This window comes from Carex rostrata, chromosome 6 (genome assembly GCF_964058835.1).
Source record: "Carex rostrata chromosome 6, lpCarRost1.2, whole genome shotgun sequence".
Taxonomy (NCBI): Eukaryota; Viridiplantae; Streptophyta; class Magnoliopsida; order Poales; family Cyperaceae; genus Carex; species Carex rostrata.
Window position 1 is genome coordinate 12,606,945 of NC_135923.1, and position 72,089 is coordinate 12,679,033.

The window sequence follows — 72,089 nt, forward strand, 5'->3', positions numbered from 1 at the left end:
AATATAATACCTCCGTTTATGTTATAAATACCGAACTATTTTATAAACAAATTTATGCAAATATTAATATCGTTTTCAAAATAGAGATGTCAATGACCATTTCAATAGAGAAGAGTAGATAGTTGAAGGCACGTTCATCAGCATTAAAAGTGCATGGACGAATAAAAAATTGAAATCAGTATCAACGACATTTCGGATCGGACCGTAAACTTTAGTCCCAATACTAAAAATAAATTTGAAAGTTGTATATAGTAAGCAGAGAAGTAAAGTCGTAGATATTTCGCGAATTGAAGCAGAAAATGTCGAAATTTTGAATCCAGATAGTGTGGATATCCGCTCCTTTTACACCTTGTTTGGATGGAGAGTAGAGGGAGGAATGGAAGGTAAATAATAGAACGGAATGAAATGGAATAGAAAAGAAGATTAACATATTTAATCTCTTTATGTTTGGATTATTAAGAAGAGAAAATAAATTTAATTTTTCTTTTCATTTTATTTTTTGTTTAGTTGATTAAAATTTAGGAGGTTAATAAGAAATTCGGTGACTGTTGTAGGTTTGAGAAAAAAAATCTTGTATGAGAATTATATATGTAAGATATATGGTTGGACATTTGTATCATTTTTTTTTTAAAATATTTGTAACAATTTTTTTTTCATCTGTTACACTTCAATTTGAGAGGAAAATTGATTCTATTAATTATAATGATAGAAGGTTAAACCTTTCACATCCGATATAATTTTATCAACCAAACACGATTCAATAGAAAAATTTTGTTCCTTTTCATTCCCTTCATGTACTCTCCATCCAAACAAGGTGTTACCCATCTGCCGAATCCAGATTTCTTCTCTGTATTTAACAATTAACTGGATCTGATCCGCTAAATTATTTGGATCCATATATTTATCCGAATCTAGGTCTGAGCGAATTCGGTCGGAGTTTAACGAATCCGTTTTAAGCCCTAACCAATTATCATAGATAAGTGTTTACAGGTTTTAAAATATGGTTGATACATAAAAGTTGATTGATAAACACCTTGCGCACATGATAACTGTACGTATGTAAACATTTTTAAATATAATCGATGATTTCATTATTATGGCGTACATGTGCTGTCACGATTATATGAAGCTTTAATCGTCGTGAGTAGCATAATAATAAATCACAAAGAGCAACTTGATGATCTTAGTTGTCATGTTTTGTTGCAGTTTATTAATGAGTCCAGCTAGTATGATATCAGTGTCATATGACATCAACTACAAAATTGATTGGATAGATTTCAAATTACTAATTCAAACCGTTCAAACTAATTTACTTTATGAGTGATGCATTTACATACAATTTTTTTTATATTTTCTAGTTATTTTAATATCAAATCAAGCGGTTAGAAATGTTGAAAAATGAATGCATTAAAATTAACTTAAAAACTCACACTTTGACCGCTTGACTTGATACTAAATAAATTTAAAAAATTATAAATTTTGCATGTAACACACAATTAATGAAATAGATGGGTTTGAACGGTTTAGATTCACTGTTTGAAGTCGATTCGATAGATTTTGGAGTTGGTGTTATATAGACTGAAATGGCACTGAAGTCATACTAGCCATACTCTTTATTAATTTGTTATCAATTCATTTTTTATTAATGTTAATTCAAAATACTTGATACATGAATTACTTATATTTATATTACGAGATATAAATACTTGTAATATTGAATCAATATTGAATATTAATACATTCAGGCACAACGAATGTCATATGTAAAAAAATTAAAATTTGAGAGAAATATCAAGTAAAAATACATGGCACATCAACTATTTACTCTTGTATGATAAGATTTAAATTTGTATAATATTTAATATTAATATTTTCAAACACCAATATGTTAGGTAAAATCACTTTGACGCATGAATATTTTTCATTTGCACAACGAAGTATAAATACTTGCACGATGAGTAATAAATATTTGTACCATGATGTACAAATACTTGTGTGACGAAGAACCCGAAAATACTTCATCATAGATTTTATTTGAAAGAAAAAATTACTAGAAGATGTTTGTGGTTTTAGATTTGCTAAATATGGACAAGATTGAACGGAGAAAAATAAAGCTACATCTAAAACTATGTAAAAGATGGGTAGGTAATGAGAGAGAAAATAAAATTGTTATGTTCAAATTTTTTAGGATGATTTGGTATGTTAGGCATAAATATACTTTAGACCAGAGCTAGCATGTGTAGTGCTCACTAAGATGGTTTAATGAGCACAACTTAAAAAATTCTATTGGATTAGCCTCAAATGACGAATTCAACTCGTTGAAACCCATCTACTTCACGAGTGATGCGTGTATATGCAAAATTTTGAAAGTTTCGAATTAATTTAGTATAAAGTTAAGCTGTCAAAAAATGTTGCTTATGTAACTTTTAAAATGAAATTATAAAAAGTTCATTCTTTTTATCGTTTGATTTGTACTAAACGAATTAAAAAATTTAAATTTTTGTACATGCATCACTAATGAATTAGATGAGTTTGAATAGTTTAGATTTGTTTTTTCAAAACTAATCCAATATATTTTGAAATTATATATGCAACAGTTTCTTTTTTTAAAATGCCCCGACCGCCTGGGCCAGGGGCGACCCAAAAATCCCAGTGAGGCGCCACCCTCACGGGCGCTCCATGCCCCTAGTGAGGCGCCCCCCACACGGGCGGCCTACAAGCCCAGTGAGGCGCCCCACTACGGATCCCTATAAATTCTGGTTTTTCTCTCTCCTGCCCACTCTAACATCAGTCTATCCCACCTCAAAGGCGAGAAGGGAGAAAGAGTTGAAGGCGATTTTTTGGGCGATTTTCTAGGCGACTACCGCTACAGGTAATTTAAATATTTTTGTATTTATTTTTTTAAATATATTTTCTAATTTGTCTCTGATTACTGTACAATTAGTATATGTTTACTGTACACTTAGTAATTACGCACATAATTAGCTTTTCAAATGCTATTTAGGATCAATATAAGTCTAATCAATTTCATTATCATTTGAAACCCTAGTTACAATGGCACACAAAGTTGACAAAAATAGAGGAAGAACTGAAACCGAGCGCGAAGAAAAAAGAACACTTATTAATAATTTTTGGACGACTGAAGCCTACGTGATGAGGAATTTGGAAAGAATGTTTTCACCCAAAAATAATGAAGAATTTCTGAGGACTCTTGATCCATCAATTAGAAAAATGCTGATGGAAGGCTGGGTAGACAGGGTCTCTCCACCTAGATGGGGACAGTGCTGCTTATGTGAGATGAAGGGAGATATGGTGGATATGTTCTTTTGTTATAAATGTGGCAAAACTGTTGACCCCAATTGCATGGACCCGTATGCAGATCCGGTGAATGACGCTCGTCTCACTAAGTGGGAGTGTCCTGCGTGCGTCCGTTGGGCTGAGAAAACGAAGGGAGCAAGTTCCTCAGCTCGTAAGCCTTAGTCTGAATTGTATGCTATTGTAGTGTTTTATGTTTGAACTATAATGGTTTGTATAATTGGTATGTTTGAACTGGTTGTTGCTGTATGAATTTTATGTTGTTTTATTTTATGGACTCGACGGTATTGTATTATTTTGTACTGTATCTGGATTTTATGAATTTTATGGTGTAGTATTTATGTTGTACATGGGCTGCATTATTTTTGTATATGATATAAATAAGTATAGTTCTAAAATAGTCTAACATAGTTCAACAATACAATTAAAGTTCAACAATACAATCAAAAGCAAAATAGCAAGTTTATCTGCCACTACGTCTCAATAAACCTAACAAACGACTAGTTTTTCTGGTACCAGATGCAGGTGCGGCATTACATGTAGAGGCCTGGCTACTAGATGATTGGCTTACAGGAGGAGGGGGTTGTGTTCTACCAGTTGCTTCAGCAACAACTCTAGCATTTTCTCTTTCGTTGTGCTCGTTTATGACATCTGAACATAAGAACACAATTCAGTTAGTAATATAATAAGATCATAAATGAACTTCGTACAATACTACATACCTGCCATGCACCTTTCAGAAATAGAACGACGAGCAAGATTTCCCGACAGTCGCCTACCACTCATCTCGTCCATGGTCATTACAATACGCTTGTGTCTCCTCCTCCCCTTTCCTATCCATCATTCTGAATGGAGTATTCTATCACCGACATATGCAGGCCACTCATGCTGATCGGGATAAGAATGGAAAGATCCACCCCAAGTGGAAGCAAGGTAATCGGTACGGTACATGTCAGCGACATAGTCATCCTCGCAGTAGTTCCTCACTCGGCATACTGCCATCACGTGACTACAGGGTATGTGACTTAGTTGGGGTCCTTGGCATGTACAGTTTACCACCCTGGCATCCTCGAATTTAACCACGTACTTGCAAGCCCTCTTCACAAACTCCATAGTGCCATCTGGTCTACGGCTGGTAGGAACGTACTCATTTGGATTTTGCACTTCAAATTCAGTACCATCATTACCCATCGAGATCACGGTCATAGTTGCACCTTTGTCCCTGTGTTGTCTTAGTTTCTCCTCCACCCTTGTTGAAAATGACTGATTCATCCTTATTAATTATGCCGCCTTAGCACGCTGTTCCTGAAACCATGCATTTAACTTGTAGAATGTATCCTCTACAACTGCAGCCACGGGCAGCATTTGACTCTACTTGAAGACTGCATTCAGCGACTCGGACCCGTTGGTGGTCATAATTCCCCAACGCCAACCTCCATCACGGGATTGATATGTTTTCTCGTATGCTGGATCCAGGGGCGGATCCAGGATTTCCGTCAGGATAGGGCACTAAACGGGTTCAAATAATTATCGGGTTCAAATCTATTAATTAATTGGGTACTAAAAAAAAATTCACCATGATAAAAGGCAAAATAACAATGTAAATTGGTGTTTTCTTATGTTTACCAGTATAGGTTTATTGCATTGAATTTTGAGGTGAAAAATTCTCAATAGAGCCTGAATGAAACCCTAAACCACTAGCATGTTCGTGTGTTGAGTCGAAGTGCGGAGGCTCTTTCTTTCTCCAGCAAATGGAGATCTTTTCCTTTCTCCAGTGAATAAGCGAGGTCTTCTTTCTTTTTTTATTTGTTCTCTAACTCCCAGCAACAAACAAGAATTAGCAAATGAAGTCTTTTTTTTGTTTTACTCTTTGGTCCCAAGTCCCAACAGCGCAAAGTATCAAATGAAGTCATTTTTTTAATTATTTTGCTCTGTTAAGCGTACCGGATGATGCGAAGTCATCTTTTTTAATCAAGCAGCGAAAACGAGTAGCAGTGGGTCGGATTTTTCTCCAGTGCAGTGAAATGGGCCTTGCTTATTTATTTTTCTTTGGGCCAGTGTTAGGCACAATATTAAATCAGGGGTAGGCATAGAAGCAAATATATATTGGGCCCAAAAGAAAATCCAATTTCAGGGGTAGGCACTTGCCTACCCCTGTGCCTTTATGGATCCGCCCCTGGCTGGATCTTCATTGACATCTCTGGGATTATTTTTGCCTACCTTCATTAAGTAGAGATTTGCCTTTCGCATGTACTACACAAAAAAAGGAAATAGAATAATAAGTAAACAATTGTACTAAAAAAATCATTTTCTTAAAATACAATAATATATGTAAACAACTGAAATATATATACCTTTGCAAAACTGCTAGTCATCTCTACCACCCTTCTTGGTTTTTTCTTTTTGTAATTCCATCTAAATGTATCTTGAACCCACTTGTCGCCCCCGGTTGCCTTGGAAAGGTTCTCCGCAATGTGTTGCATACACAACATGTGCACACACTGACCAGTATGTGTTGACCAACCGTAATCTTCACGATAAAAAAATATATTTGATTCCTTTGTGTTGGTCTGATATCACACAAAAAAACTTCTCTTCCGCAATCACCCGTCTTCTTAAAAACTGCATGAAGAATCCCCAGTTCTCACCATCCTCTTTCTGAACAATTGCAAAGGCCAAAGGCAACAACTGGTTTTCAGCATCATATGCACATGCTATCAGTAACCTTCCCTCGTAATGGCCAGACATGAAGCATGCATCAATGCTGATAACGGGTCTGATGTATGGCACAGCTTGGATACAAGCTTCAAAAGTCCATGCCGTTCCCTTGAATTGTTGAGCTCCTTCTATTAGTACTCCATCCTTATCAAAAAAGGGGCCATGCCACCGCTCATATACAGTGCCGACATTTGTACTTGCCATGGCCTGGAGCAATGGTGCCAGATAGCCGTATGAATCCTTCCAACTATCGAATATTCTGCAAACCGCCAGTTCACGACCTCTCCACAGCCTGTTGTATTTTGGGATTACATGTTGGTATTTGTGTCTGACGGTTCTAACCACCGCCTTGATGCTCATCGATGGGTCCTCCTTAATGTCTTCCTCAATTGCATCGGCAATTAGTGATGCCATCAGCTGTGTATGGTCTGTCCTTGTGGATGCAGACTTGCATGTATGAGGTGGTTCACACTTATTAATCATTCATGCTTCACCTGAACCCGCAGGAGTTGCAAAAAGACGAAACTCGCACCGCGGGTGAGTTTTACATAGCACAATTAACCTTGTTCGGTCTCTTTTGTGTATTTTAGATTTCCAATTGCCGTGAAAATGAGTCTCATTGATTTTCTTTATAAGTTCATCTATGTTGGTATAAAGTTGCCCTGCGGCAAGTTCTTTATTGTATTCAATACGAGGACCAAAGAACCTAATGTCTACCTCTTCGAAAGCTGTGGTATCGTTGAATGTGGCGACCAGATGCTTATTCCCCCGACCTCTAATCGAGAATTTTTCTGCCCTGGACAACCCTGGCACATTTGCATCACCATCTTATAAGTCATCACCTTCCCAAACCCCTTCGTATTCATCCCCCGTTTTCATTTCCCTTTTTGGTATGGCATCAATAACATCAACATCAACATCAATATCAATATCAATATCAGTTCGATTAACGGGTACCGGTCCTGACTCTGGCATAGTTGGAAATCTAGGGATTATGGGTGCTTGTCTGGGTGGTGGTGGTAACTCTTCAGTATTTTCAGGGGAGTTGTGGTACCCCTGGTTGCCATAAGGGGAGTGCTGGTGGTACCCCTGGTTGTCATAAGGGGAGTGCTGGTGGTACCCCTGGTTGTCATAAGGGGAGTGCTAGTGGTACCCCTAGTTGTCGTAAGGGGAGTGCTGGTGGTACCCCTGGTTGTCATAACCCGAATGCTGGTGGTACTGGTTGTCATAACTCAAATTGTCATAACCTGAATTGTCATAACCTGAAGGTCCAGCCCTAGCGGCACTTGAAGGTCCAGCCCTAGCCCGGGGAACCCTCTTGGAATATATGTCCATTACCGGGACCCCATTGGACTCAAATAGAGTGTACACATATCTCCACAAATTCGCATCTGTTATAGGATATCTCACAAAGTAAGGTCTACCCCCCCTTTGTGAGTTGTCAATCCGTGTAGCCAATTCTATTTCATACCTGTTGGGGTTTACAGAAGTCTTTTCGTATACTAGTTGCTTAAGTTCCTGAAATGTGGTATTTTCATCAACATGGAAGCCAAATGCTGCCTATTTCGTGTAATACACGCCATTTGCACCCTTAATTAGCCTGCCGCCTCTATGCAGTGCAACTAACATGTTTTCTTCACAACCTACATTTAAAAAGTAATTTTATAAGTACTACACTAATTATAAATGGCTAATTGGAAAATAACTAAAAAAGAAATTAAAAAATATCCAGTAGCTACAGTAAAAAAATCCATTTGCTACAGCCTATAATACAGTAATTGCAACAGTAATTGATACAGTAATTGCAACAGTAATTGCAACAATAATTGATACAGTAATTTGCAATAGTAATTGCAACAGTGATTAATTAATTAGACTAATAATTACCTATAGCAATTGCCTGAGAATCGTCTAAAATCGCCTGAGAATTGATACAGTAATTGTAGACGGCGTTGTTTTTCGGTTTAGAATGGTTTGAGGGCAGGAGAGAGAAAAAATAGAATTTATAGGGATCCATAGTGGGGCGCCCGTGATGGGGTCGCCTCATTGGGCTTGTAGGCGTGTGGGGGGCGCCTCACTAGGGGCATGGAGCGCCCGTGAGGGTGCCGCCTCACAGGGTATTTTGGGCCGCCCCTGGCCCAGGCTGTTGGGGCATTTAAAAAAAAAACTGTCCATTAAGGCATTTTTAAAAGAGGAGGGTTCAAATGCCTCCATTTTTTGTGCCTCCACTATGCCTCAATTTTTTAAAACTTTAATAATTCAAAATTTAAAACTTAAAAATCAAAATAAAACCGTTGGATATGATCTACATCATTTTACCTATGCACATGTAAAAAATTATGACATTTCAATTTTATTTTGATTGTCATCAAGAGCTTGTAAAAAATGCACTAATTTAGATGATTTCTAGACGTTGATTTTTGAACTTATTGATTCACATAAAAACAAAATTGAAATGTGATAATTTTTTATGAGCACATAGATAAAATGATGTAGATCATATCCAACGGTTTTATTTTGACTTTTAAGTTTTAATCTTGAGTTATTAAAGTTTTAAAAAATGGAGGCATGATGGAGGCACAAAAAATGGAGGCATTTGAACCCTCCTCTTTTTAAAATTATATTTTTTATTTAGGGTATTAATAAAAATGGCCGACAAAATCCTCTTGGTAAACATAACAAATACTAGCTTTGCTTAATAATGCTTAATATCAATACTTGTGCGTGCCAGTTATAATTTACTGGTGACCTTCTAAAATGTGGTCCCAATAAAATTATTAGGATGTGGTTTCAGATAATTAGACTTTAGAAAACGTTTAGAAAATTTAACTGAAGGACTATTATCAAGTTCCAATAAACTGATATATATAGTTACCCCAAATGCCCGTAATTTTTAAAAATACCATTTTTCAAAAAATGATAAATCAAAAGATCACTATTCTGTGAAATTTTAAAAAATAGCTTGGCCACATCTCCTAGGTGCGGCCACCTTTTTCAGGCCGCATCTAGGCGATGCAGCCGTGGCCGCATTCCCTAGATGCGGCCACCTTTTTTTTTTCTTCAGGTTGAACTGCTGCAGAAGAAGGAAAAAAAAAAGGTGGCCGCATCTCCTAGATACGGCCACCAGAAAGGTGGCTGCATTTTCTAGATGCGGTCATGCTATTTTTTGAAATTTCACAGAATTGTGGTCTTTTGATTTATCATTTTTGAGAAAAATGGTATTTTTAAAAATTTCGGCCCAAATGCTAATGTAAAATAACTAAAGCTATGAAAATCTGACATATTCTATCAAAAGTCTCTTGGATGTTAGATAATTTATTCTCAATCTCACATATGTTCCATCTGTTATACGCATGACTAGTTCTCACCAAGCTAAATATATATTATTTTCTATTTCTGAGGAGAGCTCACTTGACAATTTTTTATTTTAACAATTTTAACAATATTTTATTTAAAAAAAGTTTAAATTTAAATTCAACACTATAAACATGATTATATTATTCACATATCATGTCTACAAAAGAAAGATGATATTTGATGTTTATTTTACCGTACATCAAGTGACTTAAAATTTAAATAATTCTAATAAACAGTCTATGAATTGTTAGGCTATCTATATATCCAATAACAAATCTATGAATTAACTTTTCAATTATTAATTTTATTTGATTTTTTTTCTCTAAATTTATTGTCAACATTGTAAAAATAACCATTATTTGATTTTTTTTTTTTTTTTTCAAAGAGTACCCTCTTTGGGGAATGAATTTTATTATTATTTTTTCCTTTTTTGTTACTTTGTTTTGTATGAATTCTTTCTATTTAACTACTTGTATTAGTTGATTTAGGAAGTTAGTTCATTTCTTTATGGTACTTCTCTCGAAAATTAGTTTACTTCTTCATGCAAATTACTGAAATATTTTTATCTTTATCAGTCACCAACTTGCGACACATCTCCTTATAATATAATTTTCAAGTATCAAACGACCTTCAAACATCACAAATGTTTAATTGTCATCATATGCCTATTTCTATCTTCTGTGCTCATATATCTTAAAAATTAGGGGCAAAACTAAGATTTAAATACCATGGAGACTAAATATCATTGTTGAAAGTTATTTTTAATAAAATAATAAAATGTATATAACACAATCTAATAAGATTCTTCCGAAATTTTAAAAAATACCATAATAAAAAAATAAATAAACCAAATAACCACGAAATCGTAAAAATTCGAAAAATATCCTGGCCATATCCCCTAGATACGGCCCCTCTTTTTTTTTTCTTTTTTTTTTTCATTTTTTCTTCTCCCAGCATAAATGCTGCCCAAGCATATATACTTATGTCCCTTCCATTTCAATCCTCCTCTCTCTTCTATTTAGCTACTGTACTTTCTACGTTAAACAAAACAAAAACTAATAAGCATATATACCACTTACCTATAGAAGGTGTTCGATTTGATTCAATTTGGTGCTCTTCTTTAATTTTAAGTCTTTGTTATTCTTTTTCGGCTTTAATTACTGCTTGTCTTTCTCTCACTTTGAAATCTATTTTTAGTAATATGTTATTACAAGACATATATGAAATTCTTTTCCAAACAAAAAAGTTCGCTATGTCGCCTGGGCCTACTAGAAAAATAAAAATAAATAAACAAAACGGCTTACGGGCTTAGTAGCCGTTTTATCTTTTCTAAAGAGGAAAAATAATATCTTACCCATTTTTATTGTGTCGATATGATTCATTTGTTGAATAAAAACTAAAAATAAACTATTATCTTTCGAAATAAAAATGTATACATAATAAGACAATATTATTTTTAAGACAAAACTGAAGCAAGTCTTTCACTATTAAATATTTATATAAAAATAATAATTTGAGTTTCAAATATGCAACCTCTCACACAGAAAAAAAAAAAAAAGATTATTTGTGCAAATTTAGACTCCTTTTGTTTTTGGAGGTCCTTTTCGAGATAAGAATTAAAATTTTGAAATTAACTTGAGTACAAATCTACAAAGAGAATATCTTGACAACATATTCGGATATCTTATTTTTCAAAAAAAAAAAAAATTCTTACTTTCTTTCTTTCTCACATTGATGCTTGATGGAACTCACTTTCACTTTCTTAACATTAATTCACTCCATTGATCCAACTTAAGAAACATTATTAAGTACTTATAAGTAGCGTGATATGATGAATAATTACAACTAAGTATTAACAATAATAATTCATAACTAACTATCTAATTTCGAATTAAGTTGTACCAGGGTTTAAATAAATGTTAGAACACCGATCAACACAATGGACTTGTCTAATGCAAAATGATGTTAATATATATGTATAGTGAGTTAACTAAATAAGAATTATATAGAATTGTAGGGCCAAACATTTAGTGCAGTACTGTAATTTTAATTTCATGATAGAAGCTAAAATATATTTGCACTTGAAAAATAAAATAAACTTAAAAAAGAAAACAAAAATCAAGTTCTAGGAAAAGGCCTAACCCCTTTTACCCTCGCCTCCCCTTTCTTTATCTTCGGCCATTTTTCTTAATACCCCAAAAGAAAAGGTTAATTTTAAAAATAACCCCGTATTTTATTTTTTTTCAAAAATGACCTAACCGCCTGGCCCATGGGAGGTCTCCCTGGGGACCAAACCGCCCCCCCCCCCCCCCCCCCCCCCCCCCTCACGGGCGGTCTTGTCAATTTTTTTTTTTTTTTAGAGATTTGAGTATTTTGATTTAAATAATTTTGTGAAGAAAAAGTTTTCTTATTTAGAATGTATGCCAAAAAAATAAGACATTTGATAAATTTATGAAGTGATGTCGTAACTCTTTATAACTTTGATTTATTTGTCAGTTAGATATCACAAGTCTAAATATAACACTAATGAAGGACTTAGCCTTTATTCAAAAATTTCCAAGCTCTGACAGCTTGTTGATTTTTTTCTCTTTTTCCGGTTTTTATAATATACATTATACATATATACATATATACAATATACATATATACATATACACATATACATGTACACATGTACACATCTATACACATATACATATACATACATACACATATACATATACATATACATATACATATATACATCTACATATACATATATACATGTACACATCTATACATACATACATACATACATATATACATATACACATAGCCTATCTCTATTATATATATAATATACATATATATACATGTATTATATTATTTGAATTTTTTTACTATTTATTAAGATGGTTTGAAAATCGCTGTTTTTTAATGCCTACCGTCGTACGAAAATTTAAACTGGGTTTTTGAAGCACTAAACAACGTTTTTTATCAATTATGATGCTTCCGATACAACGATGCCTGAGATTTTCCCAGGCAAAATCGAATTCGTCTCGTCCTCTCCTTTCCGAAAAGTGCTCGTACGCCTAAATCCGACTTTCCTAGCCAAAGTTATGGATGTTTAAAGTTTTTTCAAAAGTTGAACTTTGGAAATTCATAACTAACTGTAGAAAAATCCAAATAAATTAAAATTTGTGTCAATTCTGTGTATTTTTGAATGCTCTACCTGTTGGTGCACTCATTTTTTCAGTTTGGTCCCTATATCAATCCAGACTTGCTGATTTACCAGCAGTGGTCAGTCTAGGGTGCTTTGTTCATGGACAGAGATCTAATTTGAGTTTGAACATATTTTAGTAGCTCTAAACTACTGTTTTAGTACCATAAATAATTACAACATCACTTCATAAATTTATCAAATGTCTTATTTTTTGTATATATGTATATGTATATATGTATATGTGTATATGTATATGTATATGTATATATGAGAATATGCTAGCATGCTATGCATAGCATAGAGGGCCTCCATGCAACGGCTCAATATTCGATTTTTCAAAATCCTAACGGTCGATCCGAACCGTTCATCTTGTTCTCCATATTAATATGTGTTTGGTTTTTCAAATTTTACATTTTTTGGAATTTTTTTACTATTTTTTTAGATTTATTGAAAATAACTGTTTTCAGCAAATCTGGACCATAACAAAAACAACGATTTTCAATAAATTTAAAGAAATAGTAAACAAATTCCAAAAAATGTAAAATTTGGTCTCCAAACACATATTAATATGGAGAACAAGATGAATGGTTCGGATCGACCGATAGGATTTTGAAAACTCGAAATCCGAGCCGTTGCACGGAGGGGCTCTATGTTATGCATAGCATGCTAGCATATTGTTGTATATATGTAGAGGAGGGTTCAAATGCCTCCATGTTTTTGTGCCTCCATTATGCCTCCATCTCTCTCCATCATTTTCAAAGTTCAAACAGTTGATCCGAACCGTTCAACCTAACCTCCATACTAAAATATGTTTGGAGACCAAATTTTATATTTTTAGGAATTTTTTTACTATTTTCTTAGATAGGTATAAAATCAGTAAACCTGAACCATCTAAAAACAATATTTTTTTACCTATCTAAAAAAATAGTAAAAAAATTCCTAAAAATATAAAATTTGGTCTCCAAAAATATTTTAGTATGGAGGTTAGGTTGAGCGGTTCGGATCGACTGTTTGAACTTTGAAAATGATGGAGAGAGATGGAGGCATGATGGAGGCACAAAAACATGGAGGCATTTGAACCCTCCTCATATATGTATGTATGTATGTATGTATGTATGTATATGTGTATATGTGTATATGTAGATGTGTATATGTATATATGTATATATGTATATATGTATATGTATATGTATATGTATATATGCATATATTATACATGAGGAGGGTTCAAATGCCTCCATGTTTTTGTGCCTCCATCATGCCTCCATCTCCTTCCATCATTTTCAAAGTTCAAACAGTCGATCCGAACCGCTTAACCTAAACTCCATACTAAAATATGTTTGGAGACCAAATTTTATATTTTTAGGAATTTTTTTACTATTATTTTAGATAGGTAGAAAAATACTGTTTTTAGATGGTTCAGATTTACTGATTTTGTACCTATCTAAAAAAATAGTAAAAAAATTCCTAAAAATATAAAATTTGGTCTCCAAACATATTTTAGTATGGAGGTTAGGTTGAGCGGTTCGGATCAACTGTTTGAACTTTGAAAATAATGGAAGGAGATGGAGGCACAAAAACATGGAGGCATTTGAACCCTTCTCATTATACATATATTATAAAAACTGGAAAAAGAGAAAAAGATCAACAAGCTGTCAGAGCTTGAAATTTTTTGAATAAAGGCCAAGTCCTTCATTAGTGTTATATTTAGACTTGTGATATCTAACTGACAAATAAAGTTATAAAGAGTTACGGCATCACTTCATAAATTTATCAAACGTCTTATTTTTTTTGGCATACACTCTAAACAAGAAAATTTTTTCTTCACAAAATTATTTAAATCAAAATACTCAGATCTCTAAAAAAAAAAAAAATGACCAGACCACCCGTGGGTGGGGGTGGGGCGGTTTAGTCTCCTAGGAGACCGCCCGTGGGCCAGGCAGTTAGGTCATTTTTGAAAAAAAATAAAATGCGGGGTTATTTTTAAAATTAACTTTTTCTTTTGGGTATTAATAAAAATGGCCGCTTTATCTTGCTTTGAAGTTTAGTTAAATATGGTTTAGTTCGATGATTTCTCAAACATTTCCGTGCGCCCAATTACCTCAAAAATACAATTTGATTCTTTTCACGTTTTTGAAACTAGTCAGAACAGAAACTTGCAATCAACAATCAAGAATTATATCCCCATTAACTTTTATAGATAAATTAGTCATGCATATATATACAATCGAAAAAAAGAAAAGAAAAAGAATATCACTACATATTTAGTGAATTAATCGAGTCATTTTTATTTTAGCCGTGATCTACTGAGAGGTTACAACCGACTAATCCCTCAAAATCTGGCTCTCTCACATTTTACAACGATCAATATCTGGCAGTCTTTCACACAAAAAAAGAAACTCCTAGATGAAGAATAAACGCACCATAAAATAAGAAAGGGAGAAGCTGTTAACCTAATCAGCCACGGGCCGGTTTTGTTTGGGCCTATTACGGGCCTGAAATCCCAACACGACTCTGGGCCACACTTCAGAAACAGTGATTTCTGAAAAAATAATATGTTTTTTAAAAATTATAAAATTTTATCTCCAACTATATTTTAATATATATATCATGTTGATCGGTTTAGATCAACAATTTGAATTTTAAAAACAAAAATATAAAACATAAGATACGATGAAGTATGAAAAGTATGAGGTATAACCCTTCTTTTGAAACTATTCTTGTCTCCTTCAATGTTTATGTACATTCATGGAATGCACCAGCTAGCCAATTTTAGTGTATCATATAGATAAAACATTCTATGCAATGCTAACTGGTACTAAACATTTTAGGCCTTGAAAAATCCGTGCTATTCGAATTGACACTTTGGTAAAAATATTATATATACAATATTACAAATTTCCACAACAGAACAATAAGATATATAAAATATTATAAAAGATGAAATCAAACTACTTAGAAAATGAGAAGTTCACTTCTATATATAGTCTTAATGTTTCAAAGAACATATTAATTTCTGACAAGTTGTTTTGTTAAGATGCTCTCTCCCGTTCTAATCTGTAAAAAAGGCTGCCATCAAACACACTTCTTGTGATATCCTTGTGGAGAAAGCCATCTTTGTCCTTGGCCAGATCATACAGGAGTCTCCATTCAAGCATACCACCAGCACTGTCATAATTCAACATATATGGTGAGCAAAAATAGTATAGTTAAATGTAAATTCCTCCACAAAAGATAGTATATATATATAGTGACTGAAATTATCAAATTTCTTCAAGAGGCAATTACTTACTGTCCTATTGGGTCATTCGGTTGTTCGTTTCCTTTAAGCATTTCATCCACCTCCTCTGATGTGAGCGCATTTGGATTTACTTTTGCATATTTCTTGAAAATCTCTTCGAACTTTTCAGGAACAAACCTGTAATTTTGGAATTAGCAGAGCCTAGCTAGAAGAAATGATTAAAAAGGTGCCTTAGAAAATGTACTTTTCTCATTTGTTTATCATATTAACAAGCATATTCATGTTGTTGTTCCCTTCTTTTTTTCTCTCTCTAATAATCGTTTCTCACTTTATTAAGCATAAGAGAATAAAATTTAAACTATTCACGTTACAACGTCAAATTATGCTAATGCTCGCATCAATTAAACTCAAAATGCAATCATATAAATCATTTGATCTCTTCCAATTTATGTTGTAACTTAGAGAACTCAATTAGTACATTATCATTATTGAAGGAAATAATTAATAAAACCAGCAACTGTTTTTTTTTTTTTTTCTAATTCCCAATTTGTCAATGTATTGTTCTAACATAAAAGACTCAGAAACTAATTTGCACTATACCTTCCCTCTGAGTCATAGGCACCAGAATCACTACCATGTTTCCCTCGGCTGATGTTCTCCACATAAATAGGGAGCCAACGCGATGGAATTTTGTTCTGCACTTTCACAAATACAATGAATCAAACGGATATGTTATCAAATTAATTATAAAATTTCAGTAGGGAGAGAGCAAGAGGGTATACAGGGCTTGTTGCGGGGCTGAGGCCACCATTGATGACCAAGGCAAGAGACGTGGCCCTAACAACACCGAGACCAATTGCACGCAATCCTGGAGCGAACAATTAAACCTTTTATGGTAAGTATAATAAAAGAAAGATGAGATTTGCTGACACTCCCTATAACTAAAATTTAAGTTATACTGTACAAATGTATTGCTATACTGATATATTTAGCGTATATAATGTACAAATGTATTGCCTATAGCAATAATGAATTTTGATATATATTTATTGTCAATCGAAGGATTAAACTTTCTCAAGTCTGATAAATTAGATAATATAAAAGATTTGATTCATTGTTGAACATTAATTGTTATAAACATGAAATTTGATGCAGACAATCTATACATTGACAACACACTTGTAGACTTTTGGTCTGATGTTAAAAACTTTTTTCATTCGATCTAAAACTATTGTCAAAATTATTGTCAGTGGATCGATGAAAAAACCACATTGACACATTTTACATTCAGAATAAAAAAAAAGGAAAGAGTATGTAAAATTGAATGATATTAATTAACAAAAAACCATCATAAGTCTCCTTAAGGTAGACCAGCCCATCCTTGTCTCTGTCAAAAAACGATGCGTGCATTTGCAACGGCGTCAGCATGGCAGATTTCGATTCTCCAGTACCTTATTAACAGAGAACCTTGCTAATTAAAGCATCCAAAATGAGAGAAAATATGCAACCCCCCTCCCCATCCTCCACTTTCTCTTTAAAAGGAAAATGAACAAAGAAACGTGAAAAAAAAAAAAAAAAAAAAAAAGCTCTTTTCATTATTGTAGATTATACTTGTGCATTGATACAGAAATAATAGTTGAATCAACAACAAAAGCAAAATGTACATACCAGTGTTTGACGAAGGGGCCGCATCAGTAGTCTTTACCAGAGGAAATGCAGAGAAAGCGCACAGAAAGCTTAAAAATAAAAAAGGAAGACACATTTATTTAGGATGAAGTATAAGAATGTTATGAAAGAATATGAAAAGGGAAGCAAGCTAAAAGGATCCATTAGAGATGGCTACAGGAATGTGGAGAGCACAGGGAGGCGGCGCATGGCCATTTGCTTTGTTTCCCTTTCAGCCATCAGGTGATCACTTCTTTGTGCAAATGGACAAACAGAGGTTTGTACGAATTGTTTTTTTCTTGGCATCCATGTGCTCTGGTTCCAGTCCATATATATAAGTGGAAATAAATCTGCTGTTATTCCGATTCTAACCGTTTAAATTTTTTTCTTGCACAAATCTTAATGAAGAATTCTTTTATGAACAAATCTCAACGAAAATCAACGGTTGGGATCGGAATAACAGGTTTATGTTGGAATAACAGCAGATTTATTTCCATATAAGAGTTCATCAATCAAATGTCGGCAAGATCCATATTTTCCTTAAAAACATAAGCTGTGCTTTTATCTGTTGTCTATTTTCTTATTTATAAACTACAATTACTAATTATTAATTAATAAATTTTAATTTATAAATTACATAAATATATATAAAACAATTAAACTTACTAGTAAGCAATTATGTATTTCAGCTCAACTATGTAAGCGATTAAGTCAACTAGAAGAAAAGGTTTGCTAGAAGAAAAGAAAATAAAATAACAGAAAGTATCAAAAGGTTTTCTATGTAAGCAATTAAGTTCAGAGTGAGTCTATGGTACTATGCATATCATGGGTTGTTACCGTGCTACGGCTCTATATTTGAGTTTTCAAATTCTAACGGTCGATCCGAACCGTTCATCTTGTTCTCCATATTAATATGTGTTTGGAGACCAAATTTTACATTTTTTGAAAATTTTTTACTATTTTTTTAGATTTATTGAAAATCACTGTTTTTGGATGGTCCAGAATTTTCAGATCAAGTGATTTTCTAAATATCTAAAAAAATAGTAAATTTTTTTCAAAAAATGTAAAATTTGGTCTCCAAACACATATTAATATGGAGAACAAGATGAACGGTTCGGATCGACCGTTAGAATTTGAAAACTCAAATATAGAGCCGTAGCACGGTAACAACCCATGATATGCATAGTACCATAGACTCACTCTTAAGTTCAACTAGAAGAAAGGGTCTGCTAGAAGGTTTGCCAAAATACCAAAAAGGTTAATTCTCTATAAACTATATAGAAAGTTGTACGGGTGTGGATTTGCTTCAGTGCGAAACTAACCCTGATAGTCCAATTAGAAAAGTAAGAAAAAAGGTTTCCTAGAAGAAAAGAAAATAACAGATTTGCTCATATTCTTGATTGGAGAGCAGCATAAGCCCAAAATTTTGTAGTAACATATTCGTATTTATTTGATGGAGTCAGTAAGCAAAATCACAAAGTTAGTTCACAATAATTCATGCCATGTGTCCAGTCTGGCACCATCAAATAAATTATTTGTTTTGTTGGTTTTCTCTAGTCGTTTTCGTAAACATTTAACTTCGTTAAATGGGTCAAATTGACCGGCTTATTTGGGTCGGTAATTAGGCTCTAAGAGAATTTAATACATTTTGGTTAGAAAACATTGTAATAATTACTAAGTTTTATATCCACGATTAAAACGCTGTATGCTATATGTGTAAAAATCTTAATTTTTCCTATAAATCACGTCAAAACCGGCGTCCAAACAATTGTCGAAATACATTTATATCATGCTAATTAGTGTGCAAATGAGACTACAGATCGATATGTAACGAACGCCTGAAAATAAGCCGCAGAAGAACTCCAGCCAAGAATTTGCATTTGCAAATGCGTATCCTCTGCATTAACTCAAAAGGAAATTTTTGAGTTAATCAATCTCAACCATCTGATTTTAAACGGAGCCAATCCGGATTCTGCTTATAAAAAATGGAGGGTCTTTCAAAATTAGTGCAGATCTAGTTTACACGAATCATAAAACAGATCCGACGATTGAGATTTATTAAATCAAAAGATCCCCTTTGGAGTTAATACAGACGATACGAGTTCAGAATTTGCTGGGGCCCTCAACGCGAATTCGCATCCTCTGAGATATCTCAAATACAAATAGTACTCCCCCCTACGGTACCCGAATAGGCACCGGACACGTCGGTCACGCAAAATTTGAGATATCTCAGAGGACGCGCACTCCCTGAGCGCAAAGTTTGTCGCATATGTATTAACAACGCGTGGCCTCCGAGGAGTAAAGTCAAATATTGATATTCTGTACTCGGCACTGCATAATGGTGTGTATATACGCAGTGAAATAGTTTTGTGTTTCCTCGCACCACTCAGAACCTCGGATCATTTTCGGATCATTTCCGCAAATTATTATACCATTGAATTGTTTAATTTTTTTTAAAGATGGTAACTTTAGTGCGGAACAAATCCAAATTTTTTATGGTTGACTATTTAGACTAAATAATCTTTTTTTGTTCATTCTCACTTAATTATGTACATATATTAGTACCATTGTAACAAGGACATATTACAATATCTTGGTTCTAAATTCAAATTATAAATAAAAAGTTTTAGTATAATATTCTTTTGAAAAGAAATAAATATTTAATTGCTACAATTAAGAAATAGTATTGACTTAGTGCAAATTGAATATATCATAATAGTAGCTATATTATACGTCTTGTATCTGTCAATAAGAAAACAAATATTTAATTTCTACAAGTGAAAATATTTACTAAAATTAAAAATACTAATTTAATATGGTTCATATCTTATTCATTGCTCAAAGCCTCCTGATGAACTAATTTTTAATATACACTTTTGGGACTTCATGTTTACTTTTCCAACTAATAAAATAGTAACTGAAAAAAATATTTCTTTGAATTTCAAATTTATGTTTTAGTTATAAAATTTTAAGACACATCACATAATTTAGATAGGCACTAGTTTTTTTGTAAGAAAAAAGTTGTAGATGGTGCACCCTTTTTTTTTAATGCTTCAAAACATAATACAACTTGCTAATATTAATTATTACTTTGTCTTAGGATGATAAGATTCAAATTATTTAAATAAATAATTAAATAGTGATGACGACAATTGTAATGTATTATATATATGTGACAAAAGAAAGAAATTAAGACCAATATGAAAATTAAATAAATGTAACGAGTACATGTTTAAATAAGTTTAGATTTTTTTTTCACTGAAACAACATCAAAAACATCAAAAAGATATATAGAATAAAGAAAAGACAAACTATTTGATTGGGATGCTAATATTTAATATGAAATTTTATTTTTTAATTAAAATCGTTGACAGATTATAACTTTTACATGCTTAATAAGATAAAAAGATATGCAAGTCAGAGTCACATATTTTGTGAAATTATAAATAAAAAGAAAATGGCGTAGCTTGGGACACAAAAGTATACGTAGCATAGAGTTCATATACATGTTGTTTCCCTTAGTAATTGAAAGCATGCTACAGAGTTGAAAATTGAGGTTCAACCGTTACGGAAAGGCAAGGTTTCGTCACGGAACGACATGGCATGATTGTTAGTTATGTGTTATGACTATTCGCGTGACGTGATCAATTGTTAGTAAAGAAGACATGGCACGGCATAGTATGGAAATTGTCTTGATCACAACATGGCACGGCACAAAACACGGTACGGCATGGTAGACACGGAAGATACACCCATCACGACAGTCACGATTCTAAACGGTCTATTAGAACATTATCGAACAGCCGAGATTGAACCAATTTGAAAAAGTCATCATCTAGTACAGTGTATCGGGTGGTGTCGCTGGTGTGCGTCATGCGACGTAAAAATGTACGAGCGCAAAAGAGATTGGACAACTGATTAAATTTTTTTACAGATAGTGATTTGACAACTGTTTTATTAATACCCTAAAAAAAGTTTTTACAACTCTACCCTCAATTTTTTTTTTTTTCAAAACTATCATAACCGCCTAACCCACGGGCGGTCCACTATTCTATCTGACCACCCCCCAGTTGGGCGGTCCACCTTTTTTATTTATTTAGGTCTTAGCATTTTTATTTAAATAGTTTTCTGGAGTTTTAGTTTAGTTGTTTAGGGTGTATGCCAAAAAATAAGACATTTGATATATTGATGAGTGATGTCGTAACTCTTTATAACTTTTACTTGATTTGTCAGTTAGATATCACAAGTCTAAAGATAACACTAATTAAGGATTTGACCTTGATTCTTAATAATTTATTTTATTCAAATATATACAAGAAAATATGGTTAGATTGCCTTAATGATATCAACTTCTTTTTTTTAGAGAATAATTGGAGATTGAGAGAAAGAGAGAGAATAATTGCATTATTTAATTATTGTCAACATATACCATTTGTTATAAATATGCAAAAGCACACAATAAATAATAAATGCATTTTAAAATAATTATATGGATATATAATTCTTGAATAATCTTTCAAACTTTTGACTAAACAAAATACCGATCGTTGAATGTCTACCGTTGATAGAAAACTTAAACTGAATTTTTGATACACTACACGATGTATTTTTTTGCAATTATGATGCTTTGGATGCCCGGGGGGTTTTCTCGGGGCAAAATTCATATTCGTCTCATCACCCCCTTTCCAAATTGTGGTCATACGCGCAAATCTGACTTTCCTAACCAAAGATATGGTTGTTTAAAGTTTTTTTTTTAAAAACAACGATGCTTCCATGCAAAAACACCGATAACGAACCGATACTTTATGCCCGACTTAACGACGACAAAAGTGCATCAATGTTTCATTGTCGAAACATCGATGACACACTCATGCTATCTAAATGACCATAACTTTATTCCTGTCAAAATATAGATGACGCACCTATTCTCTCTCAAGGGCTATAACTTTAAAATGCATTTACTATTTATTGTGCGCTTCTTTTTTGCAATGCAAACAAGAAAATTTTCGGCCTTGAGATTCAACCCTTCTACCCGAGAAATTGTTTCTAGTAATCGACCTTCTTCTTTCACCAACCGTCAATGCCTCATTCAACAATGAAGCAACAACATTATTCAACTTGAATTACAGCAGATTCGTACTCTCTTTTGGCAGGCTCAGCTTGTTCAACTATTTTTTCATATGCTTCCATGTGCATATGAGTTAAAAGCAATACAACTGAAGCTGCTTGTGGTTTCCCAAAAGAAGTAATAGGCTGCTAAATTGTACACAATGCTCTATTGTACAGTTTGATAAATAAATAATAATGTAATTTTACTATTAAATTTCACTATATAACAAATAAACCAGCCACTATAAAAGACAATAGCAACTCATGTGCAGATCCACAATCATGCTAATTATTTTTCTATAATACTAGGACTACATCAATCGATTAACTTCGAGTTTTCTGGGTATTCTGCGCCAATTTATAAAACAGACTGCCATCGTATACACTTTTTACAGTATCCTTTTGAAGAAATCCATCTTTATCTTTGGCCAGACTATACAGGAGCTTCCATTCAGCCGTGCTACCAGCACTGTAAAAGTCAAAGTTAAAAAAAAAACTAAATCAAAATCAACTACCACAGGTCGGAATTTTAGAAGGAATTTTAGTATCCAGGTGTAAAGAAAAAAATGCAAGATTGAATTCAATTTTTTTTTTCCCAACAATAAGATAGACTTCCATCATCTTTGCACAAATAACAAAACCCAAGATTTTCTTCAAGAGGCAAAATTACGTACCATCCCTTAACATCACCAGGTTCTTGGTTTGCTTGAAGCATGTCATCCAATTCTTGTGACGATAGTGCATTCGGATTTGTTTTTGCATACTTTGTGAATATCTGTTCAAACTTTTCAGGAACAAACCTACAATTTCAGAATCAGATGAGTTCACTTTTTCTCAACAATAATATAAGCAACCCTGAAAGCATTGCATGAACATGGTTCAGCAGAAAGGAAGCAATTATTGGAGAACAATCTGACAAAAAGTGTCATTAAATATTGTATACCACCAAACTAAATTTATGCTAAGTAGAGCTAAGTAATATGACCAAAATTGTACAACCATATTTATGGTGTTGTCCTTGTTATTCTCTTCTGTTTGTCGCTTTCATGCTCTATCCTTGCTCTGAACATTTTCAGAGACTACAAGTCAACTATTCAAATACAGTGTAAATTGAGCTCTGTGCGCATCATTAGAACCATTAAATTGAGTATATAATAATGAGTAATGCAAATGCAGTTAATAACCCGGAAACTATGTATGTGATACTACAAAACAAGCAATCAGTAACAGTAAGCATACTTTCCGTCAGAGTCGTAGGCATCAGTATCGCTACCATGTTTACCCTTGCTGATGTTTGATATATAGATAGGGAGACTCGGCGATGTTCCTGTCCCCTGTGGTTTTACCAGAAAACTAATTCATAATGATATTTTCTAGATATTTATCCCAAAAGAAATCAGAGAAAAGAAAAGGTACAGGAGGTCTTGTTGGGGAATTGAGACCACCATTGACGAAAAGGGAGCCTGCTACGGCTAGAGCAGCATCAACACCAAGTGCCCGCAAGCCTGAAATGGAAAATTGAACATCAATTTATCTTGCCAAATTTTAAGAATGACAACCCTCAAATTGTACATCGATCCAACAGACTAGAAAAGAGAGAGAGAGAGAGTACCACTGTCAAATTGGAAATAAATTGTGAATTACCTTGATAAGTCTCCTCAATGTAGATGATCCCATCATTGTCTCTGTCAAAGAATGCCACGTGCATTTGAAGCGCTGTCAGATTTGCAGACTTCCAATGTGCAGTATCTTTTACATGGATAACGAATTTCAATTTACCATACAAAGTAAAATAAATCAGAATTGAAGTAAAATTAGAAGAAAAAAATGGAGAGTTCTCTTTTCCTCATTACTTAAATAAAAAAAGAAATAAAAAGGAGTAAGCATTGAGAAGAAAAATTCTACATACCATTTTTTGAAGGTGGTGTTGCTCCATCAGCCTGTCCAAGCGGAATTGCAGATAAAACACACAGCAAGCTTCAATTGAAAAGAAAAAGAGATAAGAAAAGGAAGAAGAGTTCAGAATAGAGATATCAGATATGCATGAGAAAGTTGATTGAGAATTATAAAAAGGTTGTAATTGAAAAGAATGGGACAAGGCACATGAAAGTGGAGAGTAGTATTATGTGGAGGCGCATGTCTTTCTTGCGTTTGTTTCTGGTTTCCTCAGGTGATAATATGGGGTCACCTCTTTATTTATAAACAGTTGCAATTCAAAGGAATGAGAAATAGTACATGAACGCGGAGAAACTGTGGAGGCGCATGCCTGTCTTCTTTGGTTTGTTTCTTGGTTTCTCAGCTGGTGAATGGGGTCACCAATTTATTAGAGACACTGATGAGACAGTTGTAACTGAAAAGAATAAGAGAGATGGGTACATCAACGTGGAGGCGCTGTCTTCTTTCGCTTGTTTCTGGTTTTCTCCGGAGGTCATCGCTTTATATATATATAGACTAGAGAGATGGTTGTAAATACGCAAGTGAGGCCAAACTTCTTTTGGGAAGATTAGCTGTTTGGGAAACCCAATACAGGTAAAATTAACCTAATATTAGATAAGAACGGTAAAAAGATCTGCTAGCGATAAATAAGGAAAGCCAATATCTGGTCACATAGACTGCATCCTGAAAAATATTTTCTCAAACGGAAAGAAAAGGGAAGGAAAAATTTGCTATTAAAACCCTCAGGTTAATTACCTGACTGACAACAATTACAATCGGATGGTTCTTTTAGCCTGGCACGAATCTCAAAACAAATTCCTACAGTCTCCACGAGAACCGGATTGAGTTTGATCTGGCCGGGATTAATCTGGACCGTCAGTTTCAATTTGCTTGAGTCAGGTACCTGGTTGGATCATGAAAAACAAGTTTCTGATTTTTTTTTTCAAAATAAAAGCAATATATTCGGACTCCATAAATGTATGACAATATTGCGTGTTCTACTTGATAAATGATTCGTAAGTACAAAATCCTCAAAGTGACTGTTACCAACCCTCTCTGGTTAGAAGTTAGATAGGCATGCTCAGCGGTTTATTTTAGTTTGGTTAATCTTGGTTGATTTGGTTGACTATAAACATAACATAATTCTTATTTATTTTTTTAGTTCAAATTTATATCAACCAAGCAAATAAAACAGAGTAGTGGTAAATTTTATAGTTCATATCAATACAAATACTAGCTAGTTAATATGGGTTGGCAGCAACTCACTAATTACCTACTTTATCTAATTTTTCAAAATTAAACGCATCATGATTTATGTAATCTAATCAAGTTATTGCATTGATTTTTTACAATTTTATTGTACAAAATAATCTTTACATAAATGCACGATGTTACATTTAATTCAAAATTGTAAAGACTTGGCATTTGCAAAAAAAAAAAAAAAAAAAAAAAATGCGGCCTAATTAATACCTGTTCTCGGAATTTCATACGGTCCATATATACATATTTGTGGTATATTTGTGCTCTCACAACTTGTCACAGAAGATTTAGTATTACTTTATTAAAGAAACTCAGAAATTTCATGAGTTCGAAGAGGTTTGCACGATGATAAGTATGGAAAAGGGCACAAAACATCATAACAGCATTGATGTTCAATGCATGCAACGAAGCTAACTTCAGTTCAGTCACAACAACACATCCTCGTATGACCTGAGTAACGTTTAACTGATGTTTTTGTTTTTGGTTTTGGTTTCGGTTTTTTGAAAGGTACGCGCGGTTAACTTATTTTATTGCACATGATATATAATTCCTATTTGTTAAAACTAATTGCTAAGCCACGTCATTGAACGATCTTTTACAAATTAATTACAATTTGAAGATGTTCTTATCCTGATTAATTCGTTTAAGTTGTATTGACAACGGAAGGTAGAAGCCCATGTGTTATGCTTTGGAAATAAGAGAAAGTTTTGCATTTCTGGATCCAATTATAACTAAATATTTTGCGAAACATCAAATGAGACGAACATTTTGAAAAACAATGAATGTTGTTTCATCTTTTCATGTAAATTACTCAACCAATGACAAAATTGAAAAAAGACTTCAATTGAAAAACAAAAAACAAGAGGAAATTTCATGTATATCATTCAAATCCTTGAAATTACACAGATATTCTTCTCAAAATTTCATTATATCATATTTACCCTTCTAAATTTTAAAACCCCATAAATTTACTCAATATATTTCCTTTTCTATTAAAACTCATTTTAATATTATATTGTTGCCATTTTATCCTTTATTTAAAAATAAAAATATCTAGTCAGTGTAAGAAAAATATTTAGTATTCTAATTAGTTAGTTTTGAGAAGATATTATTTACTTCTCTACATGTGATGCCCACGGTAACATTTAGGAGTAAGTTTGTCCGAGTCACAAGTACAAAATGAACAATTTTTCCTTACAAACAACCAATTAGAAAATTAAATACTTTTTAATAGCCTACATATTTTTTTTATTTTTTTTACTAAAGGAGAATACATGTACTAAAATTAAAATTAGTTTTAATAGAAGGCAAGTAATTGGGTAAATTTGTGAGATTTTGAAATTTAGAAAGATAAATATGATATGAGGAGAGTTTAAATATGATATGAGGAGAGTTCAAATATCTCTATTTTTTGTGTCTCATGTGTCCATATTTGAAACCCTAATACCAAAACATTTTGAACTTATATGTCAAAATAAAACTGTTAGATCTCATCTATATTATTTTCTCTACATCCACATTAAAAATTTTCACTTTTGGCTTTTACTTTTATATGTACTAATAAGTTGAAAATTCACTATAATTTATCCATATAAATGTATTTTTTTTAAGCTCTTGATACCAATCAAAATAAAGTCAAAATCTTGTAATTTTTTATATATTCATAAGGAAAATGATATAGATCAAATCTAACGGTTTTATATTGATATTTGAATTTAAAATTATAGGTTATTAATGTTTAAAAAATGAAGACATGATGTAGGCATTTGAATCCTCTTGTATGGTGTTATGAATTTTCGAGGGAGAAATAAGTAATTTCAAAATTTATTAATGGTATACATGAAATTCCTCCAAAAAGTAAATAAAGAGAGTGGGGTTGCATGAGATCGAATCGTCTGCCCTCTTAGGGGTAGAAAATTTCTGCCCCCAGAGTCACTGTTGGTGAGTCCCAATTTTAAAAAGTAATAGTAACCGGTCCCCTTAACAGTGACCATACAAGAGGGGGCAGGATTTTCCTGTACCCCAGAAGGCAGATGATCTGTTTCCGGGTTGCAATAGCTATACAGCTAGTTATCCGACCCAGAACTGGACCATTCTCTCCGGACATTTCTGGGGAAATGACTTTTTCCTGCACCTACCATCTTCCGCGTGAAGATTCCTTTCAACTGTTGGGTACTAATTGGGTCCACTGTCAAACTGAGGCGGCCTTTCATTTTCATAACATTAAAATTGAGGCGGCTATGCTTTGTGTGATTTGATTGCATCAAGTATCATTAAATGTTACTTCTAAAAAAAAGTATTATTAAATATTTGTGAGAATTAATGCATCGGTATTATTGGAAATTTGGAATTGAGGCCACTATAGCTTATGAGTAAAAAACGCATCATTATCATTAAAAGTTGTCTTTTACTATTGTTTTAGTGTGTAATTTTTCTGTAATTATGGTAAAAAGTAAAAAATGTACAAGAATATGTCTAGCGTAATAGTTTTAATCATCATTTTCTATGTAGAACTTCAACTCTAGTAAAATTTATGAAGAAAGAAAGGGCTAAACCTTTCTTCACTTAAATAAATTAAAAACAAGAAAAGGCAAATCTTCTGGAATTTTTTTTTTTTCTCTTTGTTTTTTTAAGGATACGTAATTGACATTTTTTGCAAATAATATATTACCCAATGAACATTTTTGGGAGAAAATTTGAGTCCAATGAGTTTCTAGTCCATTTGATTCGTTTTAAAATTTGTGCAGATTTTAAAACAGATCGGACGAATTGGAACCCATCGAGCGCAAATTTGAATCGATGAGCATCGGACCCAAATTGCGCCCCTCTTTCGGATGAAGAAAGATCAACAGTTGGAAGTTGGGTAACTAATATTGAAGTTCGACAACAATCGAATCGATTCACCCATATTGATAAACGTTAAATAACAATATACATGTGCACATCCAAGTTCAAGCTTTATTTATACATACATTACCAAGATCATATTAATTTAGTATGATTAATTTTAGCTGGACTTCTGCTTCTCCAATTTATAAAACAGACTGACATCGATCGTACACACTTCTTACAGTATCCTTTTGAAGAAATCCATCTTTATCCTTTCCAAGCTCATACAAAAGTCTCCATTTGCCCAAGCTACCAACAGTTAGGATTCAACATGAGAATTGAAAAAAATATATATTGGTGACTCCTAGGGACCAAAAATTTAGAACGAAAAATACAATATCAAGATTCTGAAATAAAACCTAGTTGGATTGCATTTTACTTGTTAAATAAATAGATAGCCTATCATCCCAATTTGCACAAAGAACAAAACTCGAGGTTAAATTTCTGAAAGAGATGCTTTAATGATAGTACCCCTTGTCCTATTAGGATTCTAGGTACTAAGATTATTTTTTTAACTCAATTTTGGTGTCAATCTAGAGGTGATGATTCTTTCTTTAAATTAAATCTTATAATGCCTTTTGATGTTAAGGATCTCTCAGATCTCATTCTGTTGGAAGAAGCAAGAAGTCCAGAACCGACTCAAGCTTTGGACCTTCTAGTGCAGGGTTCTGGGGATGGCAACCCCCCATCTCCAATGTCTGGCGACGAGGAGGATGAGGACTTATTAGATTTGTAGCTCTTAGTTTTATGTCTATTATGTTGTTTTTGTGTTTTCTTATGATATTGTCTGCTTTTGTTTTGAACAGTTGTACAGACTTGCCTTATTTGATTTTGGTACCAATTTTAGGTACTAGGTCAGATATGCATTAATTTCTGATTTCAAATGAAATCGGTGGTAAATACCACTATTTTTCAAAAAAAATTTCTGAAAGAGGTAAATACTTGCTTTCCATTTCTGTCAGTCGGATCTTTGTTTACTTGTAGCATGTTATCTAACTCTTGCGATGTGAGTACATTCAGATTTGTTTTTACATATTTCGTGACATTCTCTTCAAATTTTTCAGGAACAAACCTAGCTATCTATAGTTTCATAATTATAGCCCATTAGGTGAGGCAAATTAAGTGAAATCATTAATATGTCATACGTACTGTCAATCAAATTTGTTGGAATTAATTTTAATTAATTACAATATATGTGGGCTTATATGTAATATAAATATATATTGAATAATAGACTATCAAAATTAGACCCGTTATGAAGTGATCAAATTAAGTATTATTTATCGGGTTCAATATGTGTCATGAGAAGTGGGGTCTTTAATGTGTAGAATGCTTATTAATAACTTTATGATTTAGTGATGGTCTAAATTATATAAAGTTTGGTAATAATACAATTATGCTATTGGTTTCTGGGGAACACAATTAAATATGGCAATGTTCCGTAAATAAAGAAATATCCAAGAAAACAAGATTAAATAAAGAAAACAAGATTAATTAATTAATTAAATAAATAATATAAAAGGAGGATGCGCCTCATCAGATGAGTCTGTATCCTCTCTTTAATTAATTAATTAATGAATAATATAAAAGGAGACGCCTATTAGATGAGTTGGTATCCTTTTATATATATCATTAATGGGTCAACAGGCGCCGATGCTGATTATTATATATTTATGAATGGGTCTGGATCCTTTAAAAGAATATAGACGCCTCTCTCTCTCTTTAGTTTCTCTCTCTACAAAACAGAGATTAATATAGAGTGGTTAAGCAGAGGAGTTTAAGTTCAGAACTTGAATCGGGTATCGAGTATCTTTCCTTGTGAGGAAGAGAACGTAGCCACTGCCGCCTCTCTCGATCTCTCCATCGAACTTGAGAGGGATTACTTGGAATTCTAAGGGCTTCCGGTGATCAACGGTGATTGTGCATCTCTGGAAGACCATGACTACCGATCAATGTAACTTTAGATTTCATATTAGGGTTCACTAGAGGATCATGGCAATTTAGGATTTATATATGCAATACGGTTATGCATAAAATTAAATCCAACAAGTGGTATCAGAGCCTGCTCTAGTTGAACCGATCAATTTCTGCACAAAGATTTCAGAAATTGATTTAATTTGAAAATTTCGGAATTACTTATTTTTGGTCGAATGATTCTGTGGCGCTCCTCTGATTTTGGCTTTATGATTCAAATTAATCATAGGATCAAGACCAAATTTTGTTTTCGTTATCCGATAATTTATGCAAATGGGTAATTCTGTTTTGGTTTTATCTGAAAATTATGATTTCTGCAAAGAATCCTCTTATGATTCGTATGACCAAAATTGATTTGTCTGATGCTTCCGTATAGTTTTTGATTTAATTAATCAATTACGGTCAATGTTTTATGATTTCGATTTATGGTAAAAAAAAAAAAAAAATTAAGGGCTGTACCGTGTGATCTGTTTTGGTTCAAAATTATTTTGATATTCCGCTGCAAAATAAATTTTGGCCAATCAATTGATTTTTGTTCAGACTAGATATGCATAATTTCGGCCAGATTAAAGGTCTAATGAATTTTGGTATTTCCATTAGACAGTATACCGATCGGACCAGAACAGAGTAATAATTCGGTTAAGCCAAATTTTGATAAATTTTCTTCATATAATATTAAATAATTATGAAGGCTTCAGATTAAGATATATTTTGGAAAATGGTTAATAAAAGTATCATCTTGCCAAAGTAAGCTCTCATACTGGCGTTAATCATTTACCAATTTATACACAGTAAATATACATATGATGCTTGGTTATTGGACTGGCCCAAAGGAAAGACAATAATTAAGTGTTATATGTGTATTCTTGTGGTAATGAATAGGTAATAGCCAATAAGTTTTAGATGTAATTAGTTAATCGGCCCAAAGGAAGGTTGACTAATTGACATCAAATAGAATGTTATATTCAATCACTACACCTATTTATCTTAGAATAATAACTGACTCCAAAGAGCACTTATTGTTCGAGGATACTTAGTTGATGGAATATGCCTTATTTTGATTTTTTATTACTATTCGGTTATTTGATTCGTTCTTTGCGAATATTTTTCAGCAAATAAAAATTGTTGATCTTATAGCTGACATCAATAGCATTCCGATGCTGACGGGTTCTAATTACAAGGATTGGAAAGATAATCTTGAGATTATCCTTGGGTGCCTTGACCTGGACACGACATTGCAGGAGGCCAAACCTACTATGCCTGTTGCGATTAGTTCTGAAAAAGGAACAAACTGCACATGCACAATAGACGAGGTTAAATTGCTTGTGTCTTCGGGTCATGCAAAAGACCATTCCTGAAAGTTTTAGGGGACCAGTTTCTGATTCCACTAACAGAACAATTTTCGAGACAATACAGTTAAGTTATTTGAGGATGTTATGGTTCAAAGGGGAAATACAAATCAAATTGTCTTTGAAGAGAAACATGATTCTCATATACAAGAGATGCCAACAACGGTACCGATTGTAATAAGAATATCTGGAGACTCATTGGTTCAGGATCGTATTGTGAATGAATCTGTAGTGAATGAACATCCAGAACTGGAAGAGAATCCATTTTAAGACAATGTTGATGTTGAAGAGGAACCTATACCACCTCAAGAACTTCAAGAAACAGTGCCTTTAAGACGGTCCACCAGAGAAAGAAGAAGTGCAATATCTAAAGATTATATTGCGTTTCTTCAAGAACATGAATTTGACATTGGCATGATGGAGGATGACCCTCTCAGTCTCCGTCAGGCTTTGGAAAGTGTCAATTCTCAGAAATGGATCGAGGCCATGAATGAGAAAATGAAGTCAATGTATGACAACAAAGTCTGGGATATCGTCCTGTTACCTAAAGGTCTAAAGCTTGTTGGTTGCAAATGGATATTTAAGACCAAGAGGGATTCAGAAGGTAATGTGAAAAGATATAAAGCTCGACTTGTTGCTAAGGAAAACAGAAATGTAAGGTCAATTTAGATACTGCAACTACAAGTTCGCAGAAGAAGCCCAATAAGGATAAGAATCGGTTACCGGATCGGAGCCGAATAAGGAAGGAGTTCAGAGTGGACTTATAAGTATTGAGCATATTGGTACAAATTTCGTGCTGGCAAATCCACTAACTAAGGGACTAGTACCCAAACAGTTTCACGAGCATGTCGCTCACATGGGTATCTATGTTAAAAGAGGATTGTCAGATTTAGTGGGAGTTTGTATTTTATGTATCATGTTTTATATGATATACTTTTTCAGATATCATGCAATTAACTTTTATATGATATTCTGTAATTTGTATGTATCATGCAGTTATTCAGACTTCAGTTATTTAACTTCCAGTTATTCAGTTTATTATGCACTCTGAATTTATGATTGACCTCAAAGTCAAATTAAGATAAAGTGACCAAATTGGAGATAGGCATGTGGATCACATTGCATGTAATTTCCAAACTACACATCCCCTTCATGATTCATGTCATTCAATTATGTTTACACTGTGATTTATGTTGGTTTAGTTTCGATTCATGATATGAATACTGCTTAAGTCCTTGTGAATATGATTGATGGACGGAATTGGTTGATGACACAAAAAGCTATGACAGCACAGTTTGAGTACTCAATTCGGTTTTATCAATATATATTATTCGGTTATACATATAGCCCAAGTGGGAGATTGTTGGAATTAATTTTAATTAATTACAACATATGTGGGCTTATATGTAATATAAATATATATTGAATAATAGACTATCAAAATTAGACCCGTTATGAAGTGATCAAATTAAGTATTATTTATCGGGTTCAATATGTGTCATGAGAAGTGGGGCCTTTAATGTGTAGAATGCGTATTAATAACTTTATGATTTAGTGATGGTCTAAATTATATAAAGTTTGGTAATAATACAATTATGCTATTGGTCCCTGGGGAACACAATCAAATATGACAATGTTCTGTAAATAAGGAAATATCCAATAAGGCAAGTTCTGAATTCAGACCCGTTAAGAATCCAATAAGGAAAACAAAATTAATTAATTAAATAAATAAATAATATAAAAGAAGGATGCGCCTGATCAGATGAGTCTGTATCCTCTCTTTAATTAATTAATTAATGAATAATATAAAAGGAGACGCCTATTAGATGAGTTGGTATCCTTTTATATATATCATTAATGGGTCAACAGGCGCCGATGCTGATTATTATATATTTATGAATGGGTCTGGATCCTTTAAAAGAATATAGACGCCTCTCTCTCTCTTTAGTTTCTCTCTCTACAAAACAGAGATTAATATAGAGTGGTTAAGCAGAGGAGTTTAAGCTCAGAACTTGAATCGGGTATCGAGTATCTTTCCTTGTGAGGAAGAGAACGTAGCCACTGCCGCCTCTCTCGATCTCTCCATGGGACTTGAGAGGAATTACTTGAAATTCTAAGGGCTTCCGGTGATCAACGGTGATTGTGCATCTCTGAAAGACCATGGCTACCGATCAAGGTAACTTTAGATTTCAGATTAGAGTTCACTAGAAAATTATGGCAATTTAGGGTTTATATATGCAATACGGTTATGCATAAAATAAATCCAACAAAATTTTCTTACTCATACTGGTTCCATTGCACAGCTTAGTAAATTTGACACAACGGCACAATCATATCACACTGTTGTTAATTTGCTTCCTTTTATTTTCTTTTAATTGTCTCGCTTTTTTAATCTTTACTTTTACTATGATAATCATCACTTTGTATTCATCAATATATATACAACATGAATGATGCCCTTGCAGATATCAGGAAACCGTGGAATGCATTCATATTAAATCATTTAATCCATGCTATATATGTTACAACATGTAGAGTTTTAAAAATGTGGAATGTTAACAACAATATAAATCACAATTTTTCAATGTTCTCGGTTCAAAAATATAAACTTCTCAAATAATTTGCACTTAAATACCTTGCCACATAGTCATAGACATCTGTATCGCCACCATGTTTCCCTCTTGCTGATGTTCTCCACATAAACAGGAAGAAGAGGTAATGGAATTTTCCCCTTCTGTTTTACAAATATGTTATTTTAGAAGGACATATCATCAATTTTATCATATAGAAATAGAATCAAAGATGTGAGTTTGTTTCCGCTACTATTCATTCCATAAAAGGAATGACAGATAACTCTGAATCCACTGATTAAAAACTACAGTTCCAACTTCCAATAGGATCTCAGGTGTTGCCAGATTAAATTATTAAAACCTCTAAAAGTACTGTGAATCTGGTCTGATAATTTTAGTAATAAGGTCCCACTTTTTTAAAAATTGAATAGCAGCAGCAACAGAGTTGGAAATATGATGAGATACAGAAAAAAGAACAGTACAGGAACTACCTACGGGTTTTCAATCAAAAAAAAAAAAACAGTACAGGAACTGTTTTGGGACTGAGAATTCTATTGATGAATAGCGCACTCACAGAAAGATTTTGGGACCCGAGGCTGAAGAAAATTTTGGACCATTTATATATATATCAGTGTTGTAAAAAAACGGTCTTAACGGCCGATATGCCTGTTTAATTGTTAATGGCGGTCAAACCGTTATGAATACACTTATCGGGGGTCTATTAGTTAATTTTTCCGATTAATCGGTTGATTATTCTCAATTATTCTGTTTATTCTCGTTTGATCGTTCCTTTATTTCTGTTTATTCTCATTTATTTTTGTTTATTCCAGTGATTATTTATTTTTACATTGCTTTTTTTTTCTGTGATTGTGTGATAATAAGTTTTATAAACATGTATCGCAGTTTTATTTGTGCTTGGCTATACATTCAATTTTTTTATATATATATTTTTTCTTCTTATTTATTTTGAATAAATTGATTAATTCCTCTATTATTTATATACCATATATTTTTCTTACTTACTGATATAATTTTTTCAATTAGTACAACATATACATATATTAAATTAATTTGTTATTACAAACTGACTTTAGTGATTTTATGTTGGAATGTTTCATGTCTTTCAAATAATATATTATTAGTATTTGAAAATGCTTAATTCTCGAAAAAAAATTTCATTAAATCAATGTGTTACTTACACATGTAAAGTGCGTGTGCATTGTTAAGCGTAGTGTCATGTTATACTAATAGAACTAAGTTAAATTAAATTTATTTGATAGGTTTGATGAGTTAAATTTTTTTTTAATAAATTATGAATATATACACATAATTTTAATAAAAATACAAAATTGTCCGCATAATTCTGATTAATCGGCCACATACCGATTAATCACTTAACGGTATCTCATTCGTTCGACAAGCGCATACCGTTATATATACAATTTTTTTTATTGATATGCCAATAGATCATACCTTTATATATTCAAAATTTGGGCTCTCAAATTTTATTTACTTTTAATATATACCAATTTTTTTTTAATATATGCCAAATATTTTTCTTTTCCCCTTGAATCTTGGAGCCGAGAGTGGTTGCTCTGGTTGCCCAGCACCAGGACCGGCCCTGCGCACTCCTTGTGGCCGTTCCAACACCATGACCAAGTGCACAAATGCCTGAGACCAAAAATATTAACCGAAAGGTCCAAAACACAAAAAAAAAAAAAAAAAAAAAGGTTAACGAAAATTCAAACTTTATCCAACAAAAACAAGGAAGAAGTATATATCAGGACGGAGTTGAGATATTTCATAGGGCGAGTCAAAATTTTAGGATGAGCTTAATTTATTTGAATATTAGTGTATATATATTTTTATGTTTTTCAGAAATGTATAGAAATAGCTGAATATTTTGGATTAAGTAATCTTACGTATTTCTTATATATATATTTTTTAAATTCTTAGAAACAGAAAAATAATTTTGAAAAGAAAAAATTAATTAAGCAAGGGGACAAGTGTTCTCCTGATTCCATGTGATTCCACCTGATATATATTTAATTGTTTTGTTTTTGAATATATGGTATAAGTTGGAGGAAATAAATTAAGAAGAAGAAGGATGCATGTTTTTGCAAAGGCGTCCGATTTTGCATAAAAAATATAACAACTTGTTAAACAAAATACCCATTTTTCATAAAATTTGGCAAAGTGAGAATGAATCCAAATTACATAGAGAATTATTTTTTTTTCTCGAATTACATGTATGTTGTAAGGATGGAGAAATAATATTTTGAAATTTTAAATGACAAGATATATATAAGAGCAATAGATTGGGCATTAGCAAAACATTCTACATACCGTTTCGTGAAGAAGGTGATACATCAATGGTTCTTCTGAAAGTCAGCACAGTGAAAGCACAGAGAATGCTTGAAAAATAAAACAAGAAATTTAGAACATAAGAGAGAAAAAAGGAAAAGAATTAGAAAACTAGAAAGAGAAAGGAATTGAGAAGCCAATAGCACTGTGAAGAGCTTATGTGGATGCATGACCGTTCGATCACTTCTTTATACAAATCAGATGGTTATACGCAATTGGTGCTTTATTTGGTTTGTGCTCTGGTTGCGCCGCTGTATTAGATTGTTTAGTGAATTCGGAAACCCTGTTTTTCATATGCAACCTAAGATTAGCTAATAAACGATAGAACAAAGAATATTCTCATTAATATGTTTACTCAAATAATATCCGTTTGTTATATGGAATTTGTGGATTCCAATTACATAATTTCAGTGAATGTTTGTCGAATCAGAAACACATAAATTGGTCAAATTAGAAACCCAAATACCATATTGCTGATGAATTATATAAGACTGTCACAGAATATGAAAAGGAGAGTTCTTCTTTTCAAATGTAAAATAATAATACAAACGAACAGCTGGCAGGTAGGACCTACTACAAACCGGAATCTGTTTTTTTTTACAAATACCTTCATATTTTATATACTTATTTTGAAGGTAAAAAACCTTGTTCATGTTTTCTAGGTTGGTAGCCAGCCCCAGTAAACAACAAAATCATGTGACAATGATAAGGATGACCCTCTTGCTACTCTCTTTGACTCTTGTTGCTTTTACTGGCATCTTGTTCAGGCTGATGCATTTTTTTCACCAAATTGACAAAGATAGATTGGTTGATGCTGTAGCTTCAGTCATTTGCATCCTCTTTTCATTTTTTTTAAGGGGGTGGTATTCTGTTATTGCATTTTAGTGCATAATTTAAGAGTCTCTACAGTGAGATACTAGGAATCCAATTAAATTCTTGCTCGGCCTACTCAGTGATATATTGTTTCAGTGTTTAGCTGAGGAGCATGTTATGTAATATTCTGTGAACCAATATATATAATGAGCTCCATTCAGGGGAAGAATGTTTGCACTTTAATTAAACTTTTTTTTGTGGATACCTAATTACTTCTAGCATAAGTTATAAGAATAATGAATGAGGAAATCAAAGTGATGCAATATCTACATAAGTTAATTTTCTTCATGACAGTACTTAAATCCGACTCAATCACTTTCAAGAAATCTAGCCATTGCATAACTTTAATTTTCAAATAATGATAAACCGGAATATAGTATTGTGCTTGACCAGTAAACCAGCAAATTAATCAAAGAAGATTAATATTGAAGTTAAAAATTAGGATGTTTATGCTTTTATTAAAATAAAAATATTAATTTTCAATTTATAAAATTTTATGAAATCCTAAAAAGTTTCTCCAAAATACGCTTATATTTCTACATTTTCTCAGAAAAAATTATAAAAATATACTTAATATTCAATATAATGACAAATTATTCCACACTCAAAAAATTTACCCCACTCTGCTAATTATCCTGGCTACGGCTCTATTTAAACTATTCACTAAAAGAATACTTTCAGCCTTTCATACATTAAAATTAGTATGTTTATGCTGTCCTCTAAAATTAAATTAGTAAGCAAGAACCCAAGTTCGTATTCAAACAGTGAATGGTGGTCTTGTAAGATGCCACCAGTTCCGATAGATAAGACTACCTACGGGCTTAACTGCACAAAGAAAAAAAAATGACCAACTAGAACTGGAATCTGTTGAGCCGAATTTTTTTTTGATGTTCTCTAGGTTGTTAGCCTACCCCAGATAAAACAAACATCTGTGACTGTTTCCAGCATGACTCGCTTGCTATTCACTTTTTGTAGTTCCAGTAGATATTGGTAATGGCATCTTGCGCTGATAATTTTTTTTTTTTTTTTTTTTGCACAACTTGGACAGATTCTTTGATTACAGAGTCCAAGAATTGGGCACAGTCTTTTACAATTAAAGATTTAATTCAGACTTTTATATGAATTTTGATTGAAGGTTTAATATGAAATAGGATTTGTAATGAATGTGTGTGGGGTTGTGCTAGAAAAAAAAAAAATCCTAACGAAATTGTAATAGGTCATGTTCATTATTTTTTTATTATTCTGCAAACAAAAAACTTTATCAACATTAATCACAAGTGCACATTTTTAAAATTTGACAGAAAAAAAAAAATCCTAACAAAATTGCATTGTAGACATGTAGTGCTTAAGGTTGCTTGTTTTGGATAAATAGGCTGGGCCAACCCTCCTCTCCAATTGTAACAATGCAATAAGCCCACTTATCCCAAAAACAGAAAGAGCCGGAAGGCCTGGAAGCCCTTTTCATTAGTTTCTGCTTTCACACAACTTAAAACAAGAGCTCCTTGATATTTTAGTATGAATAAATCTTTAGTAGATACTAATAAGATTATTTACAACTTGAAACAAACAAATGCATTTCTGGTGAGCTGTTTGTGGGTACTAAACGAGAAAGAATCCCTTGGAATTCCTGTTAAGCGATTTTTTTTGGGACATGTCTTAATTGCACGGGAGGCCTTAACGCCCCGATTTCAGGTAAAGATTATAACAGAGCAGTTTTTAATTCTTGCAGGGTACGAATAAATAGAGGGGAAAAAAAAGCTACATATGACTGCGCGCTGCTTGAATAAAAAACTGTTCTGTCAAAAAAATTACTCCATTCTACCATATCAGGTATCTAACTGGATCTGAATTCCTAAATAAGGGAGGTACGTGCAACAGTTGTGTCCAGTCGTGTGTCAACCTGACGTGAATTAAAGCATCTTGTAAGCAGATTAAAAAAAACCTTTGTTCGATTGATCTCCTCATTGCTTACAACATGAAAGTTTGTGGAAGACATGAAAAAGTATTTAATCTAATTATGTGCAACAGAGATAATTTATTTCTGCATGCAATATTTATATAAAATCGATTCACCAAGTTGTATACAGTACAATGCTCGGTTCTTATCTAGAAACTCTACAACTTGAAATGATCAATAAGCGCTTTGCTAGCAAGCTGCTTACTAAAGAAAGTACCCATGAACTCCGACATGGTGAAATTTCGGTAATGAGCAGGTCTCTCGTCTGATATCAGTTCAGGCAAAGGGCCATAAAAGTCAGAATCCCCTCTCTTTGCAGGGTTAAAGAAGACGGCTATCGAAACCCTCGACTTGTCTCGAGATCGTACAACGGCACGATGTTCCACGCTCTTAAACTCATCATTGCTGATTATCTGAAATGGGGAAAATTATATAAAAAAATGGTATTATTGTAAAGCATAAATAAATTCACTATAAAGTACTTGAAGGAGGTACATGCGTGCAAAGTACCTGAAGCAGATCTCCAACATTAATCACAAGTGCGCCTGGAACAGGATCGATATCAACCCAATAGCACTTGCCGTCCTGTTCAGTGTACTTCACCTGCAGACCACCTGTGCTATCCTGCACCAGCACAGTGAGGGCCCCAGGATCTGTGTGTGTCACCACTCCCATGGTAGCATCGGGCTCTGGGCATGGTGGGTAGTAGTGGCACACAATAACCTTACCATCACCTATAGTTAATTGCTCCAATCGATGTGGGCCCACCCCAAGCCCCTCTGACATTAGTTCTAGCAAGGATCGGCCAACCTGTGATTTGTGGGTCCAATCAATATTAATTTGAAGGAGAAGAAAAAAGATGTTATTTTTGTTTCACTCTTGACTGATAATATTATTTTTCTTTCTATCTAATTTTATTAATGAACAAAACAACTCACAAGAAAAATAAATTAGGTCAGTGTACTGAGCATGCCTTGCTCACAGAAGGCAAAGCAAGTAACTAGCACAAACTAAACTCCTGATTAAGCAAGGCATCTTGCTTTCAAGTCTAAAACAGAATAATTATCAGTTTAAAGCTGATCAAGAACCTTTGTGACATGCTCGTCCCATGCAAGAATCTCCTGCCGACAGACAGGGGGGATCCGCTCGGGGTCAGGCCGAGTAGGGCCCGTCAAGACCTGAATCGTGTCGCGCCAGCTGGCAGCAGAGGATTTGTACAGATCAACATTGGATGAGTAGGAAACCCCAGCAGTCATGGAGCGGGAATAATAGGGAGATCGATCAGAGGGGGGCAGCTCATTGAACGATCGAATGGCTGAGAGGGTCTTGTCAATTACACTGGCAGGTATCCCATGGTTAATCACCTGCACCATAGTGTTTACTAATTAGAATTATACTCCAATTGTCACACTGTATATAATTGCTTTCAAATAAAAGTAGCACTCTTATTTTTTTTATTTAAATAAGATAGGAGTCAATCCCCTAATCTTATTTTAATTTCTGGTGGGATCATGGGAGCACACCCCAAATTATTAGTACTGTTACTGTAAGTTTGATCAATGCATTCACAGACTGGAGTTACTATGCTTAGCAGCCCTGGTAGAAGGTTACTTCAATTTGTAAGGTTTTTGAAGGAACATGGTGTCTAGTAAAATTCCTACTTAAGATGTACAGTCCCAAATTACTTAGAATCATATACCATTGCAAATTGTTCAACACTGATGGTGCAACACTTTCAAATGTACTGAAATTCCAGAAAAATATTAGAAATTGCAGTTACCTGAAAGAATCCCCACTCGTGGGAAGCAGCTCGAATGGTATCAACGACGACGCCACGTGGCAGCGACAGATCGATTGTCGGGACTGACACGGAACCAGTCGGAGCAGGTGGCAACGGGTCGGGGTTGTGACGAAACATGGTAGGAATTTCGGTAACGCCAGCATCGACGAGGCCCTTGACGCCGGTCCTGGACTCTTCGAATTGCTTCACCGCCGCCGCCCGGTCAAAACCTCCGTCGAACGCTGCCGTCGTCATTGCGCACGTGCGGAGAGAGAGAGAGAGGTGGTAGAAACGGGATTGCGTTTGGCGGAAGCTCCGGTGGTTGGTTGTGGTGGCTTGAGAAGGGATCGACTGCGTGGGATAATGAGTTTTGCTAAACGGAGGTTGCGTGAGATGAAATGGATAGGAGCGGAGAGCTGCCATGGAGTAACATGGGACCACACTTCGAAAGATGGAATTGAAAATAGGGGGAATTTCACGTATACCCCTCAAAAACTTCAAAATTACGTATTTTCCCCTCTAAAGTTTGAAATTACGTATTTCCCATTCTAAACTTCAAAAACTCACAAATTTACCCATTTTATTGTATTTTATATTAAAACTCATTCTAAAATCTTAAAATACCCATTTTACCCTTTATTAAAAGCATATAAAGCCCATCAAACTCAAATTTAAATCTAAAGGAGTTCCTCTACCGTTTGATCTGTGTGCATCGCATTAAGATCTGTGGATAGTGCTTCAATTTCGTTTTGATCATGCATGCACGGATCTTAAAGCAATATACGAGCACGTCACATCAATATACGTGCTTTTTCGCATCAAGATTCGTGCTGATCTTACGCACGCATATTTAAAAGCAGTTTGGACGGTAGAAAAATTGTTCAGATTCAATTTTGAGTTTGATGGGCTTTATATGCTTTTAATAAAGGGTAAAATGGGTATTTTAAGATTTTAGAATGAGTTTTAATATAAAATACAATAAAATGGGTAAATTTGTGAGTTTTTGAAGTTTAGAGGGGGAAATACGTAATTTCAAACTTTAGAGGGGGAAATACGTAATTTTGAAGTTTTTGAGGGGTATACGTGAAATTCCCCCTTGAAAATAATATCACTATTCCTTTTTTTTTTTAAAAAAATAATAATATTCACTATGGCCTTTTCGGCAAGCTATGGAATAACAAGAGAATAGAGAAAAATAGAGAAATTGTGAAATTAAAAATTAGCCACTTTTTTTTCTCTATTCTAATTACATTTGGCAATCTCAACAATTATAATAGTGAATGAGGACATTTATTAAAATATAGAAATGATAGGAAATGACTCTCATGACCTTATTCAATTTTGATTTTATAATGAATTGAAATGCATGCAACTAATAAATAAATTGATATAATCATGCAATTTTCTGTAACAATAAAGTGATAAAACTAAAATATCAAAATTCAAGTTAAGTTTATTAGTCTTGTTGATTTACGATATATGATAAAACTAAATGAGTGAGTCTATGGTAATATGCATATCACGGGTTGTTACCGTGCTACGGCTCTATATTCGAGTTTTCAAATTCTAATGGTCGATCCGAACCGTTCATCTTGTTCTCCATATTAATATGTGTTTGGAGACCAAATTTTACATTTTTTGAAATTTTTTTACTACTTTTTTAGATATTTAGAAAATCAATTGATCTGAAAATTCTGGACCATCCAAAAACGGTGATTTTCAATAAATCTAAAAAAATAGTAAAAAAATTTCAAAAAATGTAAAATTTGGTCTCCAAAAACATATTAATATAGAGAACAAGATGAACGGTTCGGATCGACCGTTAGGATTTGAAAGCTCGAATATAAAGCCGTAGCACGGTGCCAAATCGTAATATGCATAGTACCATAGACTCACTCAAACTAATTTATCAAAGTACTGGTCCAAAATATTGTTACGGGTACGAGTCGTAGAATGATGATGACACTAATCCAATTCAATACACAAGGCAATTTTTTTTTTCATGCAATTCAACAGTAAAAATATTTTTTCTTTCATTGTTACTATCGTCAATAGTACTAACAACTAAGAAATTTTCACAAAATAAAAATAAAAGAAACAACAAAAAAAATCTAAATTACCATAATCAACTTACAATGAAGCTTCCAGACTCAAGCAGTAATGAAACTCATGATCCGAGCGTCACACGCTGCAAAGCAAATATATCGGTTCAATGTTAAATTTGGATCAAAACGCCGTAGGCTTGAATTCCATTAAAATTCACAATCATAGATTACAATCAGAGATTTCACACAAGCCACAGATTACGCTATCTGCCAAAGTTGACCTGTGCTAGCTATAACCGCTCAATAATCAATCAAAATACATTCCATACCACTGCCTAAGGAGGAAAAAAAGAAAGTACATCCTGTGATATCCCACGATCTTCTTCTGCCTTTTTTTTGCTAGTTCATCTGCCAAATCAATTGTTGCTCTTTGCACATGGAAACAGGAAAAGCTGGAGCATAAACGTAGTCTTTGTACTACTTCAAATACTGCTTCAAATTTTATTCAAATAAAAAGTAGTCTTTGTACCTGTGGAGATTGGACGGAGCAGCTCTGGTGACTTGGACGAAGCAGCAACATAGAGGCCATTTCAAGTATCAAAATTGCTCAAGATAGATCTCATTTGAAAGAAGAATTCACAACCATCTCGCTGATATTTTTATTTTCGCAAATCTCTTAGCAAATTATCACAGATATCTTGATTGAAGTAAATGGAGAAATAAGTTTTTTCTTCTCTAGAAGCATGCAGGAAAAAGAAGGGTCAAACAATATTAAATGAGAACCGAAGTGCCACATCAGCAAAATAAGGATAAAAAATGAAAAAATGCTCTATTCTCCCATCCCTTTTAAGTCCAATTCTTCAATTCCAACTCTTCCACGGAATTGAGAAAAGCAAAAGAGTACTCTATTCCAGCTCATTCTTTTGTTGTTCGGCAAAAATAAATGTACAATTCCATTCAATTCCTTTATTCCATCAGTGTCGAATAGGCCATAGGGTGTTTGGATGAGGCAAAGAATAGTGCTAATCCGGATTAGTTATTATTCCGAACTACTATTTTACGTTTGGATGTGTTTGGATTAACAAAAAGAGACTATTCTTTGTGTTGTCTTTTGTAGATTAACATGTTATTCTATTAACTCAAGTAAATGTTGAATTAGCTCACTATCTCAAATTTGAATTAGTTCACTATTCTCACTAATTCAAATCTTCAACCAAACATTATTTGAAATTTTAACAAAAAAGAAACACAATACTGAAGGCGGGTTAATTGTCAACGAGCAGTCAGAATATATAAAATGTTTCGAAAATGTAAAAATTAGAACAATACGGTGCTGTGTATTGGTTTAGCCACGTAGCAGCATTGCTCAGTTGAAAGTTGAAACTCAAAAACTTTTTAAAAATTGAAATTTTGAAAGGGAAGAAAAAAAGAAAAGCTAGAATTTGAGGAACAGGCTGTACTGTGACAGTGTTATGGTATAGTGGCCCAAAGCCTTTATTATACACCCACAAACATTATCGAATAATTTATCGAGTTGTCTGTACGCAACGGACTTGGCCATTTTTCTGGTGAAAATGGATTGAATAGGCCCAGTATCAATTCAAGACCATTATACGATTCAAGAGAGGGTGCAGGGACCAATCTGCTGGTTTCTGGCTTGGCATTTTTTAGTCTTATCTATCTTTCGTCAGAATGGTACCCAATTAACTGGTGGGTTTGGCTGCTTTCATCTTTATTTATTCAAATTTGTTGTTCGTATTCGGAATGTCACTGAATAGATGGGTTGCTATACATAGAGTAGAACTAGGGTTTATTAAGTTTTTTTTTGATGAACTCAAATTTAAAATCTATCAAATTAGTTTTAAATGACGAATTTAAACTGTTGAAATATGCCTATCTTACGAGTAATGTGTCTATATGTAAAAAATTTAAACATTTAAATTAATTTAGTATAAAGTCAAGCGGTCAAAAAATGAATGCATTAAAATTAATTTATTAACCTTCTAATTTTGACCGATTGACTTTATATTAAATTAATTTGAATGTTTAAAATTTTCACTTGTATACGTATCACTCATAAAGTAGACAGATTTCAACATTTCAAATTCCTTATTTAAAACTGATTTAACAAATTTTAGACTTGAGTTTATCAAGTAATTTGGTCAACTTAAGAACACCCTGGTTCTACTCCTATTGATATATTAAACGAATTGGTTTAGTACAATTGGTATTACTGACACGTTACTATGGTCAGTTGAGAGTCTGACACGTTACTATAGTCAGTTGAGAGTCTGAATCAGGTATCACATGCAATTTGAGCAAGTAGGCTAAGTGCCAAATTTTTATGAATATAATATATAGATGATGACATTATCCTATCAGCGATGACATGTGCCAATAATGAATGGCAATGTTAGCATGAAATTTGAGTTTCTTGTGGAGTTCTAACAGGGTTTAAATAAGCTATTGGGTAGGCAGGGTTTGTTCCCAAGCCAAGCTGCTGTTCCCAATTGACTTTTTTCATCGGGAGAACACAATTTGTAACTGAAAACGGCGCATGTTTTTCTTTTCTTTTCTCCTTGTATTATTGTTGGGTTAGAGACTTAACTTAAATTAAAGTTAATCCGGATTAAATTTCTTAACCTAAACTAAAGTAGATTAAAATAATTATGTTTAGTTAGAGGTTGATTGAAATTTGGTGGAGTAAGCTCATGAAAAAAGATAAAATTATAACATTATGTTGAATGACTTGGAAAGGGATTGAATGGCTATTAATTAAAAGTTTCACTGTGCGATTGAAGTCTAATAGGATTACATGAAAAGAAACTCTCAATTTTGTTCAACAGTACAATTAATAGTACATTACCATGAATTTTAAAGGATGCAATTAAAAAACTCTTTGAACGATTGAAATCTAATAGGATTACAGGAAAAGAAAATTTTCAATTTTGCTCAAAATTGCAATTAACAGTACATTACCATCAATCAAGTAGCTAGAATTCTTATTGATTTTTATCATAAGCAGAGGTGGAGGTTCACCGCCATCTTAAAAATAATTGCACTATACGCCCTTTTCATTTTCAAAATAATGAATCAGTTTGAATGCACATATAAAGGATTTGGACTAATCTCTAATTTACCATATATTAGTTATATTAGTAGTATAGACTATTATTAATGCATAATATATTTTTCTTACTTTAATGGTTGTGATTTCTTCCTATATCTCCGCCATTGATTACAAGGCCAAAAAAAAAAAAAAAAAAAAATCCAGACGGTGTCCATACTCCATAGTCATTCGAAAATTATCCAAACTCTGCAATATAGAACAATTATAAATTCAATCATATTTTAAGCTCTTTAAGTATGCTATCGACGCAGCAAGTACTAATAGCTTTGAATGGGGCAAAATTGGTACAGTACATGCTACATGTTTTTTTCAAAGGCAAGATGGAATAAAATTTTAGTATCATACATTGTTTTATTCTAAATTATTGATCATTATTCTTTATAATTGTATAAGTTGTTGCGAATTAGGAGCATAAGTTTCCTCTAATTTTATTATAAGTATAATTTTACAAGCATATTGTACCTTTTTGGACAATGGGACAAGTGTACCTCTCTACAAGTATGTGACAACTATACTGGTGAGGCCTGGGAGGAAGTATTCTTTGTGAATGGGGTCAATTGACCCTCATTTTTAATTTTTTTTTTATATTTATGTAAGATTATATATATATATATTTGAGTAAAATGTGATAAATACTGTAAATTGACCTCCATTTTTAGCATGAAATTTTTATACGGTTGACCTCTATTAAAATCTGACCTCCATAGTTTGAAACTATGGCTCCACCTCTGGATGAGACGTATGTTAACAACACTAGTGTGTATTCAGCATGTTTCTTATCGTTAAATTTTACAAAAATATTAAATGAATTTAACAAAAATATAAATTTCATTTAAAGAAGAGATCACTTGATAACAATAAATAATTATTATAGAAGTACAAGTTTGTTTTGCGGTCAATAGAAAACAAAATTTTTAAATTCATGTTAAAGCAACATACACATGGAGTCACTTGCACTGTTGAAACGGGAAACATTATTAAAAAAAAATGGCATGATTGAATAGTACAGATTCGATCCATATCAATTTAATGTATTGGAAAATAACTTCGCAACATGTTCTGGACCGAAATTTTTATTCATATCATACATTTAATAAAAAGTTCCACAAATGCGCTCGATATGTTTTTTTTTTTAAAATATATATATATATATATATATATAGAGGATGGCTAAGCTCAAATCGTTTGTTCCTGGACTCAGGAACAAACGATTCAGTTCTCTGATTTCCGTAGGTCAAATGACCAATCCAAACCGTTAGATGTTTAATCTATATTAAAATGTGCTTGGAGACAAAATTTATATTTTTTGGAATTTTTTTACTATTTATTAAGAGAGTTTGAAAGTCGCTGTTTTTATTAAAATTCTGCACCATTAAAAAACAGCGACTTTCAAACCATCTTAATAAATAGTAAAAAAATTTCAAAAAATATAAAATTTTGTCTCCAAGCACATTTTAATATAGATTAAACATCTAACGGTTTGGATCGGCCATTTGAACTTCGGAAATCAGAGAACTGAATCGTTTGTTCCTGAGTTCAGGAACAAACGATTTGAGCTTAGCCATCCTCTATATATATATATATATCCCAACTGGTAAAATCAGAGCAGTTTCACAATGCCCTCTATTTTTTCTATTTTTTTTAAAGATCTTAACTGCTGAAAATCAGGGCGATTTACTCTAGTGAACTGTTGAAGTGAGGAGATGCACTGAACTGTTGAAGTGAGGAGATGCATTGTGAGCATCAACTATGGTCAGGGAGCAATCATTGTTGCAAACGGGCATGTTTATCCTCTCACTGATTTAATTAATTAAATATCATTGTTTCAAACATAAAGGAAACATTAAGGAACCAGTACAGAGGATAGTTGAACAGTATTTGACTGTCATTGAAGATGCTATACCCCTTCACCAGTACATGTTAATGGAAATTGTGATGTACTTAGTTTATATCATTAACCCCTTGTTGTGTGGCTTAGTTATTGCTACCTTAGTATATGTACTTTTGGAGTTTAGACTAACAGAAGCTTGGTTTATAAATTGCACTAATAAAATTGAATTTTGTTTTCAAACTCTATTTTCAGTCTCCACAGCAAGTATCCAACTGGGAGTGCAGATACTATGTGATGAAAATTATGTATTTCATCATCCGTTACTACGTAAGACGATTTCCACACCAGGTATGTTAATTTGTTTCTATCATGCATTGATTTTTAAGTTCTTAAATAATCATACATGCACTGATTTTTAAGCTCTTAAATATATGCATTCTCCCCTACCACAGAATCCATATCCTCTCGCAGAACTGGCCCAGATTCGTGATCAGTGGTGCTGGTACTTGTTGGAGTATATTCTACCAATACAAGTTTCTGAGGAGGGAAATTAAAAACTTTAGATAATTGTGATGTACATTGTCTAAGCTAACAATTAATGGTTTTTTTGGTATAAGTACAATGCTGATGGTTTTTTGGTGTAAGTACAACCAGTGGGGGTGTCATTTTTGAAAGATCCATTGTTGGTTTTAGTTAGTCATACAGGTGGAGGGGACCGATGTGTGATTGATCTGATATGTCTTGGGGGTGGTTCTAATTTATTGCAACATAACATATAGGTTAATTAAAGATGGTACTTGGATTAATTTAGTGCTACAGATTAATTATGTTGGTTAATTTATGCTGCATGAATTGTTCTATATAGATGTGTGTTGGTCTTCTATATTATCTTGCTTAATTTGCTGCATGTTATTTGTATTTGATTTGGTGCTATATATACAGATCTAAAGATGGGTATATATATATATATATATATATATATATATATATATATATATATATATATAGAGGTAGGCTAATATACAATCGATTGTTCCTAGCCTCCCGTGCAACCAAGTCGTTTTTCAATTTTTAAAAGTCCAAATGATCGATCCAAACCGTTAGATGTGATCTCCATATTAAAATGTGCTAGGAGACAAAATTTTACATTTTTGGAATTTTTTGACTATTTATTAAGTCACTTTGAAAATCGCTGATCCAATGGTAGCTTCTGATTTTACTGTTTGGTTAAGCCACCGTTGGATCAGCGATTTTCAAAGTAGCTTAATAAATAGTAAAAAAATTCCAAAAAATATAAAATTTGGTCTCCTTGCACATTTTAATATGAATATCACATCTAACGGTTTGGATCGATCATTTGGACTTTAAAAATCAGAAAACGACTTGGTTGCACGGGAGGCTAGAAACAATCGATTGTATATTAGCCTACCTCATATATAGGAACCTGCTAGCATGCTACGCGTAGCATAGAGGACCTCCGTGCAACGGCTCAATATTCGACTTTTCAAAATCCTAATGGTCAATCTGAACCGTTCATCTTGTTCTCTATATTAATATGAGTTTGGAGACCAAATTTTACATTTTTTGGAATTTGTTTACTATTTTTTTGGATTTATTGAAAATCGCTGTTTTTTTATGGTTCAGATTTGCTGAAAACAGTGATTTTCAATAAATCTAAAAAAATAGTAAACAAATTCCAAAAAAAGTAAAATTTGGTCTCCAAACACATATTAATATGGAGAACAAGATGAACGGTTTGGATTGACCGTTAGAATTTTGAAAGGTCGAATATTGAGCCGTTGCACGGAGGCCCTCTATGTTATGCATAACATATTAGCATATTCCTATATATATATATAGCAACATATGAGATGGGCTACAGTGAGCCATGGAGTAAAATGAGTTGATGCTCTATGGCACTATATTTATATTTTGAAAATCCAAACGACCGATCTGAACTAGTCTAGTCAACATGATCTCCATATTGAAATGTGCTTGGAGACCAAATTTTACAATTTTTGGAATTTTTTTACTATTTATTAAGTAATTTTGAAAATCGCTGATCCGATGGTCCATAAATTTTTACAGTTTTTTTACTATTCACAGCAAAATAACAATTTTCAAAATCGCTTAATAAATAGTAAAAAAAATTCAAAAAATGTAAAATTTGGTCTCCAAGCACATTTCAATATGGAGATCACATCTAACGTTCAGATCGGTCGTTTGGAGTTTCAAAATGAAAATGCGGCATGGAGTACAAACGCGTTTTACTCCATAACTCACCGTAGCTCATCTCCTATATATATATATATATATATATATATATATATATATATATATATATATATAGGAATATGCTAGCATGCTATGCATAGCATAGAGCCCCTCCATGTAACGCCTTGGATTTCAACTTTTCAAAATCCTAACGGTCGATCCGAACCGTTCATCTTGTTCTCCATATTAATATGTGTTTGGGGACCAAATTTTACATTTTTTGGAATTTTTTTTACTATTTCTTTAGATTTATTGAAAATCGCTGTTTTCAGCAAATCTGGACCATAAAAAAATAGCGATTTTCAATAAATCTAAAGAAATAGTAAAAAAATTCCAAAAAATATAAAATTTGGTCCCCAAACACATATTAATATGGAGAACAAGATGGACGGTTCGGATCGACCGTTAGGATTTTGAAAAGTCAAAATCCAAGGCGTTGCATGGAGGGGCTCTATATTATGCATAGCATGCTAGCATATTCCTATATATATAGGGAGAGAGAGAAGGGTTCAAATGCCTCCACATTTAAAAACTTTAAAAACTTTAATAACTCCACCATACCTCCATTTTTAAAAACTTTAATAACTCAAAATTTAAAACTTAAAAATTAAAATAAAATAATTAGATGTGATCTATGTTATTTTGTCTATGTACTTATAAAAAATTATCACATTTCAATTTTGTTTAAATGTGAATAAATAAGTTGAAAAATCAATGTCTAAAAATTATCCACATTAGTGTGTATTTTACAATCTCTTGATGACAACCAAAACAAAATTGAAATGTTATAATTTTTTACATGTGCATAAATAAAATGATATAGATCATATCCATGATTTTAATTTGACTTTTGACTTTTAAAATTTGAGAGATTAATGTTTTTAAAAATAGAGACATGGTGGAGGCATTTGAACCCCCCTCATATATATATATATAGGAATATGCTAGCATGTTATGCATAGCATAAAACCCCTCCATGCAACAGCTTGAATTTCGAGTTTTCAAAATCCTAATGGTCGATCCGAACCATTCATCTTGTTATCCATATTAATATGTGTTTGGAGACCAAATTTTACATTTTTTGGAATTTTTTTACTATTTCTTTAGATTTATTGAAGATCGCTGTTTTCAGCAGATCTGGACCATAAAAAAACAGCGATTTTCAATAAATCTAAAGAAATAGTAAAAAAATTTCAAAAAATGTAAAATTTGGTCTCCAAACACATATTAATATGGAGAACAAGATGAACGGTTCGGATATATATATATATATATAGAGAGAGAGAGAGAGAGTAAGGCTACGCTACTTCGCGAATGAAACGGGTTGTTTTAATTCGTGCTCATATCTCTAGTTTCAAAGTCCAAATAGCCGATCCAAACCGTTAGATGTTTAATCTATATTAAAATGTGCTTGAGACCAAAATTTACATTTTTTTGGAATTTTACTATTTAATAAGATGGTTTGAAAATTGCTGTTTTTTTAATGGCGTAGAATTTTAATAAAAACAACGATTTTTAAACCATCTTAATAAATAGTAAAAAAAATTAAAAAATGTAAAATTTGGTCTCCAAGCACATTTTAATATAGATTAAACATCTAACAGTTTGGATTGACTATTTGGACTTCGAAACTAGAGATATGAGCGCGAATTAAAACAGCCCGTTTAATTCGCGAAGTAGTGTAGCCTTACTCTCTCTCTCTCTCTCTATATATATATATATATATATAGAGAGAGAGTTAGGCTGGGGTGCTATGGATAGCATAGTGGCTTCCCGTGCTACGGCTCAATATTCAAGTTTTCAAAATCCAAACGGTCGATCCGAACCGTTCATCTTATTCTCCATATTAATATCTGCTTGGAGACCAAATTTTATAATTTTCTGAATTTTTTTACTATTTATTAAGCCACTTTGAAAATCGCTAATCCAACGGTTTTACTGTTTTGTGCAGCCACCGTTGGATCAACAATTTTGTAAAATACTTAATAAATAGTAAAAAAATTAAGAAAAATGTAAAATTTGGTCTCCAAGCAGATATTAATATGGAGAATAAGATGAACGGTTCGGATCGACCGTTTGGATTTTGAAAACTCGAATATTGAGCCGTAGCATAGAGGCCTCTATGCTATCCATAGCACCCCAGCCTAACTATATATATATATATATATATATATAGAGGTAGGCTAATATACAATCGATTGTTCCTGAGGTCCCGTACAACCAAGTCATTTTCCGATTTTTAAAGTCCAAATGATCGATCCAAACCGTTAGATGTGATCTCCATATTAAAATGTGCTAGGAGACCAATTTTTACATTTTTTGGAATTTTTTTACTATTTATTAAGCCACTTTGAAAATCACTGATCCAACGGTAGCTTCTGATTTTACTGTTTGGTTAAGCCACCGTTGGATCAGCGATTTTCAAAGTGGCTTAATAAATAGTAAAAAAATTCCAAAAAATGTAAAATTTGGTCTCCTAGCACATTTTAATATGGAGATCACATCTAATGGTTTGGATTGATCATTTGGACTTTAAAAATCGGAAAATGACTTGGTTGCACGGGAGGCTAGGAACAATCGATTGTTTATTAGCTTACCTCTATATATATATATATATATATATATATATATATATATATAAATATATTGGTATATATAAATGGAGGCTAGCCTCTAATACAGGCATATATAATGAAATATATAAAAGAAATCACCAACGGTCCAAAGTAATAACAGATGGCAAACTACGACATGCAAACGCCAAATCAAACACATCTGATGGTGTAATACACTTTTGCTAACGGCTAATAACACCCAGAGACGATGGTGTTTCTATTTTAACGGCATATTTAACGGCCGAAAGACTAATATTCCCATCAGTCTCTAATTTCTAACCGACCGCGTTGGAGCTTAACACCATCGGCTTATACCGATGGCGTACGGGTAAACATTTCCTATCGAGGCGATAAGCATCGGATTGGAAACAGATGGCAGAACGCGATTCCAATCGATAACAAAAGTTTTTTTTGTAGTAGTGTTCTCCGACCGCCACCTTCTTTAGCTGTCTCCCAACCGCACTCCTCCTTCCCCGTCACTAAATTCTAGATTCAAAAGAGAAAACTAGAGAAAAGGGGTGTAGGCCTCCGCCTCCTCTAACTGCCACCTAACCCTCTACAACGCATCTCTGGACAGGCTGGAGGAAAGCCACAACTAGCAAATAAAAAAGAAAAAAAGAAAATTGGATGTCTCTCCACCTCTGTGTAGCTGGCGTGTAACGGGGGAGTAAGAAGGTGAGATAGGAAATTAACGACTACTTGAAGCGACATGTTACTAGCGGTTGTGTTGTGTTGTTAGATGTTTATGTGTCATTTAGAATTGTGATAATGTTGTTAGATGTGGATGTGTTGTTAGATGTTTTTTTTTTTTTTTGAGATGATGTTGTGATGTTCTTAATGTGCATAGTATGATGGATGTAATTTTATTTTTATTTAATAAAATATTATACTTAGAAGCCGCAGTTAGGATTTTCAAAAAAATAATAATAGTAAAATAAAGGCTAGAATTTTAAGAACAGATGTACGGTAAGATTGTTTTGGGTGGGCTTCGGTGCCAAAGCCCGTGTTATACGCCCTCAAACTTTATCAGCCCTATTCGAACAATATATCGAGTTGTCTAATAGCTTTTCTCTGTACAAAAAGGACCTGGCCATGTTTCCGGTGAAAATGAATTGAATAGGCCTAGTATCAATTCAAGCCCAGAATACAATTCAATAGAGGTTTGCATGCACCAATCTGTTGGTTTCTGTCCACTTGGCATTTTTAGTTTTATATATCTATTCAAAATTTGTTGGGTTTAGCTGCTTTCATCTTTATTTATTCAAAATTTGTTGTTCGTATTCGGAATGTCACGGAATAGATGGGTTGCTGTACAAATATTAAACGAATTGGCTTACTACAATTGGTAGTACTGACACGTTACTTCGTCAGTTGAGAGTCTGAATCCGGTTTCACATGCAATTTGGGCAAGGAGGCTAAGTGCCAAATTGTTATTCATATAATATAGATGATGACATTAGCCTATCAGCAATGACATGTGCAAACAATGAATAACATAACATGATATTTGAGTTTCTTGTGGATTTAAATAAGCTATTGGGTAGGCACTAGGCAGGGTTGTTTCAAGCCAGGCTGCTGTTCCCAATTGACCTGTTCATAGGGAAAACATAATTTGTAACTAAAAGCGGCGGATGTTTTTCTTTTCTTGTTTCCTTGTATTATTGTTGGGTTGGAGTTGGTTGAATGAGTTTGGAAGGATGACCATTAAATTAAAGTCAATTTGTACGATTGAAATATAATACGATTACAGGAAAAGAAACTTTCAATTTTGCATTTTTGCTCAACATTGCAATTAATAGTACATTACCATCAATGAAGTAGCTAGGATCCTGATTGATTTTAATCATAAGCAGAGGTGGAACTTGACCGCCATCTTTAAAATAATTGCACTGTACACCTTTTTCATTTTTTAAATAATGAATCGGCTTGAATTAATGCAAATATTAAAGATTTTGAGGACTAATCACTAATTTTAACATATATTAGTTATATGTATAATACATTTTTGTTACTTTAGATGTGGCGATTTCTTCCTGTAGATAGTGTTCGGCAACCATAGCTTAGAGCTCCTTAGTGCTTCTTAGTGCTCTAAGAAGTCTTAAGCTGATCTCTGAACGGATGCCCCTTTATCAAGCTTAATGCCACCTTTTTAGTGATAGGATAAAAAAAAAATAAGGGATTTAGATGTAGGTATGACAAAAGGGAACTCAATACCACTGCCCATTTACTGGCAAATCAGGGCAGAAAATATGGTATTAATTACAAGGGGTACACATACCCACTTTTTTTTATCATGATGTAATAGAGATAAGAACTGAAGAATGATGTAATATTTGCTCTCTGGTAATATATGAATGCCTACGGGTTTTTACTGGCAAAAAAAAAAAAAAAAAAAAATCCGAACGATGTCCATAGTCATTCCAAAAATATCCAAATTCTGAATTATATACATCACGACAAGACTTCTTAAAAATTTAGTCATTATTTGAGCTATTCAAGTATACATGCTATGGATGCGAGTACTAAAAGCTTTGAATGGGGCAAAATTGATACAGTACATGCTAAGTGTTTTTTTTAAAGGTTCAAATAGTGTCTATTGCGTTATAGCGGAATTATTGAAAAAACAACGCTATTGTGATATTGCACCGTTATAGCGCGTTATAGTGCTGATAACGCCATAGCTTTTATGTTCCAAAAACGCTATAGCATACACTATAGCACTGCTATAGCATACTATTTACAACTCCGGTTTTTTTTGGAAGGCAAGATAGAACAAAATTGGTACAGTATATAGTTTTATACTTATATTCTAAATCGAGGAGGGCTCAAATGCCTCCATTTTTAAAAAGTTTAATAACAAAAATTTAAATCTTAAAATTCAAAATAAAACCATTGGATATGAATTACATCATTTTATCTATGCACGTGTAAAAAATTATGACATTTCAACTTTGTTTTGGTTGTCATCTTGAGCTTGTAAAAATGTATACTAATATTGATAATTTCTAGACGTTGATTTTTTAACTTATTGATTCACATAAAAGCAAAATCAAAATGTAATAATTATTTATGGGCACATAGAGAAAATAACATATATCACATCTAATGGTTTTATTTTGGCGTTTAAGTTTTAAACTTTAAGTTATTTAAATTTTTTAAATTGGAGGCATAATGGAGGCATTTGAACTCTTGTACTTATGGATTTAACAAAACATAAATTTCATTTAAAGAGAGGGATCACTTGATAACAATAAATAATATATGAAGGTACACGTTAGTTTTGCCCGTCAATATAAAACAAAATTTGAAAATTCATGTTAAAGCAACATACACTTGGAGAAGCAGTTGTACTGTTGAAACTTGAAAAAAAGAAGTATGATTGAAGAGTACAGATTCGATCCCTTAGCAACATGTTCTGGATGCCCATCCAACAACCTTAACCATATGCTATTTTTTTTTTTTTTTTTTTTTTTTTTTTCTTTTCTTGCTTCGTATGCTACCTTTTAATTTCTCTTTTCCTTACTCAGGAGTCAGGCCTCTTTTATTTTTTTGTTTTTCTAGTTTGAACTACCCATTTTTTTTTCCATTGGATTAAGAAAAGCTGCAACGTCTCATGAACTCATCCATTTCCGTCCGCCCATATTAAATCTGATCTCATGATGCAAGATTATTCCTTCACAAATAAGTAAATTAAAAAAGTTCCTTTGGAAAATATTGCATGCATCAAAATTATTTTATATATAAAGAATGAAGTCTAGCACAGTTAGTTGACATATTGTTTTCTCTGTGAAAGGTGGTAGTTCAACCGAAATTTTTTTTTTGTTACCACTCAAGAAAATTAAAATTAATTGATTATCACCCGTTTCAAGCTACATCGATTCTTACTACAGTACTACCCACGCAGACTGGTTTCGTGCACGGATCCAGATAAGTCCACATATTAGGTATGCGCATTGATTTCGTTCACGGATTGGATATGCAAACCGATACGTGCGCCAACTTAGCTTGCGCACCGATCCGTACGTGGACTAGATATGCGCACCTATCCGTAGGTGAATAAAAGGGGTTGTGCACCGAATTTTCACTCATTCTCCGTCCCAGTAGACAGACGCACCCAAGCAGCGGTAAAAAGGTAATTTTTTTTAAAAATTATGTTATTTAATCGTTTCATAAATTAGTTAGTTGTGTATTAGGTTATCAAAATAAACTAGAATTATATTAAATAGTTCGACTAGTATCTAAAAATGGTAATATAATATATTATTACATTGCATGGTGTTGTATTTAGACTAAAATTGAGTAGAAATGCACCAAATCGTATTTTTTTTCTAATTTTACCTAGATTGTACTATTTTTTTACTGATGTTGTCGAAGAATAGTGATATGTTACATTTAAAATAGTTTTATTATTATTAGTGCACCAAATTAGAATTGTGTTGTTTGAAAATAACCAAGATTATACCATTTATTTACCGATTGCAAAATTGAGTAGAAATGCACCAAATTATCCTTGTACTGTTTCAAATTATTGATAGAGTGAAAAATTTACAAAATTTATGTAAGTATGACGTCAACCAGCAGTACCGCAGATATCTACCATACACAAGATGACTTACATTTGAATTATTCACTGGCACGTACCATATTTTCAAACATGATGCCGGAGAGTATTAGCTCCCTTTGATGGTACCCATTCAAGGAACACAAAATTAGAAATTCATACGTAAGTTTATGTTTTGAGAAATCCAAATAATTTACATTTTCATTTAAATAAAATAGGTAAGTGTTATGTTTGTTTGTTTTAAAATTTAATGCAGACTCATACCATGGCGTTGACGCAGAACAACCAGATGAGTATCCTCTACTACAAGCGACACGAACCGGCGTTAAAGAGGCTGCGTCTGTGGCATGTCTCATAGCTTACCCCCATAATCGCAGATACTGCCCTTCTATCTGCGTTGGTCGAGAGGGGAAATAAATCTGCTATGATCCTAAGGGATTGTAGGGGTCCTACGATTCCAAATCCAACCTTTCATTTTCTAAGTATTATGAATCTTCATAAAAGTTATTTTTATGCATGAATCTCAAAACCAATAAAAGGTTGGATTTGGAATCGTAGGACCCTACAATCCCTTTTAGGATTGTAGCAAATTTATTTCCGGTCAAGAGGTGGCGGCCGGAGACATACATTCCACCTGCCTGTTGGAGAGATTACAGTGTCTCTCAGGATGTGAGTTGTCTTTGGGGACTGCCCATTACTGGACGGGCTGTGACGGGTGTAGAGTATGAGAACTTCACATAGGCAGTTACTGACCTGAGCAGTACAAAATATTCGATCACAAGAGGCTGTAAGAAGCTGAGGAAGATTATGTTGTGCATGTCTGCACCGCCGGTAGTCGTCGCAGGATACAAGGACCAGCGACGCGTGAGGTAGCACTTCAAGCAGTTGGAGATGTAGTGGTACATATATTTTTCTAATAACCTAATTATCCACTATATTGAGAAACCTAATTATCCATTTGTTAACCATTTATTTTCAGGGAGATATGCCTCGGGGATATTACGAGGAGCCTGCGCCACAACAGGAATTTGAGTTCGACTTGAGTGGTTCTCAGTACGATGCATACACTTAGGATTACTTCTCTCCCCAGTTTTACACACATGATGAGCCACTACCAGAGGATAGTGCAGCAAAGTACCACCAGGAGAAGACATATCGACCTACATGCACTGCAGATGATGGCCCATCTAAGGAGAGACTATTCGGGACGATCACAAAGGAGGCCCCACCATAGCCATCGCGATCGTATACGTCGCCTTTCAGGCAATTGGAGCAAATCGAGGAGGAAGGGTGCGGTAAGAGAATAAAAAAATAGAGGGCACTGTACACTCCACTGAGCAAGTAGTTGGAGATGATATTTACTTGCTTAGTTTTTATGTTATTCGAACTATTATTTAGTTATTATGTTATGACAGACTTTGGTTATTTTGTTAGTCGGACTTTTATTTTAGTTATTATGTTATGACAGACTTTGGTTACGTTTGCCTTTTATGACATTATTACGATATTATGTTTTTATTCCTTTTTAGCATATGTTAGAATATTTTTAGCTATCTGTCATTTTATTTCAATATAATACGCCTTACCTACGATAATACGTATAATATACAATGTACATTATAAAACAAATAGAACAAAATCCAAGAAAAATTCCAAACAAAATACTAAAACAAAATTAAAAAAAAAAATTCTAACATATAAAAAAAATATATACGCGCGCCTCCCCATTATGCACACCGATCGGTGCGCGTCCTCAGTGTGCGCAGACCCAATTTGCGCACTAATCTGGATCCATGCGCAGATCCAGTCTGAGATTCAACAAAACGGGTGGTAATTATTTAATTTTGATTTTCTTGGATGGTAACAAAACAAAATTTCGGTATGTTCAAATCTTGAGTCTGCGCACTAATCTGGATCTGTGTGCAGACCCAGTTTGCATGGGTGGTAGGAAACGAGATCCAACAAAATGAGTGGTAATCATTTAATTTTGATTTTGTTGGATGGTAACAAAAAAAATTTCGGTATGTTCAAATCTTTGTGCACTTCACATATGATGATTTTCTTCTTACTCTAAAAGCAATTATTTTATTAATTATTTTGCATCACAGCGTCGTTTCTGATATCTAGGGTCAAAGTTGTTTTAGTAGTTTAATACCACTATCAACAGATATAATTTATTAAGCATGATTGCAAGTCACAAGCAAGTTATTTGACATTTTTGTCCAGGTACATATTTTATGTTTTTTTTTTCTTTAGGAGAAGGAATATATAATGATAAAGCGTTAAACATGCCTACGTTTCCGCCAAAATTTTAAATCCTGCCACAAACTTTCTCTTGTCATTTCTGTGAAATTATTAGCAACTAACCGCCCCTTGGATTTCTGTAGGTCCAAGCATGCCGAGCACACTAGTTTCTTCTAAAGAGTTTGTTTCTTTCATCTAAAAAAAATTTAAGTTTATTCCTATTTTTTTTTTCTCTTCCAATGAATGGGATGGTACACTATACCTGCGGTTGCTGTTGCAACTAACAGAGTAACTCAAGTACCAAGTTAATTATGTGGCTTAGAGGCAGGCCAATCCTGAAGATTTTGAGGTCCGAAGCGGGAGACAAGTTTGATCTTTATATAGGGGTGTAAATGAATCAGATATTATCTGATTTCTTTCGGATAGAAAAGTTTAGAGCTTTTATATATACAAAGTTTGATTTCTAATATTTTATTTATTTTTAATATATACAAATAATTTTTTTTGTAATATATACATACTAAAATTTTTTGAGGCCCTTTGAATCCTGAGGTCCGGAGCCATCGCCCTGGGTGCCCTGTCCTAGGACCGGAGAGGCTGGATTCTGAAACAAAATTAATATACACACCAAACTTAGAGATACTATATACAAACAAAAAGAAGAGGCTGAAAATTTCCAAATTAATATAAATCAAAGTATCAAACTTAACAGGCACATACAAACAAAAAGAAGAGGGTGCAAATTTCCAAATTATTATATACACCAAACTTAAGAAGCACATACAAACAAAAAGAAACGGCTACAAACTTGATGGTGATGATGTTTTATGGGACGGAATTGGAAAATTTGAATATGAGAACCAAAATTATGTTCCAAGATTAAAATTAATACAACTTTCATATATAGTTTTTAGCGGGAACGGTTAAGTATAAATTCTCATCTTTTCAAGGTAATTTCATTGTGGATTTGTTGACTTAAAATTAGAAGTGTAGAGCGTTTTGTAATTTTAAAATTTGACAATTGAAATGTAATATTTTATGCATACCATGTAACACGCAAGAAATTGATAAAATCTTTTTTTTTTTTTTTTTTGAGTAATGTCCGGGCAGTAGCTACCACGAGAGTCTATTAATAGAGAAAAACAGAGTACATATTACAGATTACAGACTAAGAAAAAACAAATACCTCCCCTGTTGATTAATAAAATGTTCTTGTGGGCCCCTTTTAAAGATTATTTAGTATTATTTCTCTTTCAATAATTATAAAGGAAGTGAAATAAAACCTTGGTAGTCATCTATCAAGTTTCTCAAAAAAAAAAAAATTATAAAGGGAAAATACATCTTTAAAGGGACATAGAATTGAATTTAAATAGGAGTAACAATAAATAACGCCCATGGTGATATTTTTGTTTAGAATTTTAGAAAGGACAGTCTGTTTCATTATTTTTACAAATTAGGGGTGTCAATGACACCCGTTTACCTATTTATTCTATATGTATTGTATTCGATAAGACGGATATGGGTAAGATTTTTTTGTTAATTTATTGGGAATGGGTATGGGTAAGAGTTTTTGTTTGTTAGATAAACGGATATGAGTACGGGTAAAGATTATTTCGTACCCATTGGGTAACGGGTAATTATATAAAATAAATTATATCATAAGAAAAATATTATGCTAAACATTTTACTTTTAAGGAATTGAATTTGTTAGAATAAATATTTGTGATTTTGATTTTTTTTCTTAATAAAAATTTATTACTTAGAATTAATTGTATATTTATATTTTAATTGCATATGTATGACATGATAAGTTTTGATAATTTATTTGTAAAAATAATAAAACTATTATATTTGTATTATTTGTTATTCGTCCACTACAGTTTTCTTACTCGCTAATCTTAACGGGTATGAATAGAGTAAGGAAAATTCTTAACGGGTATAAATAGAGTAGAGATAAGATCAATTATTAACGAATATGAATATGAAAATAGTTCCAACCTACCGTATCGTACACCCCTATTACAAATAGGATCAAATGGATATTTTCTCAAAAAGAACAAAAAGGTCAATTCATGTTGAGAATGATATGAGCATAATTTCCGACCACATTATTTACCCTGTGCTCTGTGCAAACAATGCCCACATATATTTCCATTTTGGATTCGAAGCTTAGTCATGATTCTCGTAAAATTTATTTTTAATCGAAAATCGAACTAGACTTAATGGGACGCATAATTATGGAGAAGCACCGGCAGTGAAAATACTCGAATATACTTCCTTTAGCTTTTGAATCGGAAAAAAGGCCTTTCGATTTTCAGAATTTGAATATTCAGATTTTTTTTTTTTTTTTTTTATGTTTCATCCACATTCTTCTCTGTCTAGTCTCGTTCCATCCAAATATCACAAGTAAGAATTTTGCAACGAAAAATTCTCTGTTACGCATCTAATCAAAGAATTGCTCATCCATTAAAATCGAAAGTGCACAAAAAGAAAAAAATTATGGAACAATTCGGTCAATTGAAGAATGGAAAAAATACAACAATTGCTAACAGATAAGATTACAGCTGAATTATTCCAATGTTAACTAACACATATCTACATCCTGTTTTCTACTTGGTCAATATCCCTTCTTGAGCAGGCTGAGGAGCTTCAATTTATCACAACTACAAACTTGCTCAAGACTTATTTTCCCTTCTTTCGACGAACCTTTTAGGTGGTTCCTGTTCCTGTTCTTTCCGGCTTTCCCAATTGCTTTCAAGAAAGATCAGATGCTGCAACTCAACTTGCAGCTAAACACTTTGAAATCACCCGACCTTCCAATTCTCGACGGGAAACATCTCACATGCCTCCATTCTCATGAAGAGTTACAGCAAGTAGTTAAACAACACTCTAAAACTGTCAACAATCAACAAATTGACCGAACAGATCACCTACGCCATAGCCGTCTCTTGCATACACCGCATACTGAGCTGCGACACAAGCCTGTCGAGTGCGTCTGTCATCCATTTGTGCTGGCAACCTTCCCTTGCCTCGGCCACCGAGACCCACTTCCTGTTCCTCACATTCATCTCGGGCCACATAGGCAGTTCGTTTGTGACATTGAGTGCATACATCACTCCCTCGTAAACAATATTGTACCGTTTGCTGATGTAATTCCAACAGCCAAGTCGTGCTTGTAGGATTCCACGGACACCGGCTTCTTCGATTGCTTCACGGGCAACCGCTTGGTCTATTGTTTCATCCTCTTCCCATCCTCCCTGTTGATTAACAATAACAATTGTAATTAGATAAATTTGATAATCAATCAATATAAGTCAATTAAGAAGCAATTCAGTTTTATTTTTATTTGGAGTAAAATGTGGAGATTTTTTTTACCTTAGGAAACATCATGCCATGCCCCTTTTGTGAGCTGATAACAAGCACCTCGATGGTTTCATCAATGCGGCTACCAATTGGCTCTCCTTCTTTGAGCTTGTAAGGGATACACCTGTTATCAAATAAAATCCAATCAATATATGCTCAAATTCTACAAATTGGGAATGAATTTTAACGGTTATAAGTAGGTGTTGAGTACTGACCCGACAACAAGCCTGCCGCCAGACTTGGTTTTCCTCTGGAGCTCTCTGCCTTGACGAGATACCATGCAAACCATTTTCTCTCTCTCTAACTTTGAATGACAATCTCTTTTAAAAACTAGGGATCGCTTCCTCTTCGACCGTACTTGCTACTTTCCCTTAATCAACTGGGAACGGTGTTGATTATAAATAAACTAATTCCGCTTCCTGACTAAAAGGGTTCGGATGGGCACGAAAATGTAAGGAAAAAACAAACAGCACAGATAGGCTCCAAAATTAGAAATAAGAAAAGGACTAAAGACGAGCAGATTAGCAAGAAGAACTCTGCGAATTTGTTACTTCTTTCTGTTTTGAGAATTGGTTCACTTTGTAAGTTGCAACTAATTAATGGGGCTCTGAAAGCTTGGAATGAAATGGGGCCAGTTATATAGAGTTTGAGAAACGAGAGATGCATAAAAGAGCGAGGCGTTAGAGATAAAGCGCGTTGGCAAGCGGAGCCGACCTTTCGCTGTGCTTTCTTTTGGGGAATGCTAACGGCGCTACAACCGCGGTGACGGCGACACCTAGGCGCGTTTTTCTTTCTTTATTTTTTATTACCTTTTCTTCTCTAGTGATTGCCGTCCAGGTGGGGCTGTCAAAATTCATTATTAAATTTAATAATGAATTTTGTTACCATCAAAAACAAAATTCATTATTAAATTAATGATTTCGTTTTGTCAGGTTATGGTTTATCAGTATCCTACCTCATTCAATAAGACTTCGGAGTGTATGTGTATTTGTATATTGTGCGAGAAGTCGGCTCGTTTCGTCGGGTCCGTCGGGAGCATTGGCGCATGCAATGGATAAGGTTAAACTTGCCGGGAGGAGATCAGGCAGGGAACAGGTGGGTCCGGAGCTATTGCTGCCTATATCGGCCAAGAAGGTAGGTGCGTCTTTATCCAGTATTTTATTCGTATTGTATTTCACAAAATTACGAATATAAACAAAACATAAAATCGACATTAATTCATATTGATATTGAACAAAAAAAAAAAAAATCAAACAAATGCGAAGAAGAAATATTTAGTACCTGTTATGCTATAAAATTATATATGATAATATTTTATTTCTACATATAATTGTATATATTAGAATTAAGTGTTCTCAACCTAATCAAGTTCTTTGTGAACTTAGTTTTAAAATTTATGAAATTTACTTTAAACAGAGAATCTAAATTGTTAAAATCAAATTTATAGTTTGTCGAACTAATTTAGCACATATCAAACGATAACAAATAAACGTATTAAAATTAATTTATAGTTTTTCTTTTTTGATTATTTGACTTTATAGCTTTTAAAAAAAATACTTCACACCAAATTAAATTCAAAAACTTATAAATTTAACATGTAACACATTACTCTTGAAGTAAATCAATTTTAACTGTTTTGAAACATTAATTAAAGTTATTTTAATATATTTTGAAATTAAACTCACATAAAAACTTGATGGCAGGTGAGCTTAAAGAGCACCCTAGTTATTAGAATTTAACTCAAAAATAATAAATCTAAAGAGTTGAAATCTTTTAGGTCATGTTCGGCAACGAAGATTAGAGTGTTGCAGCTTAAGAGTTTAAGCTGTGCTAAGGAGGAGATGTTCGGCTAACAAAGACTTAGAGTAATGAAGCTTAAGTGTATAAAGATGCTAAAGAAAGGTTCTAAGGAGGCACTTTTTCTTAAGCCTATGTTTTTTTTGGCTTAAGAATTTGCTCTAAGGAAGCTTAAGAAATGTGCTCTAAGCTTGTCTAAGGAATTGTTGTTCGGCTAGCTTAAGCAACTAAGAAAGCTAAAGCCACTCTAAGGAGGCTAAAGCCTTGTTGCCGAACATGACCTTAAGGCTAGCTCCTCGAAAAGTTTAATTTGGAAAGATGATAAACGTTGGACGCTGCCGTGTATTGACAGCTAGAAACAACAAAAACCCCAAAATACCGCACTACCATCTACCGCAACACGGAAGGGAGCTGACTGATGGAAACAATCTTGATGGTCCGATCCGTCCCGTCTTAATCTGTTACTGTTAAGATTTAAGAAACGGATCGGATGATAAATTCTCTGCTGTTCTCCACCTCAGCCTCACTGTAATTGTGAATCACGAGAGAGACTAGGGCTGAGTCAGCAAGGGAACACAAGGAATTAATTAATTTCAGGAATTCGCATGATTGAAGTAATTGGGATCCTCTTCCGGTAACAGTGCCTTGATTATCTCACCTCCAAAAAAATGTATAATTGTTAATTTTATTCGAATATCTTGCAAATTAATAAGAGAGTAGATCGCACTGAGTTAATGCTGCAGAAGATCTCAACTCTTGAACAGAAAAAAATGATTATTAGTCCAACTGTGCACAAGATCCGCAATTTCCAAATAGATGTTCAAAGGACAACGGAAGTGCCTGGATTTCACGAGAACAAACAAACAAAACAAAAGTGTCAAGTTGGAGCCCGTTTGGTTCCAGTTTTACGTTTTATTTTAGAGAAAAATAATAATCAAAACGTGTTTGGAATTTGATTGTCCACATCGATCGTTGCCATTTATTTCTGCCTGAGCGCGACAAAGAAGGAAAAAAATGGAGTTTCGAAATTTACTCAGGATAATAGCTTTCAGGGTAGGCATATATATTGACACTACACATTAATATTAACATATTTTTATAAAATATTAATGCATGGATAATTTTAATTCTCTTTAATTGCCTTTCTAATTACTATTATATTTGTTCATAATATAATTGATATAGTGATATTTGATTACCACAATTGCTAGATAAACTACGGGATTTTTTTTTTATCCTGCATAGATATAATTTAAAGTTTGAAAATGGTGATGTGATTTGAATTTACTTCTTGTTAATTTAACTTTTTGTATATATATATTGTTTAGAGTTTGATTTCAATCATACGATTTGCTAAAGTTATATTGAACCAAAAAAATATCCCATATCAATCATATCTCAGGCAGTTGGAACTTGGAATTAGTTTAGTCTGTTGAATCTAGAGCGAACTTGCTTCGAATTAATAAAGTTCACATCAACCACAGTGAAAATGATAATTTTGTTCATTTCTGCTCAGAACTTTAATTCGGTTCAGCCGAATTAATTTTGATTACGTACGTGGCTGCATGGTATATATTTGGTTGGTGCATGCTTGTATAAGCCTTAGGTTTTGATTACAATACTATTGGGACATGATGCAGTACATGTCTTCAATAAATAGCTAATATTAATTTTAATTAATTAGTATATACTGGCAAATATATATTTATTTATATCATTTCCTGTATCCTCATGTACAGGCAACCATTGCAGTATCTTGCTTATAGTTCTGGGAAAAGGAACTTGTATATTATTCTACTATTAATGTTAGAACTTAAATATATTCTAACTTGTATACTATTCTAACATGCATTGTATATTATTCTAACATTGTGTTTTCTTTTTGTATATTAATTATTCTAACATGCATTGTATATTATTCTAATATTATTCTAACATTGTGTTTGCAAATTGCACATGGAATGAACATGCCAGTCACGAAAAACGAGGAGAAGAATTCTCCACAGCTGCTAATTAACCAATGGCAAACACACCCTTAATTAATGGCAATTCTCAAACTATTTGGTGGTCAACAAATTTTGACCGTTTTTGTTCCCGATCGAATCTTATGTGGCAGGTGCCTAATACCGCCAGATAAAAGATATTCAAATAGTTTGTTTTGGGCCTAAAAGTAGGTGATCGCACGAACTGCATGCATGGGTTCAGCTCCAGCAGCACACGGTTTTAAATAAATAAAATCATATCTATTTCAAATTGGGAGGTTTTGATACTTTCATGGGGTAAATAGAGAAGTATATATTTAAATTTAATGTAGACCGTTTGTCTGAAATAAACACCACTTCTCTCAACTTGTACCGACATATTTTATTTTTGGAAGCAGCTAACAGTCTCCCAACTCCAGTCCCTCAAAAATCTCCGGATATTTTCAACTAATTATATAAACATCAATACTAAATTCTGTAAACATTAATACTAAATCCTGTAAACTAATTCAACAAATCCTGTCAACATAAAAATGCGTGAAAGCTGTTGAAAACGCGTGACAGCTGTTGGGGACCACCTTCTGTGAACATACACATTATCCTGTAAACATACACATATTATCCTATAAACATACACATATAATTCTGTAAACATACATATTATACTTGAAATTATGGCAGTTGTGGCAGTTAAAAACGCGTCAGAACTAAGCTAAAAAAGGAAGACTTTTATACACGGGGATTTTTGGGGGACTGTAGCCCGGGAGACATTACCTTTTCTCTTTATTTTTTATTGTATCCAACAAATAAGAAAAAAACATTTTATATAACTAATGAAAACTCTTCTCATGTGGTGGTGGAAACTCAAAAATTCTGATTATGAAGGGACTTGAAAAAGTATAATTATATATAAGTATGTTGCACATCGTCCTCTTCTCAAATATGATTTCTGGAATGCTTTGCTGAAAATTAATCACATAGGGGAATTAAGAGTATCATATGAACCTGGAGTTAACACACAACTTAGATTTTAGCTTGACTAATGGTACCAAAACTGTTCACTGACTACTAGATATTACACTCTATTCACTAAATGTACTAACCCAAATATACTATTAGCCGATGTAATCAACTCTCAGGGTAGACTAGTTAAGTTTAAGATTACATTAGTTGGGGTAGATTTTCAGGAATGGACTGAATTGCTGGACCTTATCAACTCAACATCGTTCACGGCCTCTCATGAAAAAATTGAATGGAAATGTGAAGCATCAGGGAGATTCTCAACTCATTCAATTTATAAAATACTTAACTTTAGTGGGCTGCAACTTAAAGATTCAATGTTATAGTGGAAGTGTGGAACTTACCAATACCCCCCAAAATTAGAGTCTTTATGTGGTTAGTATCCCATAGTGTTCTAAATAGCTAGCTATAGCTTTTCCGGACCATAAACGCTAAGCTATAAGATAAAAGTGCGCTAACTTAGCTACGACCGCTATAGCTATAATAGCTGACCGCTATTACCGCTATGTAGGACGCGCAATAGCTACCGCTATGCACATGGGCTTTTTTTGGCAATTTATATGGGTTTTTGTACTTCTATTCTTATTTCTAATGCTAGATGGTCTTCTACAGTAAGTATGCTAAACCAAACTATGTGCTTCTATTTTTATTTGTGATTTATTCTTTCATTTTATATCGAGAAATATTCAAATATTAATTCTTCATTTTGATTGCTCTTCGTATAGTATTCATTTGTAAAATTATTATCGTTCATTTCAATTGAAAGCTGATTTTGATTATTATTATTATATATATATAATGTTTAAATATGTATATTGATTTCATTTACCTATAAAATTAATTGCTCTTCATCTATTATAATATGTAATACTATATGAAGTATGAACTATTAAATAATGTAACTTTTTAGATTTTGTTTCCCTTGTTATTTGCGTAATTGATAAAAAGTATAGATTTAAATTAGTTGTCATTTAGTTGTTACCTCAATTCTCCAATATTGATTATGTTGATAATTAGTATAAATATAAAATATAAAATTTGAAAAGTAAAAATCGCTATGTATGATAGCTTTCGCTATAGCTACGCTATTCGCAATAGCTTCTTTTTTTTGTCTCCCCGCTATGCCGCTATAATCGCTATTTAGAACCTTGGCATCCCATAATACAATCCTCACAAAAGACAACATTGCCATCAAATACTGGATTGGAGATCCCAAATGTCAATTTTGTTTGAAAAATGAAACCATTGATTATCTTTTTATTCAATGTACATTAGCTCAACAAGTTTGGTTTTGGTTAGGTAGAAATCAATCTGTGATGCAAACATAGTCAGATTGGGATAGTCTCATTAAATTTGCTTTTTCTTTGTCTCCAATTGATCGAATCGATTTTTGTATTGTGCTTAGCGCTGTTAGTTGGAGTCTATGGAAACATAGGAATGAACTATGCTTTACTACATGTTCTATTAAATCTGCTAGAACTTTAATTTTTCTTATTAAATCTGAATGATGTTATTGGACAGGGAATATGAAAAAGAAGGTTAAGGATGATGTTGATTCATGGCTTCCTATCATAGAAGATGTCATCCCACTTAATCAGTACATGCCAAATGAGATTGTGCCGTTCCAAGCAGTTGGTGCAGAGGAGGATACAGATCAGCTGGGAGAGGCTTTTGATGCGGTCATTTGGTGAAGATGAAGTTCTTCCCACATTTTTGTCAAATAAGATTAAATGACCTTAGCCCATTACTATGTGGCTTAGTATTATCAAACTTAGTTTTCTTTTCGTCTCTTGCTAATTACAAAGTATGGTTGATGTATGCTCTTTTACTTAGTTATTGGTTTGTAATGCTCTAAACCTTCAGCCTACTGGAAGCTCACAATGGATCTGTGTATTTAACACTAAATTTCAGTAATGAAATGGGCATGCCTTTTTTTTTTTGGAAAAAAAAAACTAATGAAAACTCCCTGATCAACATTACATTTATTTCTTACTTTGAATAATGACTTACTAGCCTTCTTGGTTGATTCTAGATAGAAAATATCGCAGTACCAACACAATCCGTGAATAAAAGTCATCCGACTCTAATTATTTGATTCGTTTGTTTTTTTTTAATTGGAAAGAAAAATTCCAACGTTGAGTCTCTTTTAAGTTTTAAAAAATTATTTTCTTTTTATGGAAGTGGTAATAAAAATCGTCACAAAAAAAGTTCAGTCAAATTAAGGAAACAAAAAATAGTAAATCTCCTTGCGCTGTTGCATGAGAATTTCTCAACATGCGCAATTTTTCAATCTGGTAAGCTTATTTTGACTGATTTTCTCTGTTGGAATTTTTGAGTAAAAAATGGAAATTAAAGCACGTACCTAACTATTAGATATTCATAGAAGAATTTTAGGAATAACATGTTGCTTTCAAAATAGAAAATATTATTTTTTCCATTATATTAAAAACTAATTATTTATGTTAAAAGAAATGTTAGATAGATAAAGATATCTACAAGAATATGATAGTATTCGCGAAGAGTAAAAGTGTTTTTTTGCCAACAGTATCGTCATGAATATTTGTAAAAAATAATACGTTTCTGTCAGTATACTCTCAATAATATATATATATTTTTTTATCCTCGCACATACTGTTTGATTACTTACCAATTTCTAATGTTATCTTATATTGTTTCCCTTTTTTTTAAGCCTAATTAGATTTGTACTCATTCTTCTAGAATCGTAATGTTTATCTGAATGTTCATGAGAATCAGGTATATAAAAATTAACTGCTAAAGATAATTGTCATATGCACGTGGAGGAAAAATATACTTATGATGAGAATCAATATTTAGTCTAGTGGTAAAGATACATAGTTTCTATTAAAGATGTTATGAGTTCGAAATGCGAATGGAGAAAATATGTTGTTGTAATAAGAAAAGTATTAAATAGTTGTTGGACTTGACTTCCAACAATTACTAAATATGCTAGCATGCTATTCATAGCATAGAGGGCCTCTGTGCAACGGCTCGGATTTCGAGTTTTTAAAATCCTAATGGTCGATCCGAACCATTCATCTTGTTCTCCATATTAATATGTGTTTGGAGACCAAATTTTACATTTTTTTGAATTTTTTTACTATTTCTTTAGATTTATTGAAAATCGTTGTTTTTGTTATGGTCCAGATTTGCTGAAAAAAGTGATTTTCAATAAATCTAAAAAAATAGTAAAAAATTTCCAAAAAATGTAAAATTTGGTCTCCAAACACATATTAATATGGAGAACAAGATGAACGGTTCGGATCGACCATTAGAATTTTGAAAAGTCGAATATTGAGCCGTTGCATGGAAGCCCTCTATGCTATGCATAGCATGCTAGCATATTCCTATATATATATAAAGAGAGAGAGAGAGAGAGATCCGAGATTTTTATTTTTACCCAAAAAATAAATAATTTTATTATAAATAACCACGTTTTTCGAAAAATTATATTTATGCCCAAACCGCATATATTCCTGGCGGTCCGAATCGAAATTTTTTTTTTTTTTTTTTTTTTCTTTTCTTTTCTTCCTTAAGCACTATAACTAAAATGCAAGTTATCAATAGTTATGCCAATACACCAATTATTAAGGTTAGGAACTTTAAACTTCAAAGTACACTAGTGGAGAACTTGGAATTAGTGTCGGCTGT

General features: G+C 33.1%; 4 protein-coding genes and 1 long non-coding RNA gene across 7 annotated transcripts; all 5 read right to left on the minus strand.

Moving 5' to 3' along the window:
* Positions 1-15,417: 15,417 nt before the first annotated feature.
* LOC144555856 (putative peroxygenase 4) lies at positions 15,418-17,793 on the minus strand. Its single transcript, XM_078304288.1, has 7 exons — positions 17,677-17,793; positions 17,502-17,569; positions 17,180-17,284; positions 16,616-16,701; positions 16,434-16,528; positions 15,885-16,010; positions 15,418-15,760 (listed from the first exon to the last, which is right to left on the minus strand). The coding sequence occupies exons 1-7, from the start codon at positions 17,736-17,738 to the stop codon at positions 15,625-15,627; spliced, it is 678 nt and encodes a 225-aa protein (XP_078160414.1). The 5' UTR covers positions 17,739-17,793; the 3' UTR covers positions 15,418-15,624.
* A 4,998-nt stretch (positions 17,794-22,791) lies between these two features.
* Positions 22,792-24,998, minus strand: LOC144555857 (putative peroxygenase 4). 3 transcript variants are annotated; one of them, XM_078304291.1, is made up of 8 exons: positions 24,866-24,886; positions 24,711-24,739; positions 24,517-24,584; positions 24,252-24,356; positions 24,024-24,112; positions 23,847-23,941; positions 23,282-23,407; positions 22,792-23,076 (listed from the first exon to the last, which is right to left on the minus strand). In XM_078304291.1, exons 1-8 carry the CDS (start codon positions 24,869-24,871, stop codon positions 22,932-22,934), a joined length of 663 nt encoding a protein of 220 aa, XP_078160417.1. In that variant the 5' UTR covers positions 24,872-24,886; the 3' UTR covers positions 22,792-22,931. The 3 variants fall into 3 exon arrangements, with proteins under 3 accessions (XP_078160417.1, XP_078160418.1, XP_078160416.1); XM_078304292.1 differs by lacking the exon at positions 24,711-24,739 and having other exon boundaries at positions 24,843-24,998; XM_078304290.1 differs by having other exon boundaries at positions 24,711-24,871.
* A 4,685-nt stretch (positions 24,999-29,683) lies between these two features.
* Positions 29,684-35,157, minus strand: LOC144555422 (uncharacterized). The gene is made up of 3 exons (XR_013512044.1): positions 35,111-35,157; positions 34,650-34,748; positions 29,684-29,763 (listed from the first exon to the last, which is right to left on the minus strand). It is a non-coding gene; the product is annotated as an uncharacterized LOC144555422 (long non-coding RNA).
* A 4,595-nt stretch (positions 35,158-39,752) lies between these two features.
* Positions 39,753-42,009, minus strand: LOC144555740 (1-aminocyclopropane-1-carboxylate oxidase homolog 4-like). Its single transcript, XM_078304155.1, has 4 exons — positions 41,559-42,009; positions 40,867-41,142; positions 40,289-40,588; positions 39,753-40,191 (listed from the first exon to the last, which is right to left on the minus strand). Exons 1-4 carry the CDS (start codon positions 41,979-41,981, stop codon positions 39,937-39,939), a joined length of 1,254 nt encoding a protein of 417 aa, XP_078160281.1. The 5' UTR covers positions 41,982-42,009; the 3' UTR covers positions 39,753-39,936.
* A 20,696-nt stretch (positions 42,010-62,705) lies between these two features.
* LOC144555760 (nudix hydrolase 17, mitochondrial-like) lies at positions 62,706-64,047 on the minus strand. The gene is made up of 3 exons (XM_078304181.1): positions 63,837-64,047; positions 63,634-63,745; positions 62,706-63,515 (listed from the first exon to the last, which is right to left on the minus strand). The coding sequence occupies exons 1-3, from the start codon at positions 63,908-63,910 to the stop codon at positions 63,189-63,191; spliced, it is 513 nt and encodes a 170-aa protein (XP_078160307.1). The 5' UTR covers positions 63,911-64,047; the 3' UTR covers positions 62,706-63,188.
* Positions 64,048-72,089: the final 8,042 nt, after the last annotated feature.

Bases quoted from the DNA above. Each gene is read 5' to 3' on its own strand.
- LOC144555740 (XM_078304155.1), bottom strand. From the start codon at position 41,981: ATGGCAGCTCTCCGCTCCTATCCATTTCATCTCACGCAACCTCCGTTT. The intron at 41,143-41,558 runs GTAACTGCAATT...ACTATGGTGCAG, and splicing joins ACGAGTGGGGATTCTTTCAG to GTGATTAACCATGGGATACC. The intron at 40,589-40,866 runs GTTCTTGATCAG...CACAAATCACAG, and splicing joins GGGACGAGCATGTCACAAAG to GTTGGCCGATCCTTGCTAGA.
- LOC144555760 (XM_078304181.1), bottom strand. From the start codon at position 63,910: ATGGTTTGCATGGTATCTCGTCAAGGCAGAGAGCTCCAGAGGAAAACC. The intron at 63,746-63,836 runs GTCAGTACTCAA...ATTTGATAACAG, and splicing joins GGCGGCAGGCTTGTTGTCGG to GTGTATCCCTTACAAGCTCA. The intron at 63,516-63,633 runs GTAAAAAAAATC...GTTAATCAACAG, and splicing joins ATGGCATGATGTTTCCTAAG to GGAGGATGGGAAGAGGATGA.
- LOC144555857 (XM_078304291.1), bottom strand. The intron at 23,408-23,846 runs GTATGCTTACTG...CTGAAATTGTAG, and splicing joins GCCTACGACTCTGACGGAAA to GTTTGTTCCTGAAAAGTTTG. The intron at 23,077-23,281 runs GTACGTAATTTT...TGACTTTTACAG, and splicing joins CCTGGTGATGTTAAGGGATG to TGCTGGTAGCACGGCTGAAT.
- LOC144555856 (XM_078304288.1), bottom strand. From the start codon at position 17,738: ATGGCTGAAAGGGAAACAAAGCAAATGGCCATGCGCCGCCTCCCTGTG. The intron at 17,285-17,501 runs GTATGTACATTT...TCTGTTAATAAG, and splicing joins GGCCCCTTCGTCAAACACTG to GTACTGGAGAATCGAAATCT. The intron at 16,529-16,615 runs GTATACCCTCTT...GTGAAAGTGCAG, and splicing joins TCAGCCCCGCAACAAGCCCT to AACAAAATTCCATCGCGTTG.